Raw genomic sequence first — 70,942 nt, forward strand, 5'->3', positions numbered from 1 at the left:
AATTGACATTTATGTTCATAAGTATCACTCAGATTGATTTTGAGTCTGAATTATTCAAATCAACTTATTTACTTATTTCTTCGTTTGTTTATACGTTGTTTGATTAATTCTTTGTTTATCTAAACTTTGTTTAAATTAAAAAAAAATCACTCTTTCAGTCTGGTGTTATTATCAATGTTCTCCAAACACAAGAAATGGATTGCGATAACCAGAACCATGCACCAGATATTAAAATAAACAAGCCGATGAACATGAACACACACTCTTCTTTGCTTTCTGAGAGAATGTATGGTTTAAGACCTTAAACCTTGAATTCATTTAATCAGCAATGTACATATTTTAGGGACGTGTTCTGACTAAAATACCAGAGTGGAAACTAAAGTCAAATTTACTGCTACAAATGTTACGCAACACGTCTTTGGCATGATATCATATTTAAGGGAGCTTTGGTTATCTGCTTTCACCAGTTTCCTAGTGCTGACTCAGTACATGGAACATGTGAGTTATTAAAGTAAATAAAAATATGTGCTTTAGTCAGTTCCGGTAGACTGGGCATGGCACCACTTAAGATCCTGAATTCTGCGGAAGTATTGCACGCACGAATGGACCAGGAATCAAAAGATAACATGCATTTCGTAAAAGCATGTGGAACAACAGAGCCAAATAGGCAGGAAAAAGCTTCTGTACATGATCAGAAGAATCTGGGAGGCCCACAAAAAACTATTTGAGTTTGCGGCTAACAGAAAATCTCTGATGGTTCATATTTTGGTATGAGCCATCATAAAACTGCTGATGAGCCATATTTTGGATGTCACTTTTGCGGTGGTTGATCCTGAGTTTATTGCCCAGGTGTGACCAAGGTATTCAAGTTTTCTTTATCTAGTTGTCTATTACACTATTCTGTAGGGAGGGCGTGTGAAAGATTATTTTTCTTTGTTTTGTTTTCATTAGAATGGAGAAGCTCGCCTTTGCACCTCAGTGAACTGTCTGACTGTGTTTTAATAGTTCAAAGAAGAGTGGCCGTCATTCGACAGAGTGGGTGGATGGCTGTGCGTGCGATGTGAGTGATAATATGGTCTGCATGTATATAAAGTGTGCAAAAGAGGTCTAATCAGTTGACATGTTTGCACTAGCACAACTTTTAATCTGCTAGATAAGAAGGCAAGTTTAATGTGAATGAGACATGAAAAAAACTGCAGCTCAGTAATTGATGTTTGATCATCAGGTCCCAGATAAGTTTCCTGACAAACTTACCTGATGAGTCCAGCTGTTGAACTACAGCATCAACATTTCACCTCTAAAATGAAGAGCGTGCTGACTAGGAGTAACGACTTGGAAGGATCAGTATCAAGCGAAATTTCCTCCAACATCTCATTGTTACTGATGTCAGGGCTGGATGATAAATGAAGCTTGCTACCCAATACACCCTCATCTGCAAAAGCGGTATTGTGTATTTATTTATTTTTTTTAGTTTTTTTAATTCTTTTGTGATTCCTTTCCAGGAACTCAGATATTCTTGTTATTTTTCAGAGTGGAGCTCTGATTAATTTGGACAGAAAATGTTTCTTGGCCATGTTCTGTGAGAAGCTGTAAGAAATAACAGTATCTACTTCCTAAGAATTGTGAACATACAATTTTCTTGGCAAAGATTTAAGAGTAACTCAGCTACATCATGTAAGAAGTACACAAATTAAATTCAATTACTGTTGTTGAGCTCCTTACAAGAATGTTTTACTACTTTTTTTTTAGCTCAGAGTGTTATTCCTTTCCTTTCTGTATATTTAAAAGCAACTCTTTATTTGAGCAGGTGGAATTAACATTTGATTAGTATTGGCCCCTGTTTATATCTTTTTGGAGGATTCAATGGTCAAACCTCATTTTCTTTTAAGAAAAAGTCTTTCTTAAAAGAATATGACTATAAAGTTGTTTGATTTTGAAAGTTTACAAAAAAACAACTAAAATAATAATTTTGCACCATAAATAAAAATAAATTAGATCTTTAAGTTTCAAAAGTCTTCTAAGTACATGTGTGCTCAATGTATCTTCATCTGTAAACAGCAAAAACAACCAAATAAATTGATGAGCTGGTGTCCAGCTGTTTCAACAATGTGAACTGAACAGATGTTAACCTAAACTTCTTGGCCCTTCACTTTTATGCCAAAAGGTTTTCCCAACAAACAATGTGTAAACATTAACATATGTTTCATAACCCAAAACTGAATCAGAATTTCCAGAATGAGGACATCATCATGCAAAGAGGAGAAGCAAAAAGAATGGACAATCTTTGATAACGCCCCTAGGGAATGGGAAAGCTGTAGTTTAATGCAGGCGTAGAGGCGCCTGCAGGCTGACTTTTTCTATTGCAGACAGTTCGTTTCCTTCCTTTCTGGCTCGAGGCGTCGGACAGCAGTCACTGCTCCTTGACACCTTGCTACCTCTTCCTCTTCCCCAGAAAAACAATATCAACTCTTTGATTAACTCACACAGGACTGCACCCTGGGGTGAAATGAGGGTTTTAACACTTAAAACAGATTTAATTTAGAGGAGGTCATCCACCTAAATTTTTGTACCTGCTCATTGCAGGGCAGGTGATCTCATGCCTCTCTCCAGCAACAGGAAGGGCGCAGGAGTCATCCTAGATAAGTTCTTTTCTTATTTCTTCCCTACTTATGAACCCAGGATTTTCTTGCTGCAAGGCAACAGTGCTAATGACTGCTCCAATATGTAGCTACAATTTGGACTAGACCTGCAACAATTTAAATTTAGATTTGTGACCTAATTACAACTGCAACACACACAAAAAAATAATTTATGCAGAGACAATAAAACAGCTTTGCAGATTCTCAAAAACAACACAGACCAAATTGCATGACATGAAGTTACTGAAAGTAAATGTAAAAATGTTGACAATAGCTTATTTTGCATCCAAGTTAAACATGAATTTGTGGCTTCCTCTCAGTCCTTTGTCTCCTTTGACTCCAGTCCCAAAGCTACAAGATAGAGTAATCATTGGCAAGATCATCTAGGAAAATGTTTAACAAGCAATATCAACATGCAGGGACCTAAAATTATGACCTTTAACCTAAATCTATGACTGTCTTATGGAAAAAAAAAAGGTTTTGTCAGGAAGCGACAAATCAAAAGCAACACATCAGCGAAGCACAACAGTCTGACATAGAAAACTCTAGCCATTCTCTTTATAGTTATAAAGGTATCTGTTCTTTTATCCAAATGTTTCTGACAAAAATGTTTTTTTTTTTAAATGCTTTGCTGATGCTAACAGCATCCAAAACCCTTAAGACTAATGCACAGTAGTTCAAACCGAAAACAAAAATGGCATGTAGTTTTATGAGTCCTGAAAACTGTTTTTGTGCATTCTTCAAATCTGACCTTTATAAATGAGTGACTAAAAGAAACATTGTTGAAAGATTTTAGCCTATATGCATGTTGTTATTGTTGCACTTCATCGTGAACAAAACACACCAATGATAGAACTTGGTGGTGGCAGCATTATGTTGTGAAGATGCCTTCCTTCCTCAGAGACAGGGAAGCTGATCACAGTTGATAGAAAAGACGGCTCCAAAACACTTGGGATCTGGGTTGAGGTTCAACTTCAACCCAGACATACAACCTCAGTTCTAATGAAATGCATCATATTGAGTTTCTTATTGATTGATCACTCTAATGACTGCAGCATATTCATGTGTTAGAATGGTCGCCTCAGAGTCCAGACCCAAACTCAATTTAGTATATCAACTGAGTCCTAACAACTTTTACTACTTCCTCTTTAAAATGTAAGAGTTATACACTCTTTCATATGAGGTCTGTGACTTCTCTTATTCTTTTTTTTTTTTGCCTGAAACCAATACATCTGCTGCAAGTGCATCCGAAAGACGTTAGCAGCAATGATAAACATCAATGTTGCTGTCAGCTGAAATGCTCTTCGAACCAAAAATGTAATAATAAAATATTAGGTTTATTATTCAAACCATGTTATGATTAACAAAGACCAAAACCATATCTGATAGGCAAGAGCAAATCAAAACAAACATGGACAGAGAGCAATACAATCTCTTGTTGAAAACTTCTGCCATCAGATTTAGCAATATCAGTTTTCCTCAAATCTTGTGAAGCATTGTTTGAAAAATCTGATTATAGTTGTTGTGTATATTGCTGTTAATAGAAGCCAACCAGTAAACATCCACAAATACGCAAAACAAACATGCATATTTGTGTACAACTTGTTCTACAATCGTAAACGTTATGGTCTCAGAGGTTTGTTGAAGGACATTGGCAAACAAAAAGCCTCCCGAAAAGACAAGAAAAAGACAAGGAAAAGACAGCCAGATCTGCAATGGAATTGGTTTTGATCAAAGCATAAATATGTAGCAATGTCCCAGTCAAAGTCCAGACTTAAATCTGTGACCGTGAACTTTAAAGATGCTATCTCTGGAAGAGGTCTCTGCCCAATATGACTGCTCTTCTGCTATTTTGGGAGGAAAAAAATTGTCAAAAATCTCAGTCTCTACATATGCAAAGCTGATAGAGACACACTTTAAATAACCTGCAAGTTATTTAACATTAAATAACTTGCATATGGGAGTAACTTGTAAGTTATTTAACATTAAATAACTTGCATATGGGAATACAAAGGCACAACCCTTTAGATATTTCTCAGTAGAAATTCTAATAAAAAAGAAATAAACATGTATCCACTTACTGGCAATTCACACTGACTAACTACTTTGTGTTGGCCTCTTAAATAAGATCCAAATAAAATATTTAAGTGTCTAGTGGAGACGTGCAAAGTTCAAGACGCAATAATATGAGGTCTGTGTACAAAGCGAAACGTTTCATGTGTTTGCCACGCGAGGTCACCAGCGTGCACACTCGACGCGTTGCAAGGATGTGGTGTCAAACTGCAAATGCCCTGTCGCTTTAAGACCGGAAATAGAATTCCTGACGCAAAAGGAACCAATCGCGTGAACGTATCATGCTCAGCGTGCTTGGCAGGTCTCTGATCAGTCGGAGGCTCACTGATAGTGTATGTAGATCTGTAGGCACAATGGCAGAAGCTCTGGCTAAAATTCCCGATGTTGAGATTGATCCCGAGGGGACTTTTAAATACATACTGCTAAGAGTTAAAGTAAAAGATGGCGATGCACAGAAAGACGTAGTACGAGGCACTAAAAGTGCGGAGTACCACAGTAAGTTCCTAAGTTGCAGGTCTGCTGCAAGAGGAGCGTTAAGTGTGTCAGTTCTGCTTTAAGTGTTGTGTTTGTGCCCATCAAACCGGACTGTCCGCCAAAAGTTCAGCCGCACAATTTTTAGCACGCTTTCGAGAATGAAGAATGCAGACCACGGCTTTAGGAGCTTTACAGTCAAAATAAATAGCTTTCACGTGTTGGTTATTTGACTTGAGCGATTTAAACCTATTTTTCTGTTATCTATGCAGATCACATATTTGAGAAGGTCAGTCCAGCTCTGGAGGCCTTAGGGATGGAGTGTAAATGCCTTGGAGGAGGGAAGATCGAGCACAACAACAAGGACAAGAAGATCAGGGTGTTTGGAGAATCCACAGTGAGTGAATTAAAATTAGACAGATTTAAAAAATATATAGATTTTTTTTTATTTTTATCTGTTGTCATATAAATGCTTTCTTTGCTTCTTTTTTCAGGCTTTTGGGAAAGCAGACCACTCTGTGTCTGTTGAGAAGTTGAAAGCTGTCTTCGGTGACTATGAGGTCACTTGGTCCGATGACAAAAAATAGGAGCCTTGTTCTCATTTCCAAATGCCTGCCTGTATTTATGACACCAAACCACAGAATAATAGTTTAACCGTCTGGTCTGTTATATTTTAAATACAACATTAAACTCTTTGGTCTCAGTGAAATCTTGTATAAAATGCTTTGTATATTTTTAAGGCCAAGTTCAGTCATTTTCTTTTTCTTTTTTCTGAAGGCTAATCAAGGATCTTAAAATATACAATTTTCCCCATTTTACCGTTCTGCTGGCATCACTTCATGAAAATTGGAGTTTGTTTGCCAAGCGTAAAGTCCATACAGGAAGGAGTGAGCAAGCTGGAATGACGGACGCATCCTGTTAAGCTGGGGGAAAGAGTGTTGTTTTGAAAGCCACAGGCGGATAAGAATTATTTTTTCCCTTTCCATTTTGGCACTTTAATTACAAGACCCTTTTTACAGAAAATAATGCAGTTAGAGTAAATTGTCTTAGTTTCTATTTGCTGTTATTACAGTTATTACAGTTTTAGCAAGTCGATTATTTTATCAACATTAGTTTTAATGTTAAATATCCTAAATTTGTGAAATGTAAGGCCTCAGAGGTTTGTTAGGGGACATTAGTGAACAAACAAATCAGGAATACATCTTTGTAAAATTTAAAATTAGGGTCATGTTTTAAAAACAATCATTCAATCAAGTTTATTTGCATAGCACATTTTAGCAAAAAGGAGGTTCAAGGTACTTTAATAAAAACACAAAATTACATAGTTATAAAGAAGACACCATACAAGAGTGTACTTTGAACATCTTATGAAGCACTGTTTAACATATCTGAAAATATGTCTGCTCTGAACTTACCAACAGTGTGAGAAGTAGAAGCAATTAGGAGGCCTATGGTGACTCCATGGCAGCTGCAGAGATCTGCTGCTCAGGTGGGAGAAGGGAAAACTATAACTCAACCACACAGCAAATCTTTGTAGGAAAGTCACAAAAGTTGTTGAAACATAGCCTTTGGAAATGCATTTTGAAGTTTGCCACAAGCCATGAAAAAACACAATAAATACATGTGAGAAGATGTTCTGGTCATATGAGACCAGAATGTAGCTTTCTGGCTAAATAACTACATCACCATGAAGACACCAGCCCTACAGTGACACATGTTGGTGGCAGCATCAGGCTGTGGCAATTTTCTTTTTCAGTAGGTGAAGAAAACTGCATGGCGCTTAATATTGGGTAATCCTGTTAGATGGCAAATATACTGTGGCTGTTTTTATGTCTTGAATATGTTTTTTCTCTGTCATGAATGCAGAAGCATATATGCTTTTTGTTTTTATTTTGTAAGAATTCAAAGAGAAGACTTTTTTGTGGTTGAGAGAGCTAAGATCACATTTTCCGTTCTGTTTTGGGTGTTAAACAATGTCTGGATCTGAACAGAACAGCTTCAAAGGCGTACCACACATAGTTCTTGCTAAGTCAAGTAGGCATCCCCATTCTTTTGCTCAGGGTTTTCCCCTATCTGAAATTAGTTACAGTGAAAATAAGATGTGGCAGACGAGAACAGATTTAGCTTCTCCGCTCACACTGCCAGAGCTCTGCTCTGTTGTACTTGACCCTCATCACGAGGTGCAAGGTGAACACTGATTTTTGGCCATGTTCAATCAGCCACCCGGTGACTTTAAAAGAAAAAAGAAAAGGATCTTTCTTTCCGGTTTCCATTCAAATTCCAACATGGTTTCCTGTCAAGCGATAACCTCCACATTATCTGCAAACTGGAGGGTCAGAGTGGGAGGCAGCATTCATAAGCTCCTCAGACACATCCCTTTCTTGGAAAATGCATTAATTACCGTAAAGACTGAATGAACAATATATTTTAACATTACTCTACATTAAGTGGGAAACGAAAAGGAAGTGTCATGTTGTCTGGCAGAGCAAGTTTCCCCATTAAAAGTGTTTTGTTTTTTTTTCTTATTTCATTAGCCTCTGGGCTAATTGTGTTATTCTCTCACCAATATTTTATATGTTTAACTTTACTAGTAAGAACAAGGTGGCAAATTTGATTCCATAAAAATGATTCAATAAAAATGAAAATATGTAGTCACATCAAGTACAGCATTAAAAAAACAGCATCTTCAGATTCAGAGAATCGTGCAAATGAGTAGGATCTCCTTAAAAGAAAATGTTCAAATCTATGTACAATTGTGCATAAGAAACAACAGACATGAAAGGGAAATCTGCAAATACTGGCAGGGAGGAAAGCACTGTTTGGAGCAGTGCTGGTTTTAGAGTCTAACAGCTGCTGTGAGGAAGAACCTCTTATGAAACCTGTCACTGAAGAAGCTCAGTTTTCTGGTATTTAGCGAATAGAAATAATTTTAGTTATTCTAACTAACCGTTTGATTTTCTTTTTGTTTGGTCTATGTAGACGTCTGATTTAAACTACATTTTGGAAATGTTATTTACATTGCCAAATATTGCCTTCAATATTTGTTTTCATCTTAGGCTGCACCTGAGTGATTCTTGCATGTGATGTTGTTATGTTCATACTAGGCATATTTTTGGGCAACCTCAGTTCACACTATGTCTGAAGAGAAATTTTAGCTGATTTTGTTATGGTAGAAATTGTCATGATGTCCCAGACATCTTTCCTCCAAGTGGACTGAAACCAATGTCACTTTTGGAAAGATACGCATCTCTGCAGGAGTCCATTTGTCCAAACAAGAAGTTAGTCATTTCCTGCAGCTTGCAGCTCACACCTCTGGCTGCTAAAAGAGAAGTCACATGAATATACGGCATACTTTACTTCCATGCTTTAGAGCTTATCAGCAGTACAATAGCTTACTGGCATCAATCCATAAGGTCAGTGAGGTCAGAGAGACGATTCCCAACTTAAAAGTAAAAAGCCTGTATTTGCTTTGCTAATTTCTTCTGAAAATTATGTTAACATTCATTAACATAGACCTAGATACACTTATTTGGTCATTAATTTTTTACAGTACCATTAGAAATGCTTGTATTAATATTCTACAAATACAGCATAAGATTTATGGAAGGAAGTTTTGATATAGAAACTCACTTCAGGTATGGAAACTATTTGAAAAGGCTGTACACAATTAAAAAATAGCACACATAAGTGTATCTGCCTAAACATCGTAAATTTATGTTATCAGTTACTTCCGTCGAACTATGTAAAAACAACAGATGTGCTGCAGTCCCGGCCTAATTGTAATGAAAGCGTTCTGTGTTTGGTCAGGAATAAAACAGTGTGTGGGGAAAACACCTCATTCGGAAGGAGTTAGCTACAATTCACAAATGTCAAGTATGTCATCTGTTGAAGAGCTCACTGCTATTTAGTTTGTCCATCACTGAATTGTGAGTTTGTCTATGATCATCACACAACTTGATGTTTGTGTTTCATCAAATTAGATGGAAGTACATTCAGTAGTTGATAAACTACAAATTATTTTTAAGGGCCTTTTGCCGGTGTAATTAATTTATACATGGAAATTGTAAAAATATATGGCATTTGTTAATGCTTACTTATCCCCAATATAAATAAATATGTTTGCTATAAAACAATTAAGTAATGAGGAGAATCAGTCATGGTGAATCTGTTTTGTTAATTGCCAAGCTTAGTGAAAGGCCAGTGCATGATTCCACAAACTCTGATTTAAAAAAATTGTTTCAGAGAAAATAGGCTCCCAATGGTTTTGAGAAGGATAATGATCCAATGTAAGATTTTATTTTATTTTTTTATTATCTTATTATACCAATGTTATAGATGTGAAGTTTGTCAAATATGTTTATTCATTCTTCACATTCATGTTGTTTAGTCAAAAGTTATTTTCTCCTGACTTATTACGTTATGTGTTATTTTATGTTAAGTTCTGTGTTGCTCTTGACAGTTGATTGTTACCATAGCGAAAAGTAACAGTCAGCTCATCCCATTTTTCTGTTGCCATCTGCAACTGTGGTAAGTTTTATGATAAACTTTGTGTTTTCTTTTTAAGTATGACATTTTAACATATATTTCAGGCAAACTTAATTACATACAGCATTTCATGCGCAATTTTGTCCTGTTTTGTACATGTTTTTAACAATTAATGGGCATTTTAGCTATGTTTAATTTTACAGATGTTAACTGCTGTTAATTGGGAACCATTGCTCTCAACATTGTTCTTTGTTGAGTGTTATTAGTTAAATTTTATTTAATGTATAGGAACAGAAGCCACTGAACTTGATTTTTTTCTCGTTATGTTTTAATATTTGATGCAATGTAACATTTCAGTTGCCAATTATAGTCTTTGGTGTATTATTTTTCCTTTACTAAAAATATTTATTCGTTGCTGTTTATATTAAAGATACATGGTTATTAATAGAGCTGTTGCCTTGCAGCAAGAAGGTTCTTGGTTCGATTCCCGGCCCGGGTCTTTCTGCATGGAGTTTGCATGTTCTCCCTGTGCATGCGTGGGTTTTCTCCGGGTACTCAGGTTTCCTCCCACAGTCCAAAAAACATGACTGTCAGGTTAATTAGCCTCTCCAAATTGCCCTTAGGTGTGTGTGTGTGTGTGCGTGTGCGCGTGTGTGTGTGCATGGTTGTTTGTCCTGTGTGTCTCTGTGTTGCCCCGCGACAGACTGGCGACCTGTCCAGGGAGAACCCCGCCTCTCGCCCGGAACGTTGGCTGGAGATGGGGACCAGCAACCCTCCCGACCCCACTAAGGGACAAGGGTGTATAGAAAATGGATGGATGGTTATTGATATAAATCACAGCTATATCACCCCTTTTTCTGTTGCCGTCTGTAACTGTGGATCAGTTACAGACGGATGAACTGATGTGTGACGTCAACTATTCTATTTATTTATTTATTTATTATATTTCAAGCGTTTTGCTTTTTTTCTTGACCACGGCTTATAGCGAGTATAGTTTACCAGGAAATTGCAATAGGACTATAAAAATAATATTTAATGCAGAAATGTCAACCTATGTACATTTACGATATATATTCAGTACTTCAGGGCACCCTTGCATGATTTAATGCATTAATATACCACTCAAGAACCACAGTGAGTGAAACTAAACATGTTTTTCATTACAGTAAAAATAAAAAAAAGTCTTCTACCCAATGTTGCTTTCATCAACGATTTAAACGCGTTTAGCTTTGTCATTGGTTTATCCTTTGATTCCAACCAATCAGCACAATATGCGATGATTCGCGTAGTCCTGACGTCATATCCGACTTAAGCACAGGCGCGCGGAATATTGTCCTTGTCGAAAATAAACCGTCAATACTTTTTACTTTGACAATTTAAAAGAAAAAATAAGTTTAGGGCTTTTTGGATAGGAAAGAAAGAATACGTGTGACGCCAGGAGAAACACAGGTAAAGGAGTTTGAGCTTAATCTATGTCCGAATCAAAAGATTCAGTCCCGTGTTCTAAGAGTTCACGAGTAACTAGTTTACCTACAACAAGCTAACATTGATTGTAACATTGAGCTGTGCTTGCATTGTAAGACTAAGGTTTTCTCGGGTTCTTTCTCGCCATTCAAAGCATTACATGACTTGGTATTAACAACACTAAGTTCCCCAGAAGAGGACATACTGGTGAATATGAATGCGAATCATTTTTATTGACACCATCCCCCAGAGATGACCCTAAAATCCCTTTCCTTCTTTCTGCCAGCGTTGTCCAACACCGGCGGATTTTCTTTCATCATGTCCCAGACCAACACATCTTTGCTGGAAGAGGTGGTGCAGTGGAGTCAGGAAACCTGTCGCCAGGAGCTCAAGTCTGTCCTGCCTAAACTTACAATATCCTTTCACACAGCATTTAGTGACTCACAGTCTTATTCAAATAGGAATGTTGTGTAACGCTTTATGAGTCAAAACGTACACATACTTTTGTAAGATTGTAGTTTTATATGAAGCTAATGAGAGCTGGTACTAAATCCGTCTTATAACCAGCCTTTCGCCGCCGACAGGATTCTGCTTGTGTATGTCTCTTTACCGTGATTCCTGAACGGTTCAACGTATCAAAAAAATCCCAATAAATTGAATAAAAACTGCCACATTTTATATAGAAGTGTAATTTATTAAATACACAATTTGTAAATCACACATAAACCTCAATTTTAAGTTATGAACTATTTCAGTATTTAATTAACAAATTCATATTTCCTGTGCTACAGTTCATCACGACATGACTGAATCAGTCACAGTGCATGTCAAATGCACCCTAACATTTGCTAACCTGGACAGCATTTGAACTACCGACCATTTACCTTGTCTGTGACAGTGCTAGTCTAACCAACTGAGTAACGTTGACCTGTAAAATAAATTCACAATACACTGCAACACTGAAACTACAATGAAATTATAAGATACACTTTCAACACATGAATTCATATTTTAAATAATGATTTCCACATTTAGTTGTCTATGTATTTTACGAATGATTGACATAATAAAAATCTTAAGCTTTTTCTGCAGACTAATGCTTTGGCTTTTGATCATTTCAACATTTATACTATTTTTAACTTTAGTGATTTTTTTCAGTCTGTGGATTTCCAACATTATTTAAATTCTTGCATACGTAGGTATATATTACATGTTTATTTAATAGAATGGTGACACTTTTGACACATAATAGAATTGTGGTATAAAAACAGTGCAACACAGAACATTTTCTTGACTGTTTCTACTCTTTGCATTATGAGGCATCTACCTGGAATGATTGTCTACGTGAGTAATTATTCTCTTTATTAATTATTAAACATCTCTGTGTATTTATTTTCTTAGAAATCCTCATGTGAACCATCTCTAATGTAAAAAAAAAATCACACAGGTATACTGAAGATAATTACAGAGATGTTCTTGCCACACATTGGTTTGTCAGAGCTGGAGGAGGAGTGCTTTTCCAAGATCCTACCAAAGGTGAATGGAAAATGAGTTTTTGTTGTGGATTTTTATTTCAGAACCAATTTTAGAAATTTTATATAAAGTATAAACAGACATTAATTTTGTAAAATTAATGTTATTGAACATAAGCTATATTACCATTTTAGATTTCACATTTAATTGTTGAAGAAGCTCCCACTACATTACATTAAAATATTGGTATTGCATTTATTTCAGAAATGTTTTTTTTAATGCAAACTTAGAAGTGAGCATTCTTGTGATTTTTAAGAGCATGCTGGCCTGTGAACATAGTAAAATTACGGCTGTCACCCACAACTTCTAACTTAAGAATAAAGGACGATTATTTGATATCCTTCAGCTGCCGTGTTTAAATGATATGTCTGCAATTCTTCCCCTAGGGGGAAAAATGTATTCCATATAATTTCCTTGTGGTATTAGACTGTGTTGTGGGTACTTGTTGATGTCCGATTTACCAATTTATTAACAAGTCTCCTGAAAAAGTGAAACAATTTGTCTCCTTTTGTCTTACACAAATGTGTGCAGGCAGTTGCAATGTTCGACAACATGATGAAAGAAATTATGAATCAAGTTGGCGAGCTTTCAAGTCAAAACACTGAACTGTGTACTTTTCTAAGAAACATTCTACAGGTAAGCATACAAAGTGAGATTAGAAAGAGTACTATATGCTTATGAAAAGTATTCCTGACCTTCAGGATCTGGCATACAGATTCCAACTCATTTGATGAAGAGATTATGAGATGGGGCCAAATTAAACATCAACAATTAAATCTCTAATCTGGATGAATTTCTTATTTTATTTTATTTTTATTAGTCCCAGAAAAATTTATCAAAGTACATGATGCATTTAATGTTTGAAATTGACAGAAGTTCTAAGTTTTAATGCATTTACAGAATGCATGTTCAAATCATGGATGGAAAAAATTTGTATTTGGTTCTAATCTCTTGCCAATTATTTGGTGCATCTCTAATTGCTAACTTTTCCTCTAGCATGCTTGACTAAGATTTTGTCTCTTTCAGGCAATGGTGCAGCTAATCGATGCACTTTCCGTTTGTGTGCGTCACGTTGGCTCATTTGAAGAAGGTCTGTGTTTGGATGCTATCCGTTCGCTACCGACTTGCATCCTTAAAGTCCTGAGAGAAACATTTCAGCACTGCAAGGTTTGTTTTTTAGTTTGGATCCTGCGAAGAAAGAAGGAAACAGAGTGTTTTCAACCTTCTGGGAAATAATTAAGGGAAGCCTTCTCTTGATAATTTGCGAGTAATAAAGCCAAAACCAACAGCAGCAGAGATTAGACTTCCATTCCAGCATTAACTCCTCTTCCTGGAGTTAATGTAGATAAAAGTAGGGAAGCTTAAACTTTTATACTCTGAGCTTGAATGAGACAAATCAATCTAGTTTTTTTGCTTTAGCAAACTTGTACCCCCTACTCAATTTCTGTGAGTTGAGAGGTATGTAAATGTGTTATGTTTACCTTTATTACATGTTTAGTGCATAATTTTTATTACTTTTGGTAACTGCTTTTGTGTTCTTGAAATAACCAATGTAATCTTTAAGTATAGAAATGAGTTCAGCAACATGCTGTCCGTGTTTCTGTCCACAGGACAGTGAGATAGTTTATTGTGGCCGTCTATCTCTGGTGGCCGATCTGCTGCAAGGACTCTTCAAGGAGGCGTACTCCCTGCAGAAGAGTCTACTGGAGATCCTGGACAGGATCTCTCTGGACAGTAGTGCCTCAGATGAAGAGGTTTCTGACATTGTTGCAGGTGTGTTTATGTGTGTGTATGGAAGTCTGCATCCTTCTGTCTTTCACTGCAACACTGGTCACTGTGAAATTGTTGATTATCAGGGTATATTTTATGCAGTTTGAAACTCACTAAGCATGTCAATGTTTTACAGTGATTCACAGCCTTCTCGATATCTGCTCCATTATCTCTAACCTTGACATTGCACTGCATGCAAACACATGGAAGTTCCTAATCAAGTAAGTCCTTTTTTATTATTTTATTCTGTAAGCATGTTTTGTTGCTCTATCTTGAGCTTTTTTTACATTGTGTCCCATTACGGACAGATTTTTCATTGGGATTGGTTGTGATATACCTACACAAAGTAGTGTATATTTGTAAAGTGGAAAGAAAGAAATACCTGGTTTTGAAAGTATTTTACAGTTCCAAGTCTTCTCTGGAGATTGACATATTTACCCACCCTTTGCAAAACAGGAGCTCGGTTTTCAAATCTTGCCACAGATTGTCGATTGGATTTTGGTCAGATCTCTGGTTGGGCCATTTTAGTACATGAATATGCTTTGATCTAAACCGTCACATTGAATCACTGGCTGTATGTTTAGGGTTGTTGTCCAGTGGAAGGTTAGCAGCTGCCCCAGTTTTAACTCTGTAGCATTTCACTGGCTTCTCCTTGTTGCTCTGTTACAGGTTGGAGTTGTGATGTTTTCCATTAACGGATAATTTCCCACCACACTTTTTAGATGTTTTAATTGTTAAATAATTTGAAAACCATTTACCATTTTCCCTTGATTTCAAATGTATCTTCCACTTTGTGTTGGTCTATTAACTAAAATCCCAATGAAATTGTGTTGTTTGTGGTTGTATTGTGAGAAAATGTATATTTAGATATTTTTGCAGGGTAATGGAGCTATCTTAATCCTGATTTAGGCAAATGTCCTAGTTATATACTTGAAATTATTTTGTTCAGACAGAGCCTGAAGTACCAGTCGTTGGTGGAGGAACAGCTGCACCATGGCGACATCGTCAACAGCTTGTCTGACAATTTGTTGGCTTCCTTACACAGCTGTGTGGAGATGGCTGAACATATAAAGCTGACAGGTTTACAGGTCAGAAAGATCTTATTAGATATTTTAAAGTATCAAAGTATAAGATATTTATCAATTATATTATTAGTAATATACTTGTCTGTTGTTTTCACCTACATTTGATGTTTTGTAGTGGTGCTGTATGTAAATGTGGCAGCTTATAACTATAATAACCTTATTATTTTGTGCATCACAAACCCCTGTCTTATTAATGTACTTTGGACCTGTTGCAGGAGACTGTTCAAAGTCCGGAATACAAGCTTTTCCAGAAAACTGCAAAGATGTGCAGATTCTTTGCTAACACTTTGGTTCATTACATAAAGGTACTGAAATCTTTTTTGCAACATTTTGTAATGTGTTGCTGTCTTTGTTTTAGGTATTACCAAATTTTCTTTCAATCTTCTCTTAACAGGAATTTAAATATTTTCTGACAAAAAAGTCCAGCTGCTTTCACCAACTCTACCTCCAGATATTCAGGTACAAATGTTTCCATCTCAGCTGAAAAAGTGAGATTTAACTTCTAAACATTTAGTCTGTGATTCCTGGTATACTTCTGATTATGATGTGCTTTGTGTCTTTCAGTAAGTTTCCTCCAAGTTTGTGTGCCCCGACGCTGCCCACAGCTCTGGCTGGTGAGCTAAGTGCATCAGTTCTGGTTCCTATGGATGCTTTCCTGCTTCAGCTGTTGCCTCTGAGGCCCTTTGCTGAAGTTGTCCTGCAGCCAGACGTGTGTGAGTTTACATTTTAAAAAGTGTCCATTAAATTCCCTGTGTAAGGTGTCCATGTTTTCTTTCAGCTGTTAAATATTTGTGAATCAACTTTTTAAATCTATTGAATTATTCTCATTACTGGTAAGACATGATCTTTTTTCCTTCTAAAATTAATAGTTAATTCCTCAGTTTTCCTACATTTAGCTACAAATGGACTCACAGCAGCAGATAAATAAATAAATAATTGACCTTCCTTCTGTAGGCCGTTTAATTTTCCTGATAAAGATAACATTTTAGAAGGTAAAAAGTTGCTACATTGTTCAAGTCATCAAGAAACAGCATCTAAGTTGTTTCAAAGTTAAACAGCAGACATCGGCTAAGAGCTACTTTTTCAAGATGTGAAAGATGTGATGTTTTTCAAGATCTTTTTCTGAGATGGAAACAGTAATTTTTTTGTCCAGGATAGACTGCTTATTGTTTGGGGTCTGTATTTGCTATGAACTAAAAACAAAAAGATATTAACATTCTCACAACACCCTTCCCTGCAGGGTTGAGCTCTGAGCACGAGCTTCCACATTTTCTCATGCTGGTGAATATTTTGGGACAGCTGCTCAGCCAACCAGAGGAAGTGATGGAGCTTTGGTACTCTGGAAGTCAGTTTCCAGAAGACACACCGAGGTGATCGGGGTTTCTTCAGAGTTTTTGTTTTTCTAATACTCTTAAGGGTCCCTGATAATTTGTGTTTTTATTTCAGTTTTGCCATCTTACTTTAAAGTCTCTTCTAATGTATGTTAGCAGTCATTCTATTATTTTATTGTGATTTCTCAGATTTTATTATATGCATATTTAATCTTTCAAACTGAGAGTAAAGCCTTTGTCAGTACAGTGAGCTTGTTGGCTCTGGTATAAATCAGATGATTTATTATCAGGTTAAAGTAAACCAGGTTTACGTTGGCCGAGTGTCAAAACATTTTCCTTTGTTCTTTCTCCGTTTTTAGGCTTCCACTCTACCATGCCATCTTTATTAGTTTCCGACGATGCTACACTGAGCGTAAAGTACCAGTTCGGTTGCCAGGGGTTATGCTGAAGGGTCAGGCCCAGGCCGAGGTCACCCTGCACCAACACATCTGTGTACAGCTCTGTGCCAGTGTGGCTGTGCTCCCTCCAGTCTACTTTCCTGTACTAGTAAGGCCTGCATGTTCAACCTTTACACACTAAGTTAACATTTATGAACATAATTAAAACATTTATAGCACAACTCAGACCGGACTGGAAAAACTAACATTGGCACTTCCTTCTCATATTAGCAAGAGCCATCATGAATTCATAATCAGCAAATGACTGTGTGGCCTAGACCCTCCAGATCCGACCCACAAAGTATTATTGACTTAATCAAAATAGCCATGTTCTATGTAGGATTGAGGAGGGTCCAGTCCTTACTTTTTGCATTGTACGACTTTGAAATCAGTTTGAATGTCCTGTGAATTACATGTCAAACAAAAAGTGGAACCAAATTATCATTTATTTTTTCTAAAAAAGGTGCAAAAATATTTAGAGATTTTATTATTTTTTTAAATTGTGACACGTTTTATTCTTTGCAAACGTTTTTATATCATATAAGGGGGAAAACACAAAATTAAATTAAAGCTATTCTTTCACTTTCATTTTGATATGTCTGTTAAATATTTTGTTTTTTTTTAATTGCCTCCCTGTGCTTTGAGCTTTGTGGTTTTTGGTTCTCGGTTATCTGATTTCCCTTGTTCTTTTATCTCCCTTCCTTAGGAACGTTGTTTGATGGATGCTGTGCTGCAGGCTGATACGCCAACAGCTTTGTTGGCAGTAGATGTGTGGTGCTTCACAGCACGGTTAGTGCAATAAATATACCCTTTATTTTAAATCAAAGTTCTGAGCATTGCACTTAAAATGCACTTAAAATCTATTCATTGCAATTAAGTAATGAGTAGTTAAGCTATTTGCAGTACAGCGACATTTATACTATTCAAGCTTCTTTTGCAAGCTTGAATTGTGATCAACGTGATGAAAGATACTAAGATAGTACCTTGTAATAATCCTTATAGCACCTACACAAACCAGGAGTCACAAGAGGATGCATTAATACATTTCCAGGACTTTGCAAAAGTTATATTTATATTTTTCAGCTTAATTTTCAAAGAAGTAAATGCATATTCCCACCATTTGTTTAACTTGCTTAACTCTGTCTGCAAGTAAGCATTTGTAACATTAGTGACTGTTTAATTCAACTTATTCTTTCAGATACGGAACAGCAGAACTTTGCCTACATCATGTCCTGCTTATTGCTCAGCTGGTGGGTAAAACCAGAAGACATGTACTGTGTTGACACAAGTATTGAAATGCTTGCCACAAGGTTGACGAATCTCTTTATCTAAGTAGTCTTCCACAGCACATCTGTGAGGTCATGTATATCCCGGAGGACCAGGCCTCCAGCACAGTTTTCACTCAAACTCATCTGTGCAGCTAGTCAAGTTCTCCCAAACACATTTCCCTCATCCATGACAGGTGTGCTGTCTTGTTTAGTCAGGAAACGGTTGTCCCCAAATTGTTAACATTAGGAGTTTCTATTACTGGGACTAAGGGGATAAGACAATCCTATGAAGAAAAACACCTTGTGTCACAAACAGTGCAGTCATTCAAGTACCATGTCCCTGACAACCATCTAAACCACGCTCATCAAGTAGAGCAGCATGTTATGACCCTCTAAAGCAGTGGTCCCCAACCTTTTTCTTATTATGGACCGGTCAAAACTTCAAAATTTTGTTGCGGCCCAGGGGATGGGGGGTATGTTAGGGTTCTCACTAAAGCCTGAATATGCCCGATTAGGGTTGTCTTGGCCCTTTTATCACAGCCTGTGGGGTTTTCCCTGACTGGAAACGAGAACAACCTGCTGAATGTGACAGGTAGCCAATCAGAAAGCGCGGTGATGTAAGAACAGAGGGGAAACCCAAACAGCTGACATGAGCAACTGAGAGTCCGGTGGATATCGGAGATGATATGTGGAAATGTTTATTATTATATGTAAAGGTCATTATTATATATTATTATATTTTTTCAGTTAAAAATATTAACTATGAAATAACATAGTCACCTCCAAATCATAGGGCAGCAAATAGAGCGGCTGCTCCCGTCGTCTTTTATCCACCGCCTTTTCTTTTTGTTACGTCTTTTATCTCTTAAAATGACTCCACAAACTATCACTATTGCTTCTGCATTGTCATCCATGTTTGGTCATTCTAAATTCCCGTATGCTATGTTGGGGGTTTTACTGGATTGTCCTCTGGAATCGGGATGTTCGTGACTGGAATCGGTTCGTTTTGCTCCTGCCGTGTGGCTTGAAACACGAACCGATCCAACCTGTTGTACATTTATCAGCTCTGTGGTCACAGAGGTTTGGAGAATCGGCCGACAATTCTTAAATCTTGGCATCTAAACCAGACTTAAGACTCACAAGCTCTACTCATCTCCTCTCGACCAAACTCTCTCTGACTCTGGTCGCTATGGTAATGTTTACATATCCCTTCAAAATAACATACAGATGCGCCACAAAAACGAAGATTTTACTTTTGTGAAAATTTTAACTCACGATAATGACTAACGGGAGCCCTGAGCTTGTTTCTCTGCAACGAGACGGTCCCATCTGGGAGTGATGGGAGACAATAACACCCGAAGTGTTGCTTATATCCACAGCCTGCTTGGTCTCTACGTGGCAAAGCAGCTTGAAGCTTCATTGCCTCATTAGCAGCCGGTTGCCGCTTGTTACACAGAGCGGGTTTGTAATGTGGGACTCACCTTCCGGTCCGGGATAAATCCATCTTCCTGTCTCTTCTCTGGGCCTTTTCCCCTTTGCAAAGAAACTTTCCAAAGACATCTGATCTGTTTCTTACTCATTTTGCTGCTTGTGGGCTCAATGTTGATGTACAAGTAACCGAGAGAATCCGGTTAAAGGATTTTCAAAATTAAAGATCCTCCAGACTCAAATAATACATAAAACGGAAATATTTCCTTATTTTTTGCGCGGCCCGGTACCAATTGGTCCACGGACCGGTACCGGTCCACAAACCGGGGGTTGGGGACCACTGCTCTAAAGGACAGTTATCGGCTATAGTCCAGTTTCCTTTTGCATTACACTTATCACAAACCGGATATCAAGGTTTGCCTGTAGCTGCTTGGACTTGGTGATTCATTCCATGATCTGTTTTGTGGAATTCAAATTGAGATAAATTGGATTCCACAATGTTTGGAGGCCTGTAGCTACTGCCTCCAGACAGTGACTTCACAGATGTTTTTAAGAGCAGAATGCATGCCAAGATGCTGGATTTTATAAAAATGTTTTTGCATGAAAATTAGGAGAACACCTGAATTTGGTGATTTGGAGGATTAGTTCAGTGTCTATTAAAGGGTAATTCTACTGTATTTGCTGTCTGTTTTTTTTCCTCCTCTAGGTGAAAGCATGCAACTCTGAATGCTACCAGTTGTTACACCTGGGATTGCTACTGAGACGTATGGTTTTCCTCATGACCCCGAGCCACCAGGTTAGAGGCATTAAGATCAGAAATGCAAAATGGTTAGGTTGTCAGAAAGAACCCTAAGCCTGGGTTGTGAAATTTTTAACTTACTAGTCATTCCAGCCCTTTGGCTGTGTAGAAAGAGGAAGATCAAATTTAAGTAGTTTGTAAAACTAGGAAGTTGTTGGACAATCACTAATTTAAGGATAAATCTTTGTTTTGATGCTCTGCTGTTTCTGTTTTCAAAGCAGCTAGTATCTCAGGATGATAAATGTGGGCACTCTTGAGTCTGGTTTCTGTCACAAATGGGAAACGTATTTACCTTCAGCTTACTTTTCCAACATTAATGTAACTTCTTATGTGAACAAACTTTCAAAGGGTTTTCTAAAATTTAAACAACCAGGGTTTCTGCATTGTTAAAAGTGTGGAAAACATAGAATTTGTTTCAGCTTTTGTAAGGGATTTTGAGATCATAAAAGTATTTAGTTATCACAACAAAACATCCTCTTGTTATCTAAAGAAAATGAGGCATTTGAACAGTCATCATGAGAACACAAATCTGAGACAGAAACATTTTTTTACAGAAAAAAATCTTTGACATTAAAAATGGATCTTTGAAGATTTCCATGGCCTCACAGACAGTTGTAGAAATCAAAATCTGAATCAGAAAGTCAGGGTTTTTAAAGATCGGAGATTGGTCAGAAAACTGCAACTGGTCCAGCCTCTTAGTTTTACAATTTTTTACTTTTTAATTTCCCAGTTGACAGATTTTTGATATTTTAAACAAAGGGAAAAAAAGGTCCTAATAACAAAAATGTCAGGATCATCTCTTCTGCTGAAGAGACGATGTAAATAAAGGGAAAATCTCATATTCTGGATGCTTCTTCATTGCCTCAACCCACCCTGTTTATTATTAGAACCAATGATCTTAAGAGTTATTTTTCCAGTTGGAGTTGGTAGCAGAGTTCTCACCATCAAAGGTGGAAAATCTTCCCGTGTGGCATCACGTCCTCCTCAGAGCTCTTTCTCAGGACGTCCGTCTTCGTGTGGAGTCAGAGATCATTGCCCTGATGCAAAGGGTTTTTATGGCGTGGGAGGATGGAGGACACAAACTGGGACAAGTGGACAAAGTGGTGAGGACAGTCTTGGATATTTGAGGTTTACCGACATTTTAAAGCAGTTTTGCTTCTGCGCACCAAAACTGATATGGAAACAATGATTGGGCTCCAGAGTAAGATACGCCTGTTTCCGAGACTACAGACAGCTGTCTTAGTCAAACATTCGGTATCTTCTGTGAATGTTTACTTTAGTGTTCTCTGTGGAAATTATTCAGACATCTGTTTTGTTTTAAGGACAGATTCAAAATTATCTACTTACTCACAACATAAATATATCACATTTAGTGTCAAAGTTTATTCAAAACAATTACTAGCAGACTGTTTACCTCACACTTTGACAACTGGATTGCTGCCTAGCAGCTGTCATTCAGGGTTATTTTCTTCCCTGAATGACCTTCAGGGTAGAAAACAATACAGTGGAGCAGGATGGAAAACTGATATTAAAAATGAATGATTTCTTCATACAATGTCTGTGTTGGTGCCAGAACGCAGCGCTGGGGTCGCTCCTCTCTCTGCTTCGAGGGCATCCTTCTCCTGAGGAACAGTGCTCATTGTCTGTAGTGAGGATGATTACACAGTTGTGGTCACGAATGAATCCCAGTCAGGTGACAAAAACACACAAATGTACACACACTAAATTAGTGAAAAAGATTGAAGACTCATTTCTGTGTAACTTGTCCTAAAACAGTTGCAGACTCACCTTGTGCTCCAAGATACTTTGAAGCTGCTCTTGTCAGCGACAACTGTGATTGTAAAGAACATCAGACCTGAAGCCATTTCTCAGGTAATGCTGTTTTTTTTACACATTAAAGGGTTAAAAAGTGGATCATATTTCTGTTAACAGCTCATTGTTATTTTAGGCTCTGTTGTGTCTGGAAGCTGTAGTTTCTCAGAAATGTCCGGATTATCTACTGCTGGCTGCTCTGGGGTTTCTCTCCTCTCTGGGAAAGACCTTTTTTCCTGAAGACTGTCAGGTAAAGAAGTACAGATACATCTTAATAAATTATAATGTCTTCAAAAATGTAACTTGGTTCACTAACTTTATTAAAAAATAGAAACTTTTTAAATGCCCAATTAAAATATTACATTATTTATATTTTAATTCCAATACAATTGAATTTTTTTTTTTTTTAAACTTGAATGTGGGCCTACTGAAAAGTACAGTAGTACACATGTTTACCTTATTTACAATGATTTAAGCAAACCTGTTAGTCCAGTTCTTGTGTTATCTAACTATACAACACCATGTTAGATACTTATAAATGCATTTTGTAACATATTTTGGTCCCACAGAGTCAGGTTCTTCCGAGATTAAGCGGTCTGTTTGGAGTCCTTCTGGCTGACAAGTCTTGGCTGCTACATCAGCACGCCCTAGAGGCCTTTTCTTACTTTGCAGGGGTAACACACAAACGTCACCATTGTACATTTTTTAAAAATAATCATTTGTGGCCAACTGTTTTCAGATTGACAGAAATCTTTGTTTTTTTTTTGTTTTTTTGAAACTTCTTCGGCAACTTGCATTAATTGTATGTTGCTCTGTAAGATGATTAGACGAAAAACAGTTAACTGCAAAGTAAAAAAACAAAAAACAAAAAAAACAGATGCAGTGTGTTTTAGTCCTGCCACAAAGTGACCTGATAACATACTTGCAATGAGCTTAGGGGAAAGTGTTGACAAGGAAAGAGCAGCTGTCGCCATTGGTTTGCATCAGATGTGCTTCACAGGACAGGATGTTGCTTCAAAACACATCGCAACCAAATAAACCCTTCAAGGCAAGGTTCAGCTGCTCTGATCAAAGCTTCAAGGCACTTAAGAGAGTCCTGGAAGCTCCAGGATCACGACCTACAGAGCTTTGGATTGCAGGGTGTGCAATGTTTCTGGATGGATTGTGAGGTGTAAGCATCTGGACTCTAGCCTTGTTTTACAAAGAGGAGAAAAGAAGCTGTTTCTTTCTGAGAAAAACAACAAGGGGAGACTGACTTGCATGTAGCAACAGGATCAGAGTTGTTTTACCTGATGACATGTTTAGACTGTTAAGAACATCTGGAAAAAGGATTCTCTGGACACTTTGTGTCACGTCGACAGTGAAACATCCTAAGTGCATCCTCTCTTTCAGATGAATTTGCTCATTCATAGTTTTGTCCAAAAACACTGCCATGAAAAAAGCTTCCTCCTGGAGCAATGTGTTGATGAATGATGCACCATCATGTCTCAGGGCAAAAGTGAAAATCAAGTGGCTGGTATGAAAACAATGAAATTCTGAGTGACCGTTTTTTCTAACATTAAAGGTTGTGAACTGTTTAATCTTGACCACTACACCATAAAAAAAAAAACAATTTGGCTAAACAACAATTTCAACAACAGTGACACAATAGTTTGCAGAAAAACAAAATCTGTCATTCATAAAACCTTTGGCCATGACTGCAGGTGCTTCAGCCTGACTTTAACATATTATCTCCCCGTGGTGCTCAAGAATACGAACCATGAAGAGGTCATTTCCCAGAGTTTGTGTGTGGAAGAAACAAAGACCAAAGTGATCAATTACCTAAGCAAGGTCGGTGATAAACATTCAATGAGAATGTATTGAGATTAAAACTGATTTATTGAAACAGGCTTTCGTGGATATTGTGTGTTTTTAATTTTTTGTTTTTTTATGTAGACACTGAAAGTACTGGAAGATGTGGAGTCACGGCTAAAAAGGCTGAAACTGGAGAAAGTTGTGATCGAGCAACACAATAAGAAACTGGAGAGCAAAGAAAGTGGTTCTGACAAACAGGCTGCTGAAACTGAAGCCATCACAGACCCTGAGGTGAGCAGCATCAGTGAGCTCAGATTTATAGCATCTCTCTGAACGTACACAGTCTTAATACTTGGTGGCGGACCTGCTTTCCAACTAAAAAACTGTTTACTAAGAACTAATTTAACACAAATTGTCAATCTATTCCTGTCTTGCTTAGTAACTTAAACAAGTTAAATTTAACACAAATTGTCAATCTATTCCTGTCTTGCTTAGTAACTTAAACAAGTTAAATAACTTTGGTAACTTGTGTTGGATTTATTTTTTTGTTGCAATTTGAGTTGATTTTTTTCTGCATTTCTTATCAAACCTTTAGGCTTTTATGAAGTAGTCTATGCTACAAATATACCAATTAAAATGTCCAACTAGTAGAACATGTGTTTTTCAAGCCAGAATAAATATACGCTCTCCTGAAGGAGCCAGTAATGGATAGTGTAACGTTATCCTCCACTCCTCCTGGACTTTCGCTCTGCTTTTAATACTTGCAGAGACTCCCTACTGCTGCTTGAATTAATACCTTCCCACTTCTGTGAAGTGCATGAACTGTCAGAATCCACAGAAATCAATCTCAGCTCAGGCCTGTGTCCTGAATCCACTTCTGTTCTCATGACGGTCTCATAACTGCTCAGCTGAATATCCAGCCTTTCATATACTGAAATTTAAAAATGACAGCAGTAGTGGGGTCTAACTCACAGCGATGGGGACTGGTGTAAAGGTATTGACCATCTTAATTGATGCAGGGAAAATTAAAGAATTCCTTATTGATTTTAGGACAAGTTGTCAAGTTCTTCCTGCCATGGCAGCCATGGAAGTGGTTAGTCTAATCCTCATTTCCAAGGACTTGACATGAACTCTAGCAGTTCCTACATGAGGACAAAGTCCGGCCATAAGCTTTTTTTCTTCCTTCTCATTCCGTCTTTAGGACTTGTTCTTGTATTAATCATTATTTACAATGTGGTGAGTCGAATGTGCCTTGTTTTATGGTAATATATTTTAGAGTGCCAGCGATAAATTCCTTCCGACAGAGCAGTTTCCTGTCCCACATATGGAGCATTAAAGTTTTGCCACAGTGTAATAACACCCCAATTACTTAGCCAGAGGTACAATATACGGAATCAATTACAGGTATTGCTGTTCTTAACAAAATAAAATCTAAGCTCTCTGATGGGAAATCTGATCATCTTTTAAGACTTGTGACCCTACATAAATCCTGCTGTCACATAAAAGCAGGCATGGTAAAAGAAGAAAATGTTGGACTGGTATTTTCATGCTTGTATAAAAAGGTAACCAAAAGCTACATTTTACTGCTTTGTTTATTTCCTTAGTCCATACTTCAACAAAATCTCTTAATCTGTAACAAGCTTACATTTACCTAGATTGCTTCCATTATTTTTGCTTTAAGCATGAGAGGGAAATAAATAAGTTAACTTTACTTTCCCTGTAATTTCCTCCCTCTTAGCCAAGCCCAAAGAGAGCTCGACAGGAGACGAGTGCAGAGGAGGAGTACGACCGCCACATCCAGACGGCTCAGAACTCTTTAAAAGCCCTTCATGCTCTCGTGGAGAGTAAAGCCAACATGACGGCGCCACCTCCATCATGGCTGAAAGTCAAGCTTCAGCAACTGATGACCCTCATAAGAGAAATCACTTCAGTCAGACACACAACCTAGCACTTTTCTCATTTTAACCCCTCAAGACCTATTGTACAGTGAATCGGATCTGTGTCAAGTTTTAGTTTATTTTGCTGTGTTTGATGCCGTTTATTAAATCTCTTTAAATACTGAGCATTTGCAATTAATCCATCAGTCATATTTTTTCTTATTGGTTCCGTGACATGATGTAAAGACAGAAAAACATTTTTTGCAGCAAAATGTTTATTTTACCACCAACCAAAAAGCTCAAATAAATAGATTTTCTATTTCACATTCATTCAAAGTGCAAGCCTTTAATAAATCAACCTTCGTTCTGCTAAAAATGTATCTTGAACTTGATGCTAATAGTTGATTTGGCACATAAAAAAAGAGCAAATGAAAGCAAAGACATTTACCTCTAGTTAGGATCCTTAACCATTACAGAGGTGACTAATGTCAACTGGCAAACAATTACAAATGGCTTCTTCTGTCCAGGTCTAGCACCATCGGGCTGCCCATGTATCACCACGTTCCCATAATAAACAGCGATAAAAGATTTAGGCCCTCCTTGATCAGACTGCATCATTTTATGAGAAGCTCCTTCCAGCTTTGTGGAATAGTGGCACTCCAGATGTGGTGCTTGGATTAAAGGTTTCCAGTATTTGAGTGTTTTGCTCCAGATTGAGTTTTGCGTCAGTCGTCATCACCAGGCATTGTCATCCTCCCAGTTGAGGTCATCTCCATCTCCCCAGCCATCTGCCTCAGCCTTAAAAAAATGGACCAAAACAGGAACAAGTGAAACATCTTTATTGAAACGTTACATTTGAAAGTGAAACATTCTTTGGGCATAAATTATCAAGCAGAATCAAAACTTTCAATCGCGCAAGTTAATTAGTTGTGACAGCCAAACATAATTAATCTAGTGACCCACACACATTTGATCATCAACCGAGTTGGTTTTTCCAATTACAAATACAACTTTAAAATAATAAGTCTCTATATAATGATTCATCTACCATAAATGGATTCAGTAACAATTGAAAAACCCACCTCAGACGGGTTAGCTGCTGCAAACTTGGCAGTGAGGGTTACAGTATCAACGGATGAGTCCGACTCAAGAGTTTTATCTGAAAAGACTCCCGACGTTCCTGCGACATGCACCCTTCTCTCCTCTAGAGGCAGCAGAACGGTTGAAGATAACTTGATGTCCGGCACCATGTCTGCAAACAAATCCAGTTCTGGGTCTTGCTCTACCTTCTTTTTCACCTTAATAGTGAACTCATCTCCCAGACCTCCTGTCCTGTCGCTCTTCGTTGGCACTGTTGATTTGGGCACTGGGGCTGACGGGCTTAGTGGTTTCTGGAAATCCTTTTGACTCCAGTTATCGTGCAATGAGGAAGCACTCTTGCCCTGTGTCGACTGATACAGCGCCGAGGTCAGCTTTAGGGGTTTTGAGGATTTTAGTGTCAACGGTTTAGGAATCTGATCAGCGGACGTAGTGGTGCTCCTTCTGGAAGGTGTTAGAATCAGTGAATCTGCAGAAGGAGCTGTAGGGAAGAGATCCAACGTCGGTTCAGGGTCCTCAAAGTCATCCCAAGGCTCCTCCTCCGCATTTTCATTTGGGAGTCTGCTGCTAATGGCATCAACTCCCTCTGATGCCTCAATGTGGATGTGGACAGACTGCGCATTTCTACTTTCTCCCACATCGTTTTCACTCCAGTCAGGCCAGTCCTCCACAGGGCCCTCTAGCCTGTCAGCCTGCTCCGAACCGAGGAACACTTCCTGTCTATTATTATCCCGATGAAAGCCGTTTAAGGTTAAAGGCATTTTTCGGCTGTTATCTGGAAAACACAACAAAGAGGCCACACTGAATTTCAGCTACAATAAAGTCAACACCCAACTTAAACAGCATAAAGGTCTTACCAGATGATGGCGGAATCACCCTTGGCTTCTCTTGTGTACCTGTCAAGTTTCCCACGTGGCTGAAATCTGAGCCTTTGGTCTCTGATGGTCTGGGGAGCATATTCAGGATATTGGAGGGTTGAACCATCTGAGAGTTTGAGCTTCCAACTATGTGGACAGGAGAAGCTAAGGAACACAAGTAAAATATCATTAGTGGTGCTAGTGCATGCTGTCGGTAAAACCAGTTTCTACCCTCTATATGCTAGTAAGAAAACATTATTTGACACTTGTTAACACATTTTAAAATGGATAAATTAATCTGGATAATCCTTTCGGACATAAAACATGGAGTCCAACAATAGCTGTATCAACTTTTATCTCAATAAGGAGTTCCTTACTTTCAGGTGTGACCTCTGCAGACCTGGTAAAACTTGGTGTTGTGCGTTTAAAGACCTTGCTTCTGTCTCCACCAACAACCACTTGAGCTCCCAGCAAAGGCACCAACACAGCAAGACTTTGCAGAGTCATGGCAACCAGAGAGTCATTGGTGTCTCTCATCCCCAACAAAACCTGTACCCAGTAAAAAAAAAAGTGGAGACTAAATTTATATAAAACAGTTTATAAAGCACTAGGATACATCCTAGAGGTGCAGACAAAACGTTCAGAAATATGAGACTAAGGTTGACTGAAAGAAATAAAGGTGTGGATAACTTCTCCAGAAGTGTAAGAATGAGGGAAATGTCTCGACTTGAGCAAGAGTCTTAAATAAAAAAATAAATAAATAATAATAATAAATGGTTTTAACACTTGCATTCTATGGATGGAAAAATTGTTTTAAAAACATTCATGATTTTGAAGGAAACCAAAATGTGGATATTTTTAATGGCCCTAACTCACAAAGAAGGATATGGTGATGTTGTCCAAATTGTATTAACTGTTTTTTTTTTCTTCAAAATTGTAATTAAAACGGATGCTACTTTAAACTCAACGTCAAATACAAGCAGGTGTAAAAAGAACAGAAAGGGACCAAGATTACATCCCTGGGGGACACCACTTGGGCATGCTGCTGATGACAAATACTCAGTTAAATGGTGAAGATTTGGTCTGTCAATTACTCATGAAAGGTGACTACTTTTGTTTGGTAACTTTACATTAACTAGTTTTAGCCCTTAATTTCTTATCATTGTGATGTAGCCTGAAATAAATCTGAAAGAAATATAACTTATTGTTGTATTTCTCTCTTTATGTTTTACTATTTAACACCAACTTCACAACCAGGAGTAGGTAAGTGATGGCGGTGGGGTTTACATGCCAAAAATACTGCAATTACAATAACAAAAGTAACATTTGATGATAATAGGACATGTATTGTCAAATTTGGTTGATGATATGTAACATAACTTTTGCCCCAACCAACAGGACCAAGACTACAAATAAAACAAATGATTTTCTGGTCTAGCTGCTTGCACTGCACTGAATTGATACAAATCCAAAACACCTCGACCCCTTTAACTGTGTGTGTTCAGTAATAACACAGAACTGAGCTTTTACCTGAGGTAGAATCAGATTTTTTAGTTCATCGTGGGAGAAGAATTCAGCGTAGATGTGGATGTGAGTCAAGAGCACAATCCGAATGTGCTCTTCGTTTACTTTGTAGAGTTTAAGCAGCTGAGGAATCACATGTTTCTGATGAAGGGACACAGACAGCAGACAATCCTCACTGCCGTCATCTTGACTGGAATCTGACCACAAAGGTGAAATTATGAGTCTTTAGTTATACATTTACTTGCTTAAACATCTCTTTTTCAAGATACTTGACATATTCTTGATAAAATGCCATATTACCCTTTTTTGGTCTTAACAGATGAGGGAGGAAGCTCTTGACGGCCATGGGTTCTGCAAAAACAAGGGAGTGGAGAAGTTTGGGGACGAGGCGTGAAGCAATCAGCTCTTCAGGAAGGTTCTGGACTCGGTCAAGGAGAAACCTGAAATGTATATATATATAAAAAAATTTTTTTTTAAATCACCAAAGAAAATTCAGACGTTGTTACAATTTACAATCCCTTTTCAAAGTATTCAGACTCCTAAAACGTTTTAAACATTTGTCACACTGCAAGTCTAAACTTTAATGCATTTTTATTGGATTGTATGTGATGGATGAAAGTTGAAAGTCTTAAGAATATAATATTTATATTCAGCCTCTTCTGCTCTTGCAGCTTACAGTATGTGGTTATAACATGACAAATGTACAATATTTTATGGGATATCAATACATTTGTAATGTATTGACAATTATGAGTACACCTAATATTAGATTTAAACAAAACAAATTATTACTTAAAAAATTCATTTTTTTCCTCTTCAGTCTTCAGAGTGAGGGTCTTCAGAAAATTCAGCACTTCCAGAAAGTCATTCCTATTCACAGAAGAAAAATAAAAATATTGCTTTTAAAATCAGTTTTGTCCGTTTAAAAAGCTGCAAATGCAAATAATAGAAATGCACAAAAACCTGAAGAAGCTATGATTGAGCAAGGAGCTGAGTGGAGGTCGAGCCAGGGGGTCAGAGTTCAGCAGGCCTGCCTGCAGGGTTTTTGTCAGACCGTCGGAGAGCTCTTGCGACACTAGAAACGACACAGAAAGGAAGAGCAGAGGAAGTAAATGAATTGAAATGTAACAATTTGCAACCAGATTTTTATCAAGTCATCTCCACTCACCGTAGTCACTCAGCAGAGGCAGCAGAGCCTCCACCACTGTACCAAACGAGTAACAGTCCCGAGCATGAGCATGGTTGTCTGGAAGGATTTGAAAGCCTTCCACCTGTCAACAATGTATTTTGTTTTTAATGAAAATGTAGGAGGGAGAATTTTTTCCACATTTTTGTGATAAAGTCAAACCCACTGACCTGCTCTTCAGGAGGAACACAGGAGGCCTCTCTAGCACTCTGAATGCCATCGAGAAACTGACACAGAAATACGTCAAATTAACTGATCCGTTGAAAACCGAGTTCCAAAACTTCTTTAATCTTTTAACATGCATGTGAAAATCCACCCAAAGAATATTTGATAACAATGAATCTGCTAGTATTCCGCCTTCTACCTCTGGAGTTGCTTCAGAGAACTTGCACACAGTCTCCATCCCTCCCAGCTTCCAGTGGCCGTCTTCACTGATGAACACAGAGGAAACGCAGACGTTGTTGTGGCTCGATTTACCCTGGAAAACGAGAAGCATCCAGGTCTCAACACAAGAGCGGGAAGAGAGGAAAATGTCCACCAGGGTTGCTGGCGACAGCTCGCTCACCCTCTCATGCAGAAAGACGAGTGCCTGCAGGACGTCGTAGATGCCAGCGCAGATTTCCTCCGGGGACAGGCTGTCCAACAGCAGCTCCAGCGGCTGGACGTGCTCCGTTACGAGGTGGATGCCGCCGTCCTGCACCGAGCAGGACAGGAAGCGGAGCAGACACGGGTGCCTCAGCGTCTTCAGATGCTGCAGGACGTGAAAAGTGGGTTCATTAGTTATGCGCCTAAAATTGATTCTGCCGCATTTCTTTTGTGTCTGTAAAATATGCATTTCAAATGCTCAATATTCTATGAATACAACTTAAGGCATTAGACGTTCACAAGCTCTTCAAAGCAGTCAAACCAAAGCGTATTTCATTGAGAGGACGTTGTGTTTTTAAACACATTTCATTAAAGAAACAAGTCAATATTTGTTTGCTTTGGAGTTGCAACAAGAAACGGCAAACAAGAAGGTGAATTTGCAGAAACTTTGAGAGCTTCCTGTTCAAGGACACATTTCAATGCTTTTATCCCTGAGAAACTTGGATTTCACTTCTGCCCTAAAACATAGAGCTCTATTATATTATTATTAATCACCAAATCATTCTTGGTTCGTTGCTCAGGGTTTGTTTCTCCATGTTTGAGTCTTTCCTGCTACATGACACAAGGCTACTGCTCAAAGCTATGTGCACAGAAATGCTTAAATCTGTCTGCTAGCAACCCTTTCTTATAGTGCCGACGTGTCCGAGTCCTGTCCTCAAGAGCCAGTGTGCTTCCAAGTTGAACACATCTGAATAAAATTAATGGTTTATTACCAGGCTGCTATAAAACATAATGGCAAACTGAACAAGTTATTCAGCTGTCGAAAGGGACACACCTGTACATGCAGGGCACTGAGTCTTAAGAACCTTAAGTTGGACATACCAGCTTCAGTTGAATCGCCTTCAACAAATTGCCCCGGACTCTTTATGTCATTTCTTGGGTATGAATTGCTCTCCACTAGTGAGCTAATTATTGATTTGGGTGCAACCTTTCTAACCTGATATGCTCTTTAAATATTAAGTATTGAAAATACCACTGGTTTCATTACAATCTTGATTGACAAAGAGGGATTTGAGGCAAACTCCTATTTAAGTAACCATTCTGCTCTTCTAACGTAATCAAAATGAAAGTGATATCAGCAACCTTGTTCAAACTATGGTCACTTTAGAAATGCTAGCAGGTCATTTAGCAGCAGGGATGAAACAATGTACAAATGAGTTTTGTGATTACCCTCTGTTACACCCTAGACCTAGATGCAAATTGCTGCCATGAAAAGTTATCAAAAATGAGGACTTATTTTAATCTCAAACTTGTGTATTAGACAGTTTCACAAAAGTTTGCTTAATCTTTGAGAGACTTTTATAATAAATACGTGTCTGTAGCTGATATTGTCTTTTTTAAATGATTGAGGAGACAAAATCTCCATCGCTACACTGAACGAAATTGTTTTGCAATGACAGCTTATTATAGGAATAAGGAGTAAACAAAATGCAGCAAGTGCAAATATTCCACAGCTCCAGAGAAAGGCCTTTATGCGAGCTCACCTTAGCAGCTTTGTTGACTTTCTCTTCATTGTCCCGCTTGTGAACAAACACAGAAGCAGGCTTCCCGTCCTGGAGAACCGCCGAGTACATGGTGGGTCCGGAGGGCAGGGTCAGCAGCGGCTCCTCCAGCAGAGTGCAACCCCGCGCCGCGCTGCTCTCTGCGCCCATGGCCGCTTGTCTTCCTGCCGAACACGGGGAAACGAACCGGTGTGACTGCTTGTCTCTGCCACAAGTACACCTGAACACCTGTTTGAGGGTGAGGCGGACATACCTGAGATCCTGGACTGGATGGACCAGCAGCCGCTCCGTGCTAAGTTAGCAGCTGCTGCTACTCTCGCCTCGCTGGCTAACCTAGCAGCGCTAGCCAGCTTGTCGGCCGCTCTTTCCCGTCATTTTTATCACAGGTTACTGCTAATTTAGACAAATGCATTAACAATATATCAGAACTCTAAAAAACACACATAACTCCTATTTAAGTTCAACTCTAAACCTTCAACTATTACTGCGCTGCTGTAAACACAGGTTCTTCCGGGAACGACTAAATCATCAAACAGGGGAGAATATAAAGATGAAAAGTATCAATGATAGTATAGGGTTAAATTGCTTTAAATGATGCATAAAAAGTGTCAGGATAATATTTAAAAACATTCAAGCATTATAATCGGAAAATGTACCCTTGAATTAGCTGTAATTGTTAAACATATTCGCAACTGATACCCCTCATGTTTTACTAAGTGGTTGCAACCAAAGTGGTGCGAGATAACCCAGGTGACTGCCACATGGTGTTAAAAATGAACATGGAGTACTAGACAACAAGAAAAGTGAAATACGTTTTTAAAATATAGATTTAACGCTTCATTTGGTCTCAGTTAGAGAAAATGTTGTTCCTCTGATAATTTAGGTCGAAATTGTTAACAGAAAGAGAAGCTCATTAGAAGGACCTGCATGTCGGTTTGTGCTTTCAAATGTTGAAAACTACATGCAAATAAGGGTGACATGCCTGACATCGTCAAGGTGGAGTGGTAGCAGAGATTTAAAGATGATTCTGGCTCTTTTAATTATTTTAAAAAATATAATGTTCACGTAGCAACCAGCAATGTGTTGACGACATTTTGGTGGAGGAGGCCCTGTTTTGGTCAGTTATCGTGGGATCTTAGAAATAATAATAAAAACTCTAAGGGGAGTTTTCACTGTATTTGAGAAAACAAAGACGTCCTGGATGAAAGCAGACAAAATTAGTATTGTATATCATTTTACTATGTTCAGCCTCAATAATAAGGTAAGGAGTAGTTCCCAATTCCAGTTAAGGATCCAGATGGAGCCACTTCCACCCCACCTCTAAAGGAGTCTACTGAGGTGATTTGGACATCTGATTCAAGGACAGCACAGAGGCTCTCATCCTGGCCGCCCAGGAACAGGCCCTAAACACCAGAGCAATAGAGGCTCAGATCTACCACACCAGACAAGACCCAAGGTGTAGGTTGTGCAAGGAGGCCCCTGAGACAGTCCAGCACATAATAGCAGGGTGCAAGATGCTGGCAGGGAAAGCGTACATGGAACGACATAACCAAGTGGCGGGCATAGTGTACAGGAACATCTGTGCAGAATATGGACTGGAAGCCCCGAGATCAAAGTGGGGAACACCCCCAAAAGTGGTGGAGAATGACCGAGCTAAGATCCTGTGGGACTTCCAGATCCAGACAGACAAGATGGTAATGGCGAACCAACCGGACATTGTGGTGGTGGATAAAGAACAGAGGAAAGCCGTTGTGGTGGATGTAGCAATACCAAGTGACTACATCAGGAAAAGGAGCATGAGAAATTGGAGAAATACCAGGGCCTCAGGGAGGAACTGGAAAAGACCTGGAAGGTGAAGACCACAGTGGTGCCTGTGGTCCTCGGGGCAGTCACCCCCAAACTGGAGCAGTGGCTCAAACAGATCCCAGGAACAACGTCAGACATCTCAGTCCAGAAATGTGCAGTTCTAGGCACAGCCAAGATACTGCGCAGAACCCTCAAGCTCCCAGGCCTCTGGTAGAGGACCCGAGCTCAGAGGATGAAACACACCACCCGCGGAGGGTGAGAAGGGAATTTTTTTTATATATATATATAATTATTTTTTTTTTTAGCATTTTTGGACATGTCCTACAAGAAGTAATTTTCTTTTTAGCTTTGAGACATATTGTGATCCACTTATTACACACTGTGCTGACTAGTGATGGCTAATTCCACAATATTTGAAAGTAACTTAATATTTTGCCTGTATTAAATGTATTAAAGCCTATCATGCCAAAATTTGATAAAACTTTGTAGCCAGTCATGCAATTCAACTTTGCAGCCATACCAAATTACCTAAAATTGCAAACTTAGGTATTATAATATAAGCAATTATTTAAGAGTTATTAAGTCTTAAATACTTTTTTTTAAAAAAGTCGTATAACTTACTTTCTCATTGGTATTACAGGATAGGACAAAAAAAAATGTTGATTGCATTGTTTACAATTTATTACATTAATGGCAGTTATTATATTGCTGGTTGCTACATGCAGGGTTGTGGTATTGTTTTAATAACCCTACAGTGCAGTGTTTCATTTTGTCATTGTAATAATCATTAATTGCAACCATGTGTATCTGTCACTTTGGAATGCAGCCATATATATTGTAGGAACTTTTGTTCTTAGCAACTTTAGCTGAGTTTTACAAAAAAAAAAAAAAAGAATTAAGCTTATGAACGCTGCCTCCCTGCATGTCAGGTTTAAGCCATAATTCTGCGACCTTGATGACATTCAGAATCACTTTTAGTTCAGTTTACCATCACTTGTGAAGTTTTACATTTAAGAAAGGGAGCATTCAGTACCGCCCAATTGTGATGTTTTTTTTTTAGACAAAAGATCACATTTTTGCCTTTGTTGCCTCAATGCGTTTGTGTGAAAATTCAAGTCATGTTTTCATTTTGAAATATTAACTAAATGTGTGTGTACTAAATTAATATGTGAGTTGTTAAACTACCTCCACTGAGATGCCTTAGCGTCAATTTATAACCTACTTTCATCTTTACGATGATACACTTCAACAAGTAAAACGTATATATCTCGCTGTATGTATATCTTATTAAAGCCATTACAATTCTTAAAATAGTTTTGGTACTAAAAACATGTTGTTTTAATCATTTACCATTTACACTAACAAGTAGTATGCACAATTTATTTCAAGCACATTTCAAAACAGTACAAAATTTGAGAAAATGTTGCAAGATCAAGATAAAACTTGAAGGTTTGATCCTTGAACTGCGATATCACGCAGCATTAGATCTTATTATGGTAACAAAAAAAAAAAAACTTCCTTGCAGGAAGTAGTGGTGTAAATCTGATGAGAAACAAGGCTTGTTGCCCCAGTGACAAACCAGCGGTAAAGAAAAAAAAGCACACACACCCAAGTGTTGAGAGCAGGAAACAACATGGATGAACTCGGTAAGGTGACTTTCTTTCTTTGCTGATGATAACATGAAAACTGCATATATGAAGCTTTAATACACAATTAAGATTAACGACCAAGATCAACTATATGAACACATCTGTGCTGTTCAGGATTTACCACAAACAATATCATTTTGGGTCTATCATGAGAAATTGTAATTGTTCTTTTTTTTTTTATTGGTTTTACCAACCAATTGCTTTTTAGTAAGTTGTTTTATTTTACAACATACAGGTTCTGCTGACTACGCTTGAGAAATGCTGATCTAACAACATGTAAATGCAAATGAGCAGTTTGAAAGTAATCGCAATATCTACAACGTGCTTCAAACTTGGCATCTGGTTTTCTTTTTAGCTGCCAAAATTTTGACTCTTTCACTTTAGACCAGCAAAATGCATATTGGTTATGCTTAATTGTTTATCTCCATGTTTCCCTTTTAATAATGTGTCGCAAAAAGATGGCATGAGATCGCCTCGGCATTTGTCACCACATTCTTGTGACATTAAGACAAGTTTCACTTCTGCAGCGTAGCATGTTCTCATTTCCTCAGGAAGTCGACTTGTATAAAACAACCTCAGTTTTGTTTGCACCTTTATCCTCACAGGAAATTCACTTGCCTGCAAAAAAACCCAATGTTTTGCTGGTTAACAAGCACAATAATGTTCTCATCTATTATATTAACACCACTCGAGATGAGTCTGTTACACCACAACCCATAAGTCGCTATGAAGCTTCACGATTTGCATTCTTCTGCAGATTTGCTGTTGGAGGAGCTGGCTTTGAGTCCTACAGGCTCAAACAGTCTCCAGGAAGCCACCACTGCAACTGGTGGACAGGTGAACAAAAGAGAAAAAAAAATATGTTTATCATTTTAAATGGGCTAAAACAAGGTCCAAAATATATGTAAACAAAATGTCAATGTAACTTCGTTGCCCACACAGGCTCCAGCTGCCATTCTTGCCGGAGACAAAAAGAAAGAGAAAAGCTCAGCGAGCTCTAATGTCTACAGGTAATGTGTAAATGCCTGACTGCTGTTTGTCCTGTGTTTTGGTGTAAATTTAAACAGAATTTTACACAGAATTTTAGTGTTTTGTTGCATCATCACCAGTAAAACATTAAGTCGCTACAAGACGGCAAACATATTCATACAGCTTGTCATATTTGCCTTGCAAAACAATGGTGGTCAAATATTGTTGGGATGCATTAAACAACAAGTAATTAGCAATAGATAGTGTGGGGTGTGTGGTTGTACCTACCACACGTTAGAGTGTGTGTGTCCTTGTGTGTCAGCATTTGTATTTGTAGGGGGTATGCAAATGTGTGAGAACCAAATGTCTTAAAATGACCTTACACAAAATAGCTGATGTAAAGAAGGTAGATAAAATACAATGTAATTTAAAGAAGGTGTGCTTGTAAAGCAGACCCAAAACACTTGGATGATTCTATGACCCAAGAAATGGCAAAATAAAAATGTTTTCAAAAATAAAATATCAGTTTCCTAAAGAGTGGCGAAGAACCGAGTCAGGCTTATATGGATGGGACAAGCAGGTTACGGACCACTGACACACGATATAGTTTGTGTCAAGTAAGTCTGACAGGTGAAATAAGTTAAAGAACATCTTGGCAACAAAACAACAAAGCAGTTGAGTAAACACACAGAAGGTAGTAATTGGAAATAAGCTCAAGTGGTAGTCGAAGACAGCGATCAGGAGGATGATAATGTCAGAGGAGAAAAAAAAGAAGCAAAGGAGGACACAAACAAAACAAATGGATCAAAGCTAATTAAAACAGTTATAGTAAAAAAAAAAAAAGGCGTACAACAACTGAAAAACAAGATATTTGCAAAGGATCAGCTCGTCGTAAACCGAAACCTCTAAAAGCCCACAGACCATGATGAGAACATGGTTTTTTAGTCTCCAGCAGTTAAAACTCCACTATGTGAAGTAAACATTAACATCAAGATCCCACAAGGCTGCATGTCTTCGGAGTCGGAAAAAATAAATAAATCATATAATCTGATGGATCACAGTGTAACATTCAATGTAAAAGCACTTCATTAATTTGGCACATGCATGCAATGTTGTGGAGCAGCAAATGTTCTGAATAAAAAGAAAGCACACTCTCTGCAAATTAGCTTAACACATAAATTATCTGAACTTTATGTGGTTTTAACTAGCACAAAACCACACAGCATAGACAGCACTCTGGTATTTTATGAACATAATTTTTATTGAAGGTTTAGAAAAATTAAGCGCATTCATCTGAATGCTTCTTTGAGCAAGACGATTCCAAACCATGCATTTCATGTGGTTGCGAATTTAGATACGTTTTTCATAGTATGATCATGTTATTTTTTAAGATAAATTGCTGTTTTGTGTTTAACAGAAGTGTTGAAAACAATGTCTTCTTGTTTCAATCTACCTTTCGCTCATGCTCAAAACTTATTTGTTTATGAGTTAAGTTATGCTGTTCCGGCTTTTTCGGATTTGTCTTTAAACCGCTTTCAACCGTCATAAAATGCATTTAAAAGCAAAATTTGCTTAGCCAAAATCTATTCTCAATATTATTTAGTTAAGCACCTAAAACATGGGGGAAAAAATAGAACTGTAAATTTGGTCTCTAAATGCTTTTTTATTATCATAAAGGTTTTTGAAGTGTCATCATGTATTTATTTCTTTATTTAATTTTTTAACATTTGTTTTTAACACAGTGACCTACCCGCTCCTGTTGCAGCTGCTCTGCCTCCGGACTCACCAACTCTAGAACTGGAGTCTATCCTACAAGACCTGATGGGTTTAGCAGAAGGGGTCAGTACAAAGCTGTTGACCTGGATGTGTCAAGAAATGGCTATAAATGACCACAATTCACATTTTGTGTGTAATAGTTTCTCATAGAGCAGTTGGTAGAGCTGTTGCCTGGCAGCAAGAAGGTTCTGGGTTCGATTCCCGGCCYCGGTCTTTCTGCATGGAGTTTGCATGTTCTCCCTGTGCATGTGTGGGTTTTCTCCGGGTACTCCGGTTTCCTCCCACAGTCCAAAAACATGACCGTCAGGTTAATTGGCCTCTCCAAATTTTCCTTAGATGTGAGTGTGTGTGTGCATGGTTGTATGCATGTCCTGTCAATGTGCATGTCCTGTATGTCTCTGTGTTGCCCGGCGACAGACTGGCGACCTGTCCAGGGTGAACCCCGCCTCTCGCCTGGAACGTTAGCTGGAGATAGGCACYAGCAACCCTCCCGACTCCACTGAGGGACAAGGGTGTAAAGAAAATGGATAGATGGATGGATAGTTTCTCGTAGAAGTGATTTCTTGGTAAAAATGAGTTTACCAAGAAATGATACACAGTTGTAATCAGAAAAGATTTAACCCATTTGCATAAAAATACTTTGTAGAAAAGTGGATTTTGATCAAATCTGGGGACTGATGATCAGGCCGGTCTGCAGCTGCTCCATATGTTTTAATCTCCCTTATAATACTGGAATGTTAATGCAAATTTTCTTACAGCCCTTCAGGTGAGGTGATATAATCTCTCACAGCTTTATTTGATGTTGTTTTTCTTGTGCTGTGCTTATGTCTGCCTCACAAAAGGAACAAATGAAGAATCCTTATTGAGTTTCCAAAGGCTTGATTATTGTCAACAAGCCTTAAAACAAAGTGAATTGTTTTAAATTCATTGCAGGTTATTAACATTTCCACACAGCTTTAGAACAATATTTCATAGGTATATAAAATGTGTGACATTAATACATTTTTGCACCCAAATATTGCATCTTGTTAATAAGATAAAATTTAATGCGTTGAATATTTCTGATTGCAACCGTGCTATTATGGGGAGAAAAAAAATTGGACACTTAATCAAATATTCAGATTTTACGAAAGATATTGAAATTTATCAATGTCTACTCTTTTTTTTTTCCTCAAAGAAAACCATTTTATTGCAGGTAAACACTCAAATCTTACCTTGTTTTGCCAATTTAGCGAAAGATATCAATAAAAATGTGTGAATAAAGTTCACATTGCTTCAGAATAGATTATGTTGCCCTTTAGCTTAAGTAACTTCATTGAGATTCTTTTGCTGACCACCTACATGCTGAGGGTGCAGGAGAGCGACATTTTATAAATGAAATAAATTAATAAGGTTTAACAGTAGAGGGCAGTATTGCACCAACATCACCATTGCACAACCCGAAATAATATTTCTGTATTTGATCACTTAAGCACTTAAATCTCTATAGCACATGTAAAGACTAAACATGACATTTTGACTTGCATGTATCTTTATTTAGAACCACTTACCTCCATCAGCCCCTCCACCACTGACACAGAAGCAGTCTACAAAGAAAAAAAACGAGGATGGGAGATCAGGGCAGGACAGTGACAGCAGCAGCTGCAGCAGCGGCCCGGCAAGTTCCAACCCAAAACCCTTGAACCAGACGCAGAAAACAGATTCTATAGATGACCTGCTCGGAGGGCTGAGCTCGGACCTGGAGAAGATCGGTGTGCGCACCACAGCCAAAGGCCACTGTGCTGCATGCAACAAATGCGTTGTTGGAAAGGTAAAATTTGACCTTTTTTAATTTAAATATAGCCAAAGCAGTCTTTTTCACTTCATTTGACTATTGTTGTTTAGATGATCACAGCTCTGGGTGAGGTGTGGCACCCTGAGCACTTTGTGTGCATGGTGTGCAAGAAGGAGCTGAGCACAACAGGCTTCTTTGAGAGAGAGGGACGGCCGTATTGTGACAAAGACTACCACCAGCTCTTTTCTCCACGCTGCGCCTACTGCAAGGGGCCCATATTGCAGGTATTAAAATGAGAAACTCCAACTATGCAGTATTACGCTTTATGCAAAGCATTTAAAATAACAAACTTAATCTCAGCTTCTCTTTTTGTTTCTTGATTCATGTCCTAAATTGTCCAGTCAAAATTTTACATCCATTAATCCACAAAGTAAAATTTTGATGATTGCATGATGACATGTTGGATGTTGTTTTTTTGTTTTTTTTCATAGCCAAGACCACATGTTATGCTAATAAATAAAAGGAAAACCCATACTGGTGGTTTTGCAGACTGGGATTACCTCATGCTACAGACCAAAGACATTAATCAGAAACTAATGCAGCATCCCTGGTGATTCCCTTCATGTGGCTCACGGTCCACTTTTTTTTGTGTTTGTTCACATTTAGCTACATGAGATGAGACAAACTTCAATAATCCCCAAAGAAAGTAAAATAGAGATATAATATTTTTGGTGGGTTTTTTTTTCCCCCCACCAGAACATTTTGACAGCTCTGGACCAAACTTGGCACCCGGAGCACTTCTTCTGCACACACTGCGGAGATCTGTTTGGGCCAGACGGTGAGTCGTTTGATAATTTATTTGCCTCAGCATAGAAATAATATTTAGCACACATTTCAGCATATCCTGTCTCTATCCAAGGCTTCCTGGAGAAGGACGGAAAACCGTACTGCTGCAAGGACTTCTACCACCTTTTTGCTCCCAAATGCTCAGGCTGTGGGGAGTCCGTCAGAGAGAACTACCTGACTGCAGCCAATGGCACCTGGCATCCAGAGTGCTTCGTCTGCGCAGTGAGCCTCCAACACAGACCACACACACGGCTCCGGCTCACACACAACCTTGAGAATAAATGAGACAGATACCCACACACTTGCTTTGTTTGCATCGGTTTGACCACGGGGCTGATGCAAACCATATGCATGATGAAAATGTTGCGGTGGAAATGTTGCAGATAAATCAAGGAAACCATGTTCTCTCTGTGTGGGTATCTTTTATATCCTCTTCAAAGCCACTGCCGTGTTACTCGATCAGCGGCATTTGAACATATTAATTGCGCAGAGTTCTGAAAACTTATCAGAAGTAAAAATGGCACCTTTATGTTTTTTTCTTTTTGTTCTACTATTAATTTTTTTTTTTTTTTACAATCCAGGACATTCAACAACTTAAGTCCATGAATATAATCCCCCCAAAATTTGAATATATACAGTATGATACAGTGATATTTGTGCAGCACAACCTAACATATCTGTTAAAAAGAAAAAAAAAGTGTAAAAGAAGCAATAACATAGTTGAATAAGTGTGCAGTCAAACTATAACTTTGTTGAATACCTTTCAGCACTCTTTCTGCTTTAGTAGAAGTTCACCTGCATTCCACGTCTTAACTGGAGTTAATAGTTTGATAGGGTAACTTTTATACAGAACAGAATGAGCAAACTGGCAAACGTCCAACCCTGTCAGACTAAGTGGACATGCCGTATTCATAGCCCTCAAAGTTTCTGTCAAACTTTGTTTTTGACGTTAGCTTTGCAATGCCATGCTTAAAATGTAACTTTACTTCCCTGAAGTCATGATTTTGTGGACTTCGAGGTATGCTTGGAAATACGGTGATGAAGGAAAATTACATTATTCTAGCCAGTAACCGAATGCTTTGGATCAATACTGACGTATGTTTGCCGCTATACACGTTTTTCAAAAAACCCAGTTCCGCTTGAAGAAAAGTAATTCCAGACCACGATGCTGCCGTCACCAGAGTTCACCTTAGTCTTTGTGTTCTTTTGGTGATATTTAGTGTTTTACATTTTGGATTTGTTCCAATTAAAAAAATAATAATAAAAAAAAGCTTAAATCTAGACGTTCACTTTAGAAGAAAGCTTTATGTTTAACAGTTCCTCTCTTGTGTTGAGAACAGATTTTATTTGCTCATTTAAAAGCAAAACCAGTAGTTGGCAGAAATTCCTGCAGCTCCTTAACATTCGTACAATGTGATCTTCTGGAGCCTTTGTTCCCTCTCTACAGGCTATGGCTTTAACTACAGGTTGCAAATCAGCAAATGTTGGGAAGATTTTTTGCTGGGACAGCTGGACTTTATTAGTGATCAATTACATTCACTCTAATTGATGTTAGGCATTTACCCAAAAAGACTGAACAGTGGAGTTAGGTTCTTCAATAAAGTTTGAGCTTCAGGGCATACACACTTATGCAACCTCTGCACCACCAACCCCGGCCAAACAATGTCTGTTTAATATCCAATTATTAATTATCAAAGATTACAGGGTTCTTAAAAAAAAGTGAAACAGAAGTTAGAAACTCAATATTTACTTCATAGCTCCAGAACAATTTGGGGGTGTGCCCAGACTGGATAATGTAAACAAACAAACACCTTATTGGAGCCAACCTTCTTATAAATAAGTTATTTTACAAGATGAAGCTGTTAATTCTTCTCAGTGGTTAATCCCAGTGCAAGATGTTTTTTATTTATTTATTTATTTTTTTTATCCAGTCAGTCATCCCTGTTATGTCTATATGAATATGTACAATGATGATTCAAGTATGTCCCAGTAGCTCGCTTGATATATAACATTTAAAAATAGCTTTAGCTGCATGAAGGTACAACTACACATATTTGTGCACTGTATCAATTATAAAAGTTTTGTACGTTTCGTAATGCATCTAAAACCTGTGCAGACCAAATTACTGAGCCTTTCAGCGACCGCATCCTCGGTCCATGAGGCCAGTTAAATATCATCAGAGATCTTCTTGAATAATAGAAGCACTGACTGCCTAAAACAATAGGTTTTAAAAAAATTATGTTATGCACTTTCTTCCCTGAGGAAAATTATAATATTCAATAACTTCTTCCACGTTAAATAAATAAAAAAAGAAAATAAGAAAATGGATGGATGGATGGATGGATGGATGGATGGATGGATGGATGGATGGATGGATGGATGGATGGATGGATGGATGGTAGTAATATACATTTTATACATGTATATAATTTAGTATATAATGTATTATTATTATTATTATTATTATTATTATGTAATGAATCATTATTTATTTATTTATTGGGTTTTACATCTATGTCTTGATTGAATATGGATGAGAAACATAACCTTTTTCATTCATCACAATTTGTTTAAAATAATCAATGTTTTCTACATGCATCATTGAGATGTTTTCCCCTCGGCGCTGATTTCCCAGTCATCTCTTGTTTGCTACCAAGCAGTCATGAAGGCAAATTTTGGAAAATAATCATAGACTACATTGCCAAAACTGTGACCGCAGTCTTGAAGAGTTGAGACACTGTTGCAAATATTTTACAGTTTTTTTTTTTTAAAGCAGGCTGTATACAGTCTTGTTTGGACACAGAGCATCATTTTTGCTTACCCTAATCCTTCACTATCCTCTACTTCTCCTTTTTAAATCCAGGACTGTCTGAAGCCATTTAGCGATGGCTGCTTCATGGAACTGGATGGTCGGCCCCTCTGTACCATCCACTTTCACTCCAGGCAGGGCACCCTGTGCGGGGGTTGTGGGAAGCCCATCACCGGCCGCTGCGTCTCAGCTCTCGATCGCAAGTTTCATCCTGAGCACTTTGTTTGCGCCTTTTGTCTGCGGCAACTCAGCCACGGGATCTTCAAGGAGCAGAATGGAAAGCCCTACTGTACAGCTTGCTTCAACAAGCTCTTTCTATGAGACATTTACAGCAAGCCGCTCAAAGATGAAGACATAACGTCTAATGTTGGAAGAGGGTGGCTATTTTCCCACATCAGTGAGCTGAATGATCTGTTATTAATAATATTGCACTCCCAGGTTGTATCTCTGTTTACTGAATGAGGTAATACGATTCAAAGCTCCTTGTCCTAATACCACTAAATACAATGTAGAATACATATGCCATGCAAACAGGGTACACACATGTATGTTTTGATCTTAATAAAAATACAGCTGCTCTGTAAAAGTCTCAAAGATTTTTATTTTTTTTTTAGAAAACATGAGTGAAGGAACAAAGCGGAAAATCAGGGATAAAATTGGGGAGAATTTTAAAGAATGGACAGGTTATAAAAAACAATATCTTAAACTTTGAACACTTATGGCAAAACTGTGAATCCCCCAAGATATGACAATCTACCTAAATTGGCAAGGACAGCATTAACAAAATAATCAGCAAGAGACTCGTCATAACTCTGGAAGAGGTCTTCAGTGGATCAGTGGATGAGGGCGGTACATTGGCACAGTTTGTAGCACTATTACCTCACAGCAAGAAGGTCTTAAATATGACTGGGGCTCTTTGCACATGGAGTTTCCATGTTTTCATCTTGCATGCATTGGTTTTCTCCAGGTACTCTGAAGAATTAATCCTAGTCCAGATTCATGACGGGATCTCTCTAAATTGTTTGTAGGTATGACTGTGTATGGGTATTTGTCCCCTGCGTCTTTTATTGATCTATGATGGACTAGCAACCTGTGCAGGGTTACTCCATGATCCGTAGAGATAGGCACCAAGGCCCTCAATCCCTTTGACGCCACAAAGAATAAAACAGGATAGCCAGTGATGGACAGACAATTATCAGTCGTAGACTGGTTTATTTAAAAGAAGAGCATGCTGCTCTTTTCTTGTTTCTATTTGTAATCAACTACATATCAACCTCCTTCCACATCCCAATTGTGTTTCACTTTGTGTTGCTTGATCACATAAAATCCGACTACAATACATGGATTTGTGGCCCAACATGACAGAATGTTAAAAACTCCAAGGTGTATAAATAATTCATCAAAGCGCTGGATAATGAATAAGGATTCATCATACAGAGGGATACGTTATGCACAGCCTCATTGAGAAATCATGTACAACTATCAGTAAGTAATTATTACTGACATCGTTTTTACAACTCAATCAAAATATTTCCTACGAAGAAAACATTACCATGTGTGAACTTTGGATGCCTGTGCAAGGTGTGCTGTTGATGCTTGGCTTTACTTTTGAGGAGACTTCATACATCACAATCACAAATCAAATTCCAAATGAACCATGATAAACACAAAGCGCCAAATTAATGGATTCCATAAACTGTCCTCAGCTCGCTGTTAGACTCGGCAGTCAGGATTTACTTTCTCACAGTTTAAGAGAGCTCGTCAGGAGATTTGTCCATGTGGCCCAATAGCTTGTCTTGGCAGAGAGTGGCAGGGACTCGTCATGCCAACCTGTGATTCCTCTGTCTCAGATTGACCACTTGGCCCCTGGCGGCCACTGGATTCAGACATCCTCTTTGTCCTCCACACAGGCTCCTTTATGACTGCCTCTCGAAGATTAATGAACGTGGTGAGGTTAACAAAGGTAGTTTTTAGAAGGAGCTCCTTCACATGCCTGCATCCCCTCAGAAACTGTTGAAGGACGAATGAACCACAAAAGTGTTTTAATGCCTCAGCGGTTGCTGGCAGATTTAAGCTCCTTCTGTCATCAGATGAGTTATATTTCGTTTCCTATAGGCTAATTGTGGAAATTGCACATGAATATGAGGTATTTGTTGGATTGCTTCTCAAATAACAGAACGATTTCGCAATTTTTGCTGAATTTAAATGCAAATGGAATATCATGTTTTACATCTACTTGACTGAAAAATATTCAGTTTTCGGCACTGTTATCAGGAGGCTACCAAACAACAAAAAAAGCATAAAATTCTAATTTTTCATTATTTTTGTGTATTTACTATTTCCCCAAGCTGGGCAAAGAGCAGCTTTGATCACTCCATACTGTCATATAATTTCAGTATGACAGTACTGAAATGGTATTTTCAGTACTGTATTTTTTATATACAGTTTATATATTTATATATATATATATATATATATATATATATATAAAAACATTAGCAGAATTTCTAAAGGATATGTCAATATCTCTTTTTCTCATATTTACTTTGATTATTTTTATTTTTAAGTTAGTGCTACTTGGAGAAACCTGCTGCTTTCAACTAACTCACAGGTAGCTCTTACTTTTAAACTAATCTAGCTATTTTTCAGTACTTTTCAAAACAATAAAAAATAATTTTTGTAACTTAGTGCTGACTGTCGTACACATGGCAATAATTTTGACAATTTTTGCTAAATATTATATTCAGTTTAATTAGTACAAGTACAAGTACATTCTGAAAACATATATTAATGTAAGTAAAATAAGCTTCTGTAAAAATAAACCAAATCTGGGTAAAAATAAACCAAATCTAAGTTTTATCTGTAGTCACATTATTGGTATATTTCATTCTGCTATTGGAAGCAATGAGAGCTTTATAGTTTTCCCAGTGAGCGGTTTGTTTAAGTTTTTCTCAAGCATGCCACATGAGCTGTGTGTGTGCGTGCACGTGTGTGTAAAGTCAGTGTTTGAATGGGAACGACGTTGAGCATTAATCATGCTGTCATCGCTGTCAGGTCCCGCCTCGTAGGGCTGCTGCAGACTGTGCACCGTGCATCATAGAAGAAGTATGGGTGTAACACATTTAGGCAGATCTAAACATTCTAGATTGTAAGTGTTTCGTGAGCTAACGGACTAACGCCTTTGTTTCAAATGAACTCATGTTTTCACTCTGTGATTAAATGATTTAGATACTGTATGAAACAAAGGAGAAAACATGTTTTTCAACGTGAGTGGTTAATGCAGCTATGCCAGCTTGGAGCTGATCTCGCCGTTTAACACAACGGCAAAGTGATATATATCGCAATATCTCTATTCTTCCACTAGTTTTCTGTCTGGGAGATTTCCTGATGCATCTGAACATTATTCTAGGTTGATGTACAGCAACAACAACAACAAAAACTCTGTGGAAAGAACAACACAGAAAAAAATCCAACACATTTAAACACATCTCTACCAAAAAGTAATGAGAGTGAGAGAATAAGGAGGAAAAAGATCCACTGGCACAGAGTAAAAATGAGAAAACATGGAATGCTTTTGCAGGAGTTAGTGTAAAGTCAAGTGACATTTACAACGGTGAACCCGAGTTGAAATTATGCAGTTTGGAAAGTAAGATGGAAGTTTGAGCTTGATTGGAGAAGGAACTAATGGAGTGAGGGGTAAACTGGAACATAATAGGTGTTGGGGCTGAGGGAAAAAGGGGGCGGGGGGAGAAGAGGGGATTAGAAGCATGGTTTTAGGAGGATTCTTTTTGTTTGAGACTGTAACCAAACACTTACCTCCTCTCCTGTAAAATGTCTGTGTCCGCCAGGCCACCCCTGATGGGGACGGCGGGGCGCCCTATCCAGCCCGTTATGGCCCCACTGTGGGTCATACCCGGCTAGGCCCTACCCTAAACTATAAGTTCACATCAGCTCTGAAGCTGTCACAAGGTACTTATACACATTAATCACTACATTTACTCAAAGACACATAACACACATCTGTGGAAACGCCGAGCGGAGACAACTCAGTGAACTCAGCTCCGGTAGGCACAGTAAAATATGGATGGATCAGATTACTGCAACATCATTACTGAGTGTTTCTGTATGCCGTATGTACTAATGAACGCAAACTGCCACTTTAGCTACAGTATATCACAAGGATGTACGCTGTACCTCAGTGGTTTTCAGACTTTTTCTCCCAAGTATTACCTCAAAGAATTGATTATCCCTAAATATCCTTATTATTGCTGATCAACCTGACAGTCATGTTTTTGGAATATGGGAGGAAACCAGTATACCCGGAGAGAACCCACACATACACAGGGAGAACATGGTATATTGGTTCAGAAAGGCCAGGATTCAAACCTTCTTGCTGCAAGGCAACAGTACTATTTACTGCATAATTGTGTAGCCCTTAAAAGGCATACTGACGACATGTATGTAACTCCTGAATATTAGGAAACTTAACAAAACCTAAAGAATGTTTATTTTTTTTATCTTGATATTAAGCAAACAGAAACATGTTTTATAATCCTAACCAATTCAAAACAATGACATTTAATCAGATTTGATAGTGATTAAAAAAAAGGCTATGTGTGTTTTTATACTGTGCAAAGATGAAAGACCTGGTTTGAACTGTTTATAAACTCAATGGCCTCTTCATCAGGAATATCTCTTGACTTGCTTGTCACAGCACACATAGTGAATCAGGCATCAGAAGGCAGCAACTCAATTCATTTACATCTCCAACACCTTGTTGATTCTGATCCAAAAACAAATTCTAGCAACTCTGATTGCAGAAAGTCACTGGTAAGTAACAAGTGAGTGTGTACATGAGCACATTTTTAAGAACTACATTTTCTACAATGCTGTGGCCTAAGGTAAACAATTGCTGAGACTGAAAAACTCCACACTACATGGTGGTCCAACAAGCAGATGAAAAAGTAGCTTCAATGACTCGCTGGGACTAGAATGATTGTAGTGTTGAAGATTAAATGAACGTGTTTTCCGCTGTTAAGAAGAAAATAAAGACTTTGACACCTTGGTAATTACGTTTATGCAGTGAAAAGCTGAGCCGGAAAACAACTGTACTTTGTGAGTGTTTGTTTTGGCCTGCTGGTGATGCTGGGAGCAGGTATCACACCTGATTCATGACTGGCTGCTCTGTGCAAAAGGAACTTGTTGTTGTTTTTGGCTGAACACAGAGTTCTCCTTGCTATCTCAGCCTCTCTCTCTCATACCAGCAGACATATAAATGCCACACACGAAAAGACAGCAGTCTTGTAAATCCTATTTAGGGATTTTCTATTCATGCCATTTTGGATTCGCACCACATGATTGTGCAAAGAGACATGGATAATGCTGACGAAACATGACTACTAATAGCTTAAGCTTATCCACTTATAAAGACTAATAAAGTGGCTTGTTTGCTCACAGAAATCAATTCAGATATACGCAGAGTACCTTTGGATTTGGTCGCCAAGGTCAACTGCACGCAGACGGAAAACACACGGCGGCTCATATAGTCTTTTTATGAGTTTGGTGTCCGTTTCTGTATTTGAGTTCTCAAGAAACCTTGGTTTTCTGAGTAGTTGACACAAAGCGTATCTGTGTGAGCATCGCTGCTTTTCCTGTGTGCTCACTGAACCTTAACCAAGTGAACTTGGGTTCTCTGGTTTTGTCATTTCAAAATGAGTCGGCTTCTGGGGAACACTTCTGCTCTTGTTTCACTGCTGCACATCTCTGTGTCATCTCTTTAACATTGCCTGCCAAGGACTCCATTCCTCAACAGTAGAAAAAATGTGAGAAACAAAAGGCGGTACATGGCAAAATGACCAGTGTTTATGATGACCAAATAGTCTTAGACAGTGGAGGACTTATAAGACAGTGGGCTTGGCTTTAGTGTCAAATAAGATGGATGGTTTCATTATGCTTCTTCATTGCGTCCATGTGTGAGTTTACAGTGCAGTGAGTTAAACCGGGAGTGTCTAATGCTCTGGGATAAAGCTTTTATTGTTTTTTTATAAATTATTGCCCTATCCATAACTACTAGATAAAATGACAGGTTGGTGGCTCACTGAAGGCTTTAAATAAGGTTTAAAATAGGGCTGGATTTGGACCATGGGGCATTCTTTGAGAAATGGGAACATTGGTTTATCTAAAGTCCTAAAATCACTTGCATATTAGAATATGATATGTATTACTTGAAGGATCCGAATCCACTTCCCAAGCATTTGTAATTTAAGGTTTGTTTAAAACAGCTACCCAGTAAAAATGCTGTGTTATTTTCCCAGGTCATATGTTGGGGTACTTTGACCAAATATTGATGCAAGAGTCATGACTCAGGACTTGGGTCAGCAATTCACTCATTTCTTTAATGAACTAAGCAGTTTGACAAATTCTATTGGGTCACAGATCAGTAGATCTGATCAAACATTCGGTCAAACTTTTACCCAATTGATTAGGCTGAAGATGACCCTTAGAAGAAGCCGTGCTCCTCGTCACAAACCTCCATTTTCAACAAGACTTTGCCCTGCAGATGTAAATAAGTGAAGTCGACCCCCCCCTCCTTCCGCCTCCATCATCAATATCTTCAAAGCAAAAGCAGCACAAACAAAATGTTATGCTGCACACACATACAGTAGTTGAGTTGATTGATGGAAACCTTTTTATTACCATCTTTAAAATGATAGCAGCACAAATTAATTTTTTTACTGCACAAATCGCCGCAAACGTAGCACAAACATTTGACACCTTTAATTTTTTTTTTAGATTTGGGTAATGTGAGGCAGCTGGTTGACATTTTAACCTTTAAATTTTCATTAATATCTTCAAAGCAAAAGTAGCACAAGCAAATATTTCTGCTGCACAAACTAGCACAAATGTAGTAAAGGTACTTGACACCAGTTTTGTTAAGGATGTCTAAGCCTAATGAGATGAAAATAGTGCTTTACCATTCCTAAGCATTGCTTGATTCCTGGCATCGTAAGGAAGATACTGTTTCATCTATGACCTCTGCAGAGCAGAGATTTTTCAGCATATATATTTTTTATAATGCTGTAAAAATCAAAGGTCCAATCAATAACACACCTGAGACCTGTAATCTCCCTACAAGAAGTGGCACAACATAACACACTCGTACATACTGTACACAAATATCCCCCTTGGCAATTCCAGCAGCATTTTGAAGTCATTTCATTAGCAGGTCTCCATTTTCCATTCCTGCTTGGTGCAGAGCATTTATTTCAATTTGTCTGAGGGGATTCAGAAGAATACATTAAGAGCACACTCCAGCCATTTGAGTTCGAGTGACACCTTGTTCCCACTTATGTCATTAAAATGCAATCATAAGCCCTTTTGCCTGAGAGCAGGGCTCGCCCAGAGCCACGTGATGGAGGAGCTGAGGTTACTCCTTTGAATAAAAATGACTTGGTGTGCAGTAATTCAAGACCAATGCTCTACTTTCATCATAAAGATGACCTATTCGTTCTTCCTATTCTGCAGCTTCAGTCATCCCAGTTAATTTATGCATAGATGCAGCAAGACTCTTTTCAAAAGGTCCCATTGGAGGACATACTGCTACATAAAATGTATGTCTCTTATGGTGTGGAAATTTGTTTTTGAAAATATTAATTCTTTTACTGTGTGGTTCAGTTTAAGTGGACTGAGTTGCTTGGACTAAAATTATGCAATGACTTAGAAGTGCGATGACAAGCTGCAGGACTAGGAGACAATAACCTAACAAAGATTAAGAATCCCTCCATCAATTACTCTACATGTCAACGCATAAAAAGCATCTTTTTTAAAAGTCTGATTCTTTTGAAAACTGGATTTTGTGTTAGTTTCTCTCTTTGAAGTGAGAGGTACTGGACTTTAAAAACATCAGAAAATCAGAGCCAGGGTTACAGTAAACATCAACTGGAGCAAAGGAAACAGACAGAAAATGGAAAAACTGATCCATAATAATAATTAAAAAAAACTGGATATTTTTATGGACATCATTTTATAAAAATGTTAACGAAGTGCAACAATACAAACCTGCATTTACAATATCACATGAATAGCATTGTATCATTACAAAACAAATTACACTATTTATATGACTGTATAAAAGTGAACTTTCTGATCGATTTAGTTTTATTTTACATAATTGTGACCCTGCTATTTAGCTGGGATGCACTCTGTTGAGGTAATGTTACAATATCACCTTACTATAAGCTATTGTAAGGTTAGTTTATAGCAATACTAGCCATCTGATTTAAATCTGTAAATCTACAATCCCTCTGTTTTTTGTGTGTTTTTTTTTGCTTTGTCTAAGTCTCAACAATCATGTGGTACCCAACAAAGCCAAGACAAACAGGATCCTTAGGATTATTCAGTCCTTTTTATCAAAATCTTCTTCAGTCCCCTTCCCTGAATGAAGTCTGGGCTTTGGAAATGCTCCACTCAACAGTCAAGTCTCCACCGGGGCTTAGGATGGGATTAGAGCTTAAATTGCAGACTCTGTGGCTCATTTGCTCTCCAAGTCCACGGCCTTCAAAACAAAAGTTGCATGTGGACATGTCCAGTGATATGATAATGGCATGAAATGAGGAACACATTTCAAGAGAGAAACTCTTCCCGGGCACCGTGGAGAGGCTTTTATGTGTAACGTTTGATGTTACAACATACAGAAGATGTGAAAGACCAAAGCGGAGGCAAAAGGAAAGATGTTTTGTGCGTATCCCTGAACAATCTGTAAATGGCAACGGGAAGAAAATAATGATTTCAGGGAGAAAAGTAGGAAATTACGAGCATTATGTGGAGCTATTAGCATTTTCATAGGGCTGAACTGTGGAGAAAAAACAAAGCCAACATCAGATAAAGATAACAAATATTGGTGAGTATCATAATAATGATCATTTTTATGCATACACGCCTATTTATACATTATGTTCCTTTTTTGGTTCTGAAAGTAAGGTTGTGTTTTTTTTAATTGTGAACAATGCAGCACATCTAATAAAATATCTATAGCAGGACATGAACACAGAGCAAAAAGGAAAAAGAACCAGAGTTTGGTCAAATCCTATTTCAATCATGAGAGAAGAAGTGGAGGTGGCTGAGGAAAATAAAATACCTTAGTGTTCACCTGGACAACTGAGTGGACTGGAGACTCAGCGCTGAAGCCGTCTACAAGAAGGATGTACTTCTAGAGGAAGCTTAGATCCTTCAAGGTTTGCACCAACATGCTGCATAATCTCCTAAGTCTGTTAAGAATGTCACCTCTTCTGCCGTTAGCATCAACAACCTGCTAAAGAAGGCTGGTTCTGTCCGGGGGGCCACTGTGGGACCCCTGGAGACGATGGTGCAAAGAAGGATTTTGCATAAAAATCAAGAAAATGATGAACAACCCTGACCGTCCTCTTTATGAGACTGTCAACAACAACAGCGTCTTCACTCAGAGGCTTCTTCAGATTCACTGTATACCCACTGGTACAAAAAAATCTCTTTGGGGAATCTTGAATTAATGAGTTACAACAACGTTTTATTTCCTTTTGGGATCAATAAAGTATTTTTAATTTAATTTTTTAATAAAACGGGCTACATTCCTGCACTGTTTTGCCTGGCTCATTACCAGGCAAAGCACAGCAGAATGTCTTGCTGATGAGGCAATTTAGCCATTTTAGGTGTAATGGAGAAGAGATGCATCTAAAAGTTGCGCTCTAGTAGCACTTGAAGACTGGAGTTCAGCACCACTGCTACAGATGGATGGTCTGACTTCAATTTGACCAAGATTGAGTCATTTTGCAAAGGAAAAAAGGAGAAGAGTATTAGTCTCTATGTGTAAAAGAACATGTTGACAACCATTGGTCATTTTCTTTTCATTTCAACATTGATCCACTTTGTATTGGTCACAAAATCCCATTAAAATCCATTGTGGTTTGTTGTAATGTGGCAAAAAGTGAAAAAAGGTTTGAGGCACATTCTTAAAATACTTCAGCGAGACAAAGTACATCTAACAAGTTAACAAATTTCCTTTGACATAATCCTGTTTGACTTCAAAGATTTCACAGTACAAGTGCCACGAAAGTCTGATTTGACAGGAGTTATCAAGAAAGTCATGCAATAAGGTTATGTGTAGCCCGAATATCCCCGTCTCTCTGCATAGTTACACTGTGAAAAGCTTCAGACTTTTGAATCGCTGGAATTTTCTACATGTTAAAGGACGCGCATTTATGATCAAAGGAGCAATAAACGGAAAGAGCATGGGAGCGAATTACAAGCAACAAAATCCAAATGCCACTTCACAAAAACAGTAGACTCCTGTATTTTCTGTGCTCAAATTTCTTCTTAAAAGTTAACCTGTCAACTTCATTTGTGAACCCCTGATGTCAAAACAAAGCTCAGTCATCTCTGGGTGTGTGCACAGCGTGCAGAGTGAGAGGCCAGCACATTGGCTTAGATGTGACTTTCAATCATGGTGCGTGCCTCAGCCCACCAGACTGTGCTTAACCCAGCTCTGGCTCATAAATCAACCGACTGTCTCAGTTTGGCTGCAGCATTCAGAATTCCCCATAGAGTGATGCACTGTAAGTGTTAACCCTCTGTGGTCTATGCAGGCAGGCCTCTGGCTGGCCAATTTGCCACTGTGATCTGCCAACACAGTTTTATAGCTGTTTACTTTCTTTTTTTAAATATATATATTTTTGTGGGAATAACTGTTCCTAGTTTGAAAAGGTCCGGAGAAACTGTAATAGTAGAAGATGAGTTTTACTATGGACTGTGGATCTTTCCTTAAGGTAGGCGATTTGCATTTATTTTCACATATTACATCCTATTTTTTTTCCATTTCTGTTCCAATTTTTTTCTTGCAATTTTAGTGACTTTTTCAAAAAAGTTCCCACTAGCATTTTGTTTTGCAAACCACATGAACTCAAATATTTTCAGTTTTCCAACAAGAAACCTAAAAATGCTTAGATCAATCTTTCATCAGAAAGAAAATCAAGGTTTGGCTAAATTAAACCTTGTTTTTCTTACCAAATATGTCAGTATAGATAAAAAGCACTAAAGCTGAAGGTACATTGCGTCTTCAAATCCTGTCACAAAACATGCGTATTGGGTTTAACATTTACATTGTTCATTCCCATTCACCTATACTGAATGGGAATTAACTAAGTTCATTTATTTTTCAATGATGTCACTGACTTATCATCTGACTGTCTCGGGATAAAAATTCAATGTTCTACGTACAACCTGTGACTGCTCCCTATTGGCCAAATAATTATTGTCTGAATTAATCAGAAGATAACTCCAACACTGCCGTGTGACCTTAGCCACGCGATGCCTTCAACATGCCGAGTGAATATTCATATACGCAAACAGTACATCTCCATTGCTTAGCATGACATTAAATAATGATAATATGTCTGGTTTAGCAAACGATCCCACTGTGTGTGCTGGGTAGAAAAGTCAATCCAGATGCTTTATTTTCTAAAAGCAGTTTGTCTTTGTTTGTCTTCACAACACATTTCAGATATGCACTAGTGTATTGGGGGTAATATTGAATTGAATGGGTATTTTAGAGCAGTACTTGGTTTAATAACCAAACTTTAAGTTGGATTAAAAAAAAGACAGCTGATTTCACTGTGTATCCACTTTTGACATTGCAAATTCTGTAAGACGTTTGTTCACTAATTTTCAAAAATGTAATCAGTGTTTGAAAAATAGTTTGTCTTTACGCTGCAAAGTCCAAGAAAACAAGTACAACCCTTCAGTAACTTTGTCAGTTCTAAGTTAGAGTTGTAACATTCAAACAGATCCGCTGACGTATTTGTAGCTTTTCGCCAAGCTGAAAACAAGTTTCCATGAAAACATATTTTGGTACTACATTCACAAATAAAGGTTTGCATGTAATGCTGTATGTGTGAGTCTCGCTGAAGCAGGTCATAGCGCTCCAAGTGTTTTATTGGCCGTGCCGCTGGGTTGCGAGTGTCAAAGCTTAGTCAGATTCAGGCTGTAATTTATCTTACATGAGGCCGGCTGGAGACTGGGAGCTGTCATCGCTGTGTTATTGATGCGTAGCACTTAAGCCACACTCCTAGACTGCATTGCTAAAAGAGCCAGACTAATCTTTGCGTGACGCAGTAATAATACAATAAATAAGATGGTTATTTTGAGAATGAATTTTGGATGATATTTATCAATCATCTGTCTCACTCACTGAAAGCTAAGTGGATTTAGGGACACACACACACACACACACACACACACACACCCCCCACACACACACACACACTGGAGCACAGCAGAAGAATCCCAGGAAAGTCTACAAACAAACCTGGAAGTGAAAGAACAGATGAAGTTGGTGTATTTTCTTTGTGTGATTTTTATTTTCTTTTTACTGTAGATTAGAGTGTAAACTGTGACACATGATGAGGATCAGCTCAAGAAGAAGAAAAAGAAGAAGCGAATCACTTTCCTGGACCTTTCCCCAGAGCTCTGTTTATAAATCAGTCTCTGTGTGTTTCTGTATTCAGACACAGGAGTCATACTGTTTTCATGTGTTTCAGCTCTTTGTGTACGATGTTTGTGTGTCTTCCAGCTCACAGTCAAACAAACGCTGCTGTTTAATGTATTCACCTTACATACCTCGTGTGTTTGTGTGTATTTTGTCAGAGGAGCCATCTTGCTTGACATGTTTCAACTGCGCTGTCTGTACAGATCTCTGTTTATGTCAGCGTCTGTGAGCGAGTGTGTTTCGCATGACGGTGCAGCCTGCTTCTCTGCAGACCCTGGGCCTGTCGACAGTCCAACTGCTCCCCGTCAAACGCCAGAACAGCTTCAAGTGTTGGTGAGGAGCTGCTGAAGGAGCCATGCCCATAGAGGAGAAAAGGCGTCTTGTGTGTGTAGTAGGTTTATGTGCGTGTACCTGTTTTAATGTTTACGCGCGTCTGTGTGTTTATGTGACTTGTCTCTCTACATTACACTTCTGTGTCTCCTCACCTTAAAAGCTTTTCTTTAAAACTTTTACTTTTTTTTTTTTTTTTTGCATTATTTTTGTTCCCACTCTTCCACCTCCTCACAGATTCTGATGAATGCACATCCAGACCTGAGACGTGACCTTGTCTCCAGGGGTTCGAGTGAGCAGAGCAGCCAAGTGTTACAGAACCCCGCCTTCGTCATGAAAATAAACAGAACTCTGAAAATATGGGGAGGGAAGAGACAAAGACTCACAGGAGAGAAGAAGACAAAGACGGCATGAATTGTCATATTACTCAAAATTATACTCATACTCTTCAACCACCATCTCTTGTAAGCTAAAAGAAACCAGGGCTGACAGTAGTCGTGAATTTGCTCATTAGTTACATCCTTATTTATTGCAACTGGAGACGAGGCTGGGATATAAGTGTTGAACCATATCAAGGCTTAAAAATGCTAACGGTTAAAAAAAAAAAGAATTAAAGTTTTCCATTGTAAAGTTTTCTCAGCTTCACATCCTTTATTTAGATGCCAGAAAAAGGACCGGTGTAATTTTTCCTAGCTGTGTGAAGCTTAGCATAATGCAGCACTGCACTTGTTGCTATCCACTGCCCATCAGCTGACTAAAACAAGACTGATACCCTTTTTCTTCTCTTACTTATGTTTTTCAAGACTATATAGTTGTAAACATTTCCAGTCAGAAGAAACACATTAAGAGATGTTATGGAAAGTAAGGGAGCACCATCCTCATAAAGGATACCTGTTACTATTTGTTAGACTGCTACGAGAGAATGGAGGAATAAACAGCAAAGGAGGAAGAGGAGAACAAGGAACCGAGCATGGAGGGAACAGACAATGCAGAGCAGAAGAATCTGGTTAGGAAACTGACAGGCTTTTTACTACAGGGAAGGTGAATAATTGACATGAGAGCCAGGTGTGTCTAATCAGGGAAATACAGTACAGCTGGAGCAGAACCCAAGCAGGGAAACCGAATAATAAACTCTGGAATGAACCCAAATGAAATAAAACAGGAAACGGGAAGATTTAACAATGAAACCCAAAAGAAAAAAAACAAAACAAAAAAACACTAACATGAGAATCTAGTTTGAGACACAAAGAAGAAAAAAACTCAAACCAGAAAATTGGAGGCATTGAACATCCTTAGTGTTGTAATAGGCAACTTAAAATAATCCAAGTACAAAAATGAAGTAAGAACAAAAATACGGACTGTTCCTGACCCTCAACATCAAAATGAGATAACATTCTTCACAATACGCATTTTGTAAATTTATAAATCTCTGTTTCAAAAATCCAAATAGTAATAAATAAATAAATGTCATACAGTTGACACGAATGCAATAGTCAACATGCCATTCAACTTTTTGTAGTGATGGGAACAATTGGTACTGTTCGGCTTTAAAAACAATTCTATGAGACACTTTTTTAGTCATTTATTCTTTTGGAAATTACAAATGAAACCAACGCATTTTTACTCGAGGTTATCAGATTGTGAGAATCTCCCTCCGGTCCAGGCCAGAGGCCCGTTGGTACTAGCTTTTTGTGGTGTGCTCAGGATTTATTTTTTTCACTAAAAGAAAAACTTATCTTCTGTGCAAGTCTATCAGCATATCGGACGCACGTGTTTGACTGAGCAAACAACTTCACATGGTTTGGTATTTAAACACCTGGCTCAAGAAGACACACTATGTCTCTGAAATGATTTTTTTGTCTAACGACACCGCCGGGAATGGTGCATGACCAGAAACTGAGTACCACAGGGCACTAAGCAAACTCTACATGAATGCAGAGTAAACGGTTAAAATCCCATCAGTCTGAATGCTGAGCCAGGAGCTGAACTTTCAGAGGACGGGCTTAGCTTTCTTTAGACCGTGTAAACTCCCAGAGGCTAGAGAGAGCAACCACAGACCAACAGTGGCTAAAACATCCACTTCACATTCTCTGACGCACTTTAAGGAGAGTATCTTTTAACCAAGGCAAACTTTGATGCCACACATTTACTATATATATGACATTAAAGTACCTGGAACAATAAGCTAATCTTCAAAGAACCTCATTAGAGCACACAACCTCCTTCAAAAGGAGACTGAGTCCAAATCCTTTTTTCTTTTTTTCTTCTTCATCTTACAGAAGAGCTCATCTGATCCCTGAGGCTGGAATTCATGTCTGGTTCCTGCACATCACTAAAGACCCGAGGCTTTGATTTCATGATATCATAACACATGCTGTTAATACTCTCCAGCAAATGCAAAAAGGCCTCGTCTGGCTGCGGGAGCCTCTGACTGAATAAACTACAAACAGGACATTGACGATGACAAACAACAGTATCACAGAGACAAACATTAGTGATACTCGGCATCCATAATATTATTACACCGGCAAAAACTATTTTCCAGCCCTGGGATTTATACAGAAACACCATTATGGCAGCTGAAATGACAGGAGGGGAAACATTATTATTTCTCTGCATCCTTTTCTTTTACCATTCAAATAGCTAAAAGGTGGATGTGCCTAACAGCAGGAGGAGCCTTTTCACTCCTCCACCTCGCCTGCTTTGGCTTTCACGAGGTAAATGGGGTTGAGGGAAAAAAAGAAGATAGCAGGGGGCCTGCAGATTTGGATAATGCAATTACTCACAATGGCGGTGATCAGTGGGAGAGAGTATAATGCATCACAGGGTGACTTTGGCAGCTAAGCCTTTGATGTGAGAGCATCAGCGGCTCTACAAAACAAACACGGGGATGAGGTATGGCTCTTTCTGAAGGAAGTTGGTATCTGTGTATGAAAAGAGCGGGAAAAGAAACATTATGATCCAAAGAGTCATTTTTTTTACCAAAATCAAAAGGAACAGAATTGATTCCAATTACCAAGCAGGCTTCATTTATCTTAAAATAGAAATTCTTCAATGCATGTTTTTTTTTTTTTTTAAGACTTATCAGAGTCTCGGTAAGGAATTTGGTCACCAGGGGCTTCTATATAAATAAAACAGATTCTGTGTAACACACGTCCATCTTTCTAATAAAGGTCCTTGGTGTTCAACTGTTTGGAAGTTCTTTAAAATGGCTTTTTTGTTTCCATGAACTTTGGGTAGGAAGAGTAATCATCTGCTAGTCTTCTACGTAATAAATAACCTTTTATATACTCACACTGCAAATAATTACAAGTAAGACATGATTCAAAACACTCCTTACATTGGCTGAAAGGTCACTTAGGGAAATAAGAAGCCATTAATCCAAAAGAAACATGAAATAAGTTTGCATATTAGAAATGTATTTACGCACAGACCTTATTTGTGACGTTCCTGTGCAGTGATGATCTAAAGTTGAAGCATTTCCCCTTGTTACATTTGGAGGAAAAGGGTGGAAACTTCCAAATCAAAGAAAACCGTCCCGACAGTGAAGTATGAAAATGTTAACATCATGTTGTGTTGGCAGAAGTGAGTGAGCAAAACAGAGGGCCTCGTGAGGAAAGAACTTTATGTGCAAATATTGAAACAACATAAAGACATTAGCTAGTATATGAATGCATATGCACAAATTGAACTTCTACATATAAAGCATAAAGTTTGGTCAATTACTAAGTGGCTTGGAGACAGAAAAGCCAGTAATTTTGGAGGCAAAGATTTCATCTCTGTCCGGTATAAGTAAAAAACAATCTAAAAACAAAACAAAACAAAAAATCAAAAATCTGGCTTTTAGAAACAGGATATAAAGAGGGTTAGGTTTACCCTAATTATGCACAACAAGAAAAGTTTGGTCTGATTTAAAGTCAGAGACAAATGAAAGGTGTTGATAGGTTTTTGAACTTTATGCAAACATCTGCTTTCACCAGTAAATTCTGCTCCCTTACTTTACTTGCCTCAGTATCTATTTAAAACTTTTTCATACCTTTGGGCATCACGTTCAAATACACGAAACCAACATCCAGTCTTATGCTGCTTTGGATTAGCAGTGTAGAGTGCCTCATATAGTATGAGTTTATCAATGCAAAAACGGACTCTTAAAAATGTATGGAATCAACCGCATTTTTTCGCCCCGGTTTTACTGGATCAGATACTTAAAAAAAAAAAAAAACACAACCCTGGCTGTGACCCTTGCCATGTTATCTCCTCCTCTCATCTTCCTCCTCCTGCTCTTGCTCATTCAGGAAGACGAAGACAGATAGCCATCATCTGCATGTGTTGGCATGCCGTGGCAGATATCAGTCTGACTGCTGGCGGGAAGCACCTAAACAGAGCCTCTGCAAAGTCTCTAAGTGACAACAAAACAAACAATACAAAACACAGACGTCGACTGAACCTCGTTTCACCTCCTGCTCAGTTATGTGTCGTCCCAACTTTGAACCCTTTTGGAGTTCTGTCATATTTTGTAACGAATATCGTTGTCCTTCACCTCCTACCCCTTTTGTATGGCCTTCTATTTTACCATGAAATCCAGAAAAGGGAGACCACAATAACATTTCACTAGAGACTCAGTCAATATTATTCCTTGACATCTTCAAAGCACGGCAGAGGATATTGGAGCCTGAGCAAGAGACGGGTGGAGGTAGGATAGACTGTGCGTGTCTGTGTGTGGGTGTGTCTCTTTGCGTACAACACCTAGCAAAAGTATTCACACCCCTTGAGCTTTTAACGTTCTCTCACAAAGTAACCATAAACATAGACTAAAACAAAGTAGTCATGAAGTGGAAATTAGTGGAAGTTTTCAAAGTATTTTTCAGATAAAATATGGCATAAATTTGTTTTCAACCCTCCAAGGAAAATACTTTTTGAAATGCCTTTTGTTGCAACTGCAGCTGCACGTCATTTGGGGGTTTGTCTAGGACAGCTTTGTAGGTCAGCACACAAAAGATATTGCCTAGTTTTTCTTGCACAGCAACCCCAGCTCAGTCAGGTTAGATGTAGAACAATAACTTTGGGATCATGCCACAAATTCTCAATGGGATTAAGGTTTGGACTTTGACTGGGCCATTATCAAACTTGAATGTGCTTTGATCTAAACTATTCCATTTGCCTGAACTCCTTTGTAGCCTCTAACAGGGCTTTTTTTAAACACCCTGTATTTAGCTGCATCCAAACACCCATCAATTCTGACCAAATTCTCTGACGGTGCTGAAGAAAAGCATCTCCACAGCATGATCCTGCCACCACCATGTTTCACAGCAGGGATGAGGTGCTTACCATGACGTGTAGTAGTAATTCAGATTTGTGGACGGCAGAACTAATTGCTATGTTGATTTCATATTCTCCCACCTGAGCTGTGGCTCTCTGCTGCTCCTGCAGAGTTTCCACTCTTTCCATTTTCAGATAATGTACTGAATAGTGCCTCACTTCCAAAGCTTTTTCATAACCTAGCCTGTTTAAAACTTCTTCACAACCGTTTCCCTGATCTGTCTGATGTGTTCCCCGTTCTCCATGAAGCTGTTCTCTAACAAATCTCTAAGGCCTCCAAAGAACAGAATTGTACTAGGCCAGTTATATATATCTAGGATCCACTAGTGGAACAAGTCAGCGTCAGGCCGGGGGGGCGGAGCCAGTGACCGGGTCCCTCACGTGTATTGCCTGCAAATTCTTGTTGCAAATTCCAATAAAACACAAAGTCACGAAATGGAAGAAAGGTTGAAGGACCCTGAGTACTTTTGTAAATGAAAAAGATCGAGGTAGAATGAAAGTCAGAAGTTTCTTTTTATTTCGCCACTAGGGGTCCCTGTGCACATAATAAACATTTTGATTACGTCCTTTTTGTCAATCAAATTTCACTGGATTCTTCAAGACATACATTATTTTTATGTTGCGTTTCTACAGTGACTAATGTTGAGAGAATGCAGAGCAATGCTAGAGATTTCTGCATATCATCAGACAGACAGCCTCAAGGACAAGCAGACATTAACAAAGTCTCATTCTCCTCCCTCACTGTGTGCTTTCCTCTTTATCAGCTCACACAGGATGTAATAGCCAGAGAAAGTGCTGGGAAGCATATTAACAGGGTTCAACTACAGACATGCATTGTTCACTATTTCAAAAAAATACCTTTACGAGTAGCAAGGGGAGGCTTTCCGTTTCTCCAAGGCCTTCCCCAAACCTGCCCTCTGTAGATGAGGGCATTTCTGCAATCTGCTTACAGAACATTAACTGTAAAGTCTACTTTCGTCCCCGGCTATATATGCACACCATGCAGTAAGCACTGGCCCCGGTCCAGGAATCTCCCACAGCCGGGGCGCTCATAAGCCCTCTTCTAACAGGCCAAGAATGCGAAAAGCTCCTTCAAAGAGAAAGCCCTCTGCAAGGTGTGGTTAAAGTAAGGCACCGGAGTCCGCAGGTGGCTGGGTTAGAGCAGTTGAAGCAGCTAAATGAAATCCCACACCTGTTGGAGCAAAAGCCACAAAATGGGGAAAACAGCACAGTAAGTTTATAGTAATTAGGTTACATCATCATGCTTTTATTGTCCTACTGCTTTTTATCTGCAGCAAGCACGTGAAATCAATTGAGGAAAAATGATGGAAAGAAAAAAGAAGACTTGTCTACTTCTTTGAGTCTCGGAGATTGATGAACGGGAGCCAGAAGAAGCTATCCAAGTCCAAGTCAAATTGTTTTGCAATATGAAACGTGCTTAAAATACAAATAGAACAAAGTTACTCGGCACTCGTGAAATGGAAAACACAATAAAGGTGCAGAAGGACAGTCAGCTGCGAGCAGAGCAGCCCCACAGCAAAAGTGAATGCTGAGTGGCGAGAAGAGGAGTGGAGAGGACGGGGAGAACACGGCCGAGGACAAAGAAACGCTTGTCTGGGGTCTTTTTACCACCAGCTTGGCTGATGGGGAGGTGGGGGGGGGGGCTGGTGCCACTTGTTTGAGGGGGTCCCCATGATAAATTTCCACTACTTGACTCTGTCACACAGTCTGCCACTTGAACAATAACTGAGGTCACAGCTGAGTAGTGGAGCGTTGACATCGTGGCCCAGGCAGGGGGGGGAGGGGGGGTCACTTTCTCTCAACACTGGCTGCTATTCCAGATCCGCCTGCTCCACATCATGACTAATGAATCTTTAAAAGAAGACTGCAGGTAACATAAATGAAACAATTCTCACTGTTCTCTATAATCGTACTTATTTATTTGCGTTCATTAATCACGCCCGTAGGGCTCACGGCTCTTTGCCCCAACAAGACCCCCGTACAAGGGTTTTGTCGAGCAAGAATTCAGGGAGGATACACGTTGTCGCATTTGAAACATTGTGTATTTACGTCTTTGAAATGAAGGTGCTGAAAATAACGCAAAACAAACAAACTTCTCAGCTGCCCTGCAGGTTCTCGCGTTCAGACAGGAAATAGAAGCCATGCATACCCACTGCATTAACCATCCATCTGTCTGTCCATCCATCCACTGTTTACACCTATTTAACCATGTAGGGTAGTGGAAGTTAGTTTGATCTGATTGGACGTTGGAAAACGCTATTGTTGTGTGCAAGTTGTACAAAAAGGAGATGGCCAATCACTGAAGCTATTCAAGCCTAACGTATCATCTCAATGCAAAATATGTTGCAGCTGCCATACATGATGTCACCGTCCAAACTCCACATTTCTAAAAAAAATATGTTTTCACAGAAATTGAATGATCAGGGTTTGAAAGCTGAATGTATAATATCACTTGACCTAAATAACACTAAAACCAATAAACGTTTTCGTTGTTGAGCTCATATGTCTATTTATTCAATAATTTAGCAGCAAAATATTTGAATCCAAAATTGCTGATTTTGTCAATACTTGGTTTTAGATTTAAAATGCCATTCATGGTGATTATTAAATATTTTTATTGAGGTCCACCACTAATTATTAGTAAAAAATGCCAAAATTCAATGTCAACATGCATGATATAATCTAGTGCTTGTAGTTAAAACAAAAAAAAGAAGCAACATTTATTTTCATGGATGCTAAAAATATGATTGAATCAGTAATAAGTGCTACCTATAGCATCAATTTATTTTAATTTTGGCAAACTTCAAAAGCACATTAAGCTAATATTAACTGCCTATCTGCTGAGGCAGCCAGGATGCAACCCGATGCTTTACAGTCATGCTGCTGTATCTTGTCAACTGCAGTTTTATAACAATGTACTGATGCTGGTGCTCTTCCCCCCCCTCTCACCATGACTGTCCAAGTTCTACTGGACTCTAAATGTTTTCAGTCAAAATGATCTTTCTTGTAAGCAAGGACATGCAGTTATTTTTAGCAAGCTGATAAGCAGTGTGCAGCAACAGGTGGTAGTGAGATTTGGGGGGCAATTTTAACCCTTGGTATACCAATACTGTCCCATGCCTTGATGCTCCTGTTACTAAAAAAGAAGAAGAAGAAAAAAATCAGTTTTCTTAGGGGTGTCAAGAAATGAACGACTAAAAGAGCAGTAGCTTGAGTTGGCCCAAGTTTATGTAAAGCCTGAAGAAAAATTCAATTTGGGGCTCACCTCTAGCTCAACTTTCACCACAGCAACACTAACCTCCTGTAAAATAATCAATGCTTGGTCTTTTCTAAGTGACTTCTGAAGGCAGTTGACATTTCTACTTAGAGATATTGAAGTAAGGGCACATGTTATTCACATTTAGCATTTTTTTTCTATCATTTCACTTAAAAGTGGTCAAGTTTGCCAACAAGAACTCCCCTCACCCCCTCATCCCCCCCTCTAAAAAAGACAAGCTCAGGCGGCAGACACTGCGAAATTAGCTCTAGGTTATGGTTCTGTTATCAAAACTTTCAAATTATGATTTTTTTCATATTTCTATGTGTGTGTACAAGTGTAGTGTGAGCAGGTTCTGTGAACATGTTAAGGTCTCCTGAGCCCCAAGGCAAGCAGCTGCACCATTCGCTTTTACCAACCGGCCCTGCCTGCGGCAAGAAAATATATACACAATCACCAACTCTGTAAGATTTGTATATTTTAAGTAATTATTTGGAGGGACTCGTTAATACTGATTAGTGCACTGGACAGATCCGGCTGTGCTAGACATAATATTGAGGTAAATTCAAGAATATAAGGCGATTTAAACCTCGCAGCGTTCTCTCTGCGTCTATCTTTAGGGTCTTCCCTCACGCACGCATGTCCTTCTCCGCTCCGGACCTGCTGCTCACTCCTCTCTAAAGGGGCTGTGGTGGTGTATGCATACTTTGTGTTTAATCTTGTGGAGGGGTGAGGGGTGTACTCATGTCGTTCCACCTCTCTCTCTCTCTCTCTCTCTCTCTCTCTCTCGCCCCCGTCCAAACTCGCGCAGCGCAAACTTTTTCCCTAAGACTTTTTCAGCTCGTGCCCCCGGAGCGCACCGTGCGAAGAGACACGAGAAAAACTGCAGACAGAAACAAAACAAACTCAGAGGCGGAGTGCGTGAAGAGGCGGGATGGTGCTCCAACCGAGCTGCACATGTGAGCCCAGAGGCCACCGGTAGCGCTTCTTTTTTTTACTCTTAATTCAAAGCACAGAGCGTAAGAGGAGAGGACGCAGTCTGACAGAGAGAGAGAGAGAGAGTAAAAAAAAAAAGTTCTGTGCTACAAGTGTCCTGTCACCTCGTGGAGATGTTTTACTCGCCGGTGTTCAGCTGGATCCTCCTGGGCGGTCTGCTGCAAACTGTGGCACCCTGGGGCGCAGGGCGTACGGGCAGACCGAGGCAGTGCGACCCACCGAAATCGGTGAGTTTTATTGGGGGAACTTTATTGCGCAGAAGCGTCCTTTTATTAGACTCATTACATAATTTGCTTCTGAGAAAACAAGTCCATGGCAAAATACACAGACGTGTGTTTTGCAGCCCTACTAGCAAAAATAGAAGACAATTTTTCTGTTTTCTGTTTGCATTTGTAACAGTCTGGAGAATGTTGGAAAAACTAGAATTAACTTCGAATAATAGGTGTACATTTTAGCTGAACGGCACAAAGAGTAATTATTCAAAAATCTATTGTATTGATGCCTTAATACTTGAAAAGATTTGCAGCTTTGAACCAAATATACAATTTATAATCAATATATTCTTAACAATATTCTTAATAACCATTATTATTATTATTATTATTATTATTATTATTATTATTATTATTATTATTATTATTATTATTATTATTATCATATTTTATTTTATTATTATTTTTCTTTTATTATTATTATTATTATTATTATTATTATTATTATTATTATTATTATACACATGTAAAAATATAAAAAGATTCTTTATAGGATTGTATAGATCTCGGCCTTCCCAATGAGCGGGTTTGCCAAAGGAAACTACGCGCTTGCCAACTTTACGGCTGTTTATGTGACAAAGTAGAGAACACCCACGGTTGACTTAACTTCATTTGGAAAAGTTTCATTGACCTTTCAGAAGTGGTCATGTTTAAACACAGTGTGCGGCTTATTAAACAAATAAAGGTTATTATAGGGCAACTCAAAGATTTTCCTATGTGCGCAGAGGAACACTAATCATACATCCCACACGCTTATTTTTTTTCTTTTTGCTGCTGACAGGAAGAAAAGAAAAATAAAAAGCATCACCTCAGAAACAGGTGTATGACACTTGAAAATCGCTCTCCAAGTATTTGCAGTGAGGTTATTATCATTATGTCATTATATCGTTATGTCTCAAAAATGGTTTTGTTTTTTAGAGTTCAATGTAAAGACTTCGTGCTCCTGCGCTTTGTGTGATTCGTATGCGTCAGTACAGTGGTCTCTGTTTTGCATTAGGAGTAATTACCCTCATAAAAAGGAGCACCGCGCGTCAAGGCTCTCCAGAAAAAGTCAGCACTGCCTCAGCAGAGGGGATCTCTCCTCTTGTCGGTTATAAGTCAAGCACGACCACACTTTCCGTGTCTAAAAGTCATCTTAACCTTTTAAAGCAAACATAAGTAATACGAATCAGGAAATTATGATCTTTTAAAACTAAACTGTTTATTGAACTTTTCTTTTTAGCAAAAAAGTTACAAAATGTCCTCTTTTTTTGTATTTTATCTGAAAGGTCTGCCTTTTCTTTATGTTTTCTTGACAATATTTATCACTTTTACCACAATTAAAAACTACATTACATTTTTGTCTGGCACTGTTAAAGTTTCTTAAATATGTTCCGCAACACATTTACTTTTCACATGGAAGATTGAACTAAATGATTGAAGCTATCCCTCCTTATATTTGGTTACATGTTTGTTTTTCAATTGTTGAGGATTTCCAATATTTGCCACCGCTCTATTTGTGTCGGGACCTTGGGGAAAAAATGCTACACACTGGACATGTTGACAAACGCACACAAATTTGTGTTAACCAAGTCATCATTTAAAGATTATTTAATAATTTATGCTGCTTGTGCCTGAGTCAAGAAAACATTGTATGCATATGTCAACTATTTGTGAAAAGATCAAGATGGAACAGGAGCGAGATTGGATATGAATGATATATCAAACTTGGATACATATATTCAGTCTTATTGAGTAAATGATACGTCATAAAGAATATGCATTCGATGAGGGTCATTTGTCGTATTAAAAATATCTTTTGAAAATAGCAACCTTTTAGCAGGTGATAAACATGCACTTCATTAAACCCAAATTTCTATGTTAAAAATGTGTTTTATTGTTAATTTGTAATAGTCCAATCTTATGAAAAATTAAGCATTGTCATCATAAATATTTGCAATAGAAGCTTAAGAACATCAGTCTGTGTAAGGCACTGCACTACACCTTTTTTGTTCAATTAATTAGAGGTTTTTCAAGTAATTATTCCAAATTAGTCACATTTTTCTAAATGAATGGGTACTTCAAATGTCACCTTTATGAAATAACAGTATGCGTTGCCATCAGTAATCATTGAGACATTGAGAACAAAATTTCAATCATGACTGAATCAATCATGACTGAATCAATCATGACTGTACACATACATGAACACTTTTGGCAGATGTAGACTTACTTATTTTGGCTCTGAATCCCGTCATCTGTTTTGTTGCTGCCTGTCGTAGCTAAAGTTAGCCCTGGTGTCAGCGCTCACACAACATGTTTTGCATTAAAGTAAACCTGCAGTTTGAAGTCCTAAGATGGAATTTGGTGAAAGCCACTGATTTCGCTGAACAATATACTGGACAATATAGTCAGTGGTGTTGTGGTGGAGGGTGGACTCAAATGGAGCTTGGCCCCAAAGTGATTTCTGCTTAGGTCCTCAAACTGCTTGGGCTGGCACTGGCGCTCAGAACAAAAATACTCTATCCCCATTTCTCAGAAATACGATGAAGCGAGAATTTACAAATCCAACCCTGACAAGGAAAATATTAAAAAAGAAATAAAACTCTAAATCTACTCTTCTTAAGTATCCCAGCTTATCTGCAAAGACTTCAAACCGTTGTAATGAAATCATCCAGACCATAGCAGCTCTGTTTAGTTTGCCCTTGCAGCAGACTGCCAGGAAAAATACTGGATGCTCATTGCAATTAATTAAAGAGAACATCCCGCAAGAAGTCTTTGCTCATTTTGGCTGCTATTTGAAATTTTAAAGGCAAACTTGGCAGTGTGCAGTATGGCTGGAGCGCAGATGAGGGAAATCTTCTTGATTTAATTGTAGAGGTAAACATTTTCTAAGAATAACTTTATTTTACTGTAATGGGTTTCATCCCCTCCGTCGCATGATTACAGTGTGCGTCGGTGGCCAGCAGCTTCATATTGTTTAGAGAAGCAAATTCTTTTTTCATATTCGAATAATGCCAACATCAAAGCCGTAGCGCATGCACGACACATTCGCCGAGCTCTTAACAAGAAACATATTTCAAATGCAACACGGTCTGATGTTTATTTAAAATGACTGTGATTATTTAATTTCCTTTGTGACATTGTTTTTTATGAATATAAGCATAACAGACAAATGCTTCCTGTTATGGAAACCACAGAAAAACACAATGCTGTGTTTAGGACTGTCAGCATCGCATCTCCTGTCTTGTGGCGAGTGCAAAAAACATCACAAACAAAAGTATCACAGTGAGGTCAGAATGGAGAGCAGGTTTCTTTCGGCTTTTTGTTTTTGTAAGCTTCAACGCCGCATTATATTTGCACTGTTGCCTCGAAAATGCTACACAGGGTGAAAAGAGGCTTTGGCAACAGAAGTATGCTCCTCAACAATACACGAGGGTCTGTTTACAACTCCGGAGGCCTCGCTATAAACTCTTTCAAATCCACAATTCTCTGTTACTGAACAAAAACCCGTTTTTATTTTTGTTTCTTTTTCTTTTCTTTTT

At 38.4% G+C, this 70,942-nt stretch overlaps 5 protein-coding genes across 7 annotated transcripts in view; 4 read left to right on the forward strand and 1 right to left on the reverse strand.

Moving 5' to 3' along the window:
- The first annotated feature begins 4,969 nt into the window (after positions 1-4,969).
- Positions 4,970-5,892, forward strand: si:dkey-51e6.1. Its single transcript, XM_008406990.2, has 3 exons — positions 4,970-5,207; positions 5,456-5,580; positions 5,678-5,892. Exons 1-3 carry the CDS (start codon positions 4,994-4,996, stop codon positions 5,768-5,770), a joined length of 432 nt encoding a protein of 143 aa, XP_008405212.1. The 5' UTR covers positions 4,970-4,993; the 3' UTR covers positions 5,771-5,892.
- Positions 5,893-9,646: 3,754 nt separating this feature from the next.
- On the forward strand, positions 9,647-26,451 carry firrm (fignl1 interacting regulator of recombination and mitosis). 3 transcript variants are annotated; one of them, XM_008406987.2, is made up of 26 exons: positions 10,964-11,117; positions 11,287-11,339; positions 11,419-11,546; positions 12,437-12,476; positions 12,580-12,668; positions 13,197-13,301; positions 13,692-13,832; positions 14,276-14,438; positions 14,572-14,656; positions 15,385-15,523; positions 15,736-15,825; positions 15,915-15,979; positions 16,085-16,233; positions 16,761-16,890; positions 17,211-17,397; positions 17,995-18,077; positions 18,487-18,538; positions 20,691-20,780; positions 21,701-21,886; positions 22,357-22,476; positions 22,560-22,655; positions 22,732-22,845; positions 23,165-23,269; positions 24,345-24,425; positions 24,531-24,680; positions 26,128-26,451. In XM_008406987.2, the coding sequence occupies exons 3-26, from the start codon at positions 11,451-11,453 to the stop codon at positions 26,335-26,337; spliced, it is 2,766 nt and encodes a 921-aa protein (XP_008405209.1). In that variant the 5' UTR covers positions 10,964-11,117; positions 11,287-11,339; positions 11,419-11,450; the 3' UTR covers positions 26,338-26,451. The 3 variants fall into 3 exon arrangements, with proteins under 3 accessions (XP_008405210.1, XP_008405209.1, XP_008405211.1); XM_008406989.2 differs by having other exon boundaries at positions 11,326-11,339; XM_008406988.2 differs by lacking the exons at positions 10,964-11,117; positions 11,287-11,339 and adding an exon at positions 9,647-9,710.
- A 72-nt stretch (positions 26,452-26,523) lies between these two features.
- On the reverse strand, positions 26,524-33,697 carry scyl3 (SCY1-like, kinase-like 3). The gene is made up of 14 exons (XM_008406986.2): positions 33,332-33,697; positions 33,061-33,242; positions 31,497-31,682; positions 31,296-31,409; positions 31,102-31,158; positions 30,914-31,016; positions 30,709-30,820; positions 30,538-30,615; positions 30,046-30,185; positions 29,752-29,942; positions 28,599-28,770; positions 28,222-28,386; positions 27,349-28,139; positions 26,524-27,064 (listed from the first exon to the last, which is right to left on the reverse strand). Exons 2-14 carry the CDS (start codon positions 33,226-33,228, stop codon positions 27,002-27,004), a joined length of 2,340 nt encoding a protein of 779 aa, XP_008405208.1. The 5' UTR covers positions 33,229-33,242; positions 33,332-33,697; the 3' UTR covers positions 26,524-27,001.
- A 2,758-nt stretch (positions 33,698-36,455) lies between these two features.
- Positions 36,456-45,287, forward strand: lpxn (leupaxin). The gene is made up of 9 exons (XM_008406985.1): positions 36,456-36,530; positions 37,291-37,370; positions 37,476-37,543; positions 39,245-39,341; positions 40,819-41,088; positions 41,163-41,336; positions 41,809-41,890; positions 41,972-42,120; positions 44,762-45,287. The coding sequence occupies exons 1-9, from the start codon at positions 36,518-36,520 to the stop codon at positions 45,026-45,028; spliced, it is 1,200 nt and encodes a 399-aa protein (XP_008405207.1). The 5' UTR covers positions 36,456-36,517; the 3' UTR covers positions 45,029-45,287.
- A 21,675-nt stretch (positions 45,288-66,962) lies between these two features.
- The window catches only part of trabd2b (TraB domain containing 2B), an 82,796-nt gene continuing 78,816 nt past the window's right edge, over positions 66,963-70,942 (forward strand). The window contains exon 1 of the mRNA XM_008406984.2: positions 66,963-67,373. Within this exon, the coding sequence (XP_008405206.1) occupies positions 67,260-67,373 (114 nt within the window). The 5' untranslated portion in view covers positions 66,963-67,259. The remainder of the gene's footprint in view (positions 67,374-70,942) is intronic.

Source organism: Poecilia reticulata, linkage group LG4, assembly GCF_000633615.1.
Source record: "Poecilia reticulata strain Guanapo linkage group LG4, Guppy_female_1.0+MT, whole genome shotgun sequence".
In the NCBI taxonomy this organism is placed as follows: Eukaryota; Metazoa; Chordata; class Actinopteri; order Cyprinodontiformes; family Poeciliidae; genus Poecilia; species Poecilia reticulata.

Excerpts from the sequence above, each read along its gene's own strand:
- si:dkey-51e6.1 (XM_008406990.2), top strand. The coding sequence starts at position 4,994 with ATGCTCAGCGTGCTTGGCAGGTCTCTGATCAGTCGGAGGCTCACTGAT. Across the intron at positions 5,208-5,455 it reads TAAAAGTGCGGAGTACCACA|ATCACATATTTGAGAAGGTC; the intron begins GTAAGTTCCTAA and ends TTATCTATGCAG. Across the intron at positions 5,581-5,677 it reads GGGTGTTTGGAGAATCCACA|GCTTTTGGGAAAGCAGACCA; the intron begins GTGAGTGAATTA and ends TTCTTTTTTCAG.
- firrm (XM_008406988.2), top strand. The coding sequence starts at position 11,451 with ATGTCCCAGACCAACACATCTTTGCTGGAAGAGGTGGTGCAGTGGAGT. Across the intron at positions 11,547-12,436 it reads CTGTCCTGCCTAAACTTACA|TCTTTGCATTATGAGGCATC; the intron begins ATATCCTTTCAC and ends GACTGTTTCTAC. Across the intron at positions 18,078-18,486 it reads GTGTGGTGCTTCACAGCACG|ATACGGAACAGCAGAACTTT; the intron begins GTTAGTGCAATA and ends TTATTCTTTCAG.
- scyl3 (XM_008406986.2), bottom strand. The coding sequence starts at position 33,228 with ATGGGCGCAGAGAGCAGCGCGGCGCGGGGTTGCACTCTGCTGGAGGAG. Across the intron at positions 31,017-31,101 it reads GTGTTCCTCCTGAAGAGCAG|GTGGAAGGCTTTCAAATCCT; the intron begins GTCAGTGGGTTT and ends CATTGTTGACAG. Across the intron at positions 28,140-28,221 it reads GGTGATTCCGCCATCATCTG|ATAACAGCCGAAAAATGCCT; the intron begins GTAAGACCTTTA and ends TGTGTTTTCCAG.
- lpxn (XM_008406985.1), top strand. Across the intron at positions 37,544-39,244 it reads GCGAGCTCTAATGTCTACAG|TGACCTACCCGCTCCTGTTG; the intron begins GTAATGTGTAAA and ends TTTTTAACACAG. Across the intron at positions 41,891-41,971 it reads AGATCTGTTTGGGCCAGACG|GCTTCCTGGAGAAGGACGGA; the intron begins GTGAGTCGTTTG and ends TCTCTATCCAAG.